Raw genomic sequence first — 72,089 nt, forward strand, 5'->3', positions numbered from 1 at the left:
CTTGCCTACTTAAATATTGGTTTAAAAAAAATGTGCCTCTTTAATTGCATTGTTGTTTTCAAGTGAGTACAAAATGTAAGTGAATAACAAAGCGAAAGACTTTGTTTCATTCGATTTGGATCCGTTGTGGGTCTACTCTCGAAGGTTTACAAGGGTTAGTAAGGCACACTATAAGGTAGCAGTCTGGCTGTATTTTTACTTGTGATACTGAAAGCCCTGTCTGTTTCAGATCATCATTCTTCCAAGCCGTTCAATTATAATGTGCCCACATTATGCTATCTCATGGCAGGCCCAGTTATTCAGGAAACACGCGCTCTGCCTCCTCTCCAGTTCCAGCGACTATTCCTCATGCAGCTAGACCTTAACACTTCAATATAGCCAAAATATGTATCATTCAACTTTTAAAATGTATTACCTTTCATATGTGGCATAAAAAAAACAGTCACAATGTTTTCATCTGATTAGGCTACTTCAAAGGTGTGGGCAGTGTGGGCATATTGCTATACCTACACAACATTTTTTATGACAAACAATTAGTAGGCCTAGAGTTGAAAAGGTTATGGAAACTCTTTTAACTTGTATTTTTTATTCAGTACATGGGACTTAACCTCAAAGGGTATTTTTATGTACACTACATATTAATTCACAGACTTTTATCTGCAACAAGTCAATTTGATGGTAACAACTCTGATGGGTTGTTTCCATCAAATACCTTAGCCGGTAATAGCAGCTTTTGGTTAAAAATGTTACAAAAAATAAAAAAAGTCAATAAATAAAGTTGTAGCAGGCCAAATTGTCCAGGAGAGACTATCAAAGCCTACACCTGAATTCACGCTTCAGCACCATTCTCTCATGCCTAGTGCCGAAGTGAGCCTGCTCCCCATTCTCTCACACCTACAGCGTCATTGCCAAAATGGTACACAGCATCATCTGGATAAAGTGCAATTGGAAAGTATTCAGACACATTTAATTTTTACACAATTTGTAGTGTAACAGCCTTATTCTAAAATCTATTAAATAATTTCCCCCTCAAATCTACACCCCATCCCCCATAACGACAAAGCAAAAACTGTTTTTTAGAAATGTTTGCAAATTTGATGAAAAACATGTTTTTATAAACCTTATTTACATACAGTTGAAGTTGGAAGTTTACATACACCTTAGCCAAATACATTTAAACTCACAATTCCTGACATTTAATCCTAGAAAAAAATCCTTGTATTATGTCAGTTAGGATCACCACTTTTTAAAAAAAATATGAAATGTCAGAATAATAGAAGAGGATGATTTATTTCATATTTTATTTATTTAATCACATTCCCAGAGGGTCAGAAGTTAACATACACTCAATTAGTATTTGGTAGCATTGTCTTTAAATTGTTTAACTTGGGTCAAATGTTTCTTGTAGCCTTCCACAAGCTTCCCATTATAAGTTGGGTGAATTTTGGCCAATTCCTCCTGACAGAGCTGGTGTAACTGAGACAGATTTGAAGGCCTCCTTGCTCGCACAGACTTTTTTGGTTCTGCCCACAAATTTTCTATAGGATTGAGGTCAGGGCTTTGTGATGGCCACTCCAATATCTTGACTTTGTTGTCATTTAGCCATTTTGCCACAACTTTGGAAGTATGTTTGTGGTCATTGTCCATTTGGAAGACCCATTTGCGACCAAGCTTTAACTTCCTGACTGATGTCTTGAGATGTTGCTTCAATATATCCACATCATTTTCCATCCTCATGACGACATCTATGTTGTGAAGTGCACCAGTCCCTTCTGCGGCAAAGCACCCCCACAACATGATGCTGCCACCCCTGTGCTTCACGGTTGGGATGGTGTTCTTCGGCTTGCAAGCCTCACCCTTTTTCCTCCAAACATAATGATGGTCATCATGGCCAAACAGTTATATTTTTGTTTCATCAGACCAGAGGACATTTCTCCAAAAGTACCATATTTATCCCCATGTGCAGTTGCAAACCGTAGTCTGGCTTTTTTGGCGGTTTTGGAGCAGTGGCTTCTTCCTTGCTGAGCAACCTTTCAGGTTATGTCGATATAGGATTTGTTTTACTGTGGCTATAGATACGTTTGTACCTGTTTCCTCCAGCATAATCACAAGGTCCTTTTCTGTTTTTCTGGGATTGATTGCACTTTTCTCACCAAAGTACGTTCATCGCTAGTAGACAGAACGTGTCTCCTTCATGAGGGGTATACGTGGTCCCAGCTGCATGGTCCCATGGTGTTTATACTTGCGTACTATTGTTTGTGCAGATGAATGTGGTACCTTCAGGCATTTGGAAATTGCTCCCAAGGATGAACCAGACTTGTGGAGGTCTGCAATTTTTTATCTCTGAGGTCTTGACTGATTTCTTTTGATTTTCCCATGATGTCAAGCAAAGAGGCACTGAGTTTGAAGATAGGCCATTAAATACACCCACAGGTACACCTCCAATTGACTCAAATGATGGCAATTAGCCTATCAGAAGCATCTAAAGCCATGACATAATTTTCTGGAATTTTCCAAGCTGCTTAAAGGCACAGTCAAGTTAGTATTTGTACATTTCTGACCCACTGGAATTGTGACACAGTGAATTATAAGTGAAATAATCTGTCTGTAAAAATATGTTGGAGATATTACTTGTGTCATGCACAAAGTACATGTCCTGACGGACTTGCTAAAACTATAGTTTGTTAACCAGAAATTTGTGGATGGGTTGAAAAACTCATTTTAATGACTCCAAGTGTATGTAAACTTCTGACTTCAACTGTAAGTATTCAGTGCCTTTGCTATGACACTCGAAATTGAGCTCAGGTGCATACTGTTTCCAATGATCATCCTTGAGATGTATCTACAACTTCATTGGAGTCCATCTGTGGTAAATTCAATTGATTGTACATGATTTGGAAAGATACACACTTGTTTATATAAGGTCCCACAGTTGACAGAGCATGTCAGAGCAAAAACCAAGCTGTGAGGTTGAAGGAATTGTCCTTAGAACTCTGAGAAAGGATTGTGTCGAGGCACACATCTGGGGAGGGGATCCAATAAATGTCTGCAGCATTGAATGTCCCCAAGAACACAGTGGCTTCCATTATTCCTAAATGGAAGACGTTTATAACCCCCAAGACTCTTCCTAGAGCTGGCCGCGCAGCCAAACTGAGCAATCGGGGAAGAAGGCCCTTGAACCCAAGGGAGCGGACCAAGAACCCAATGGTCCCTCTGACAGAGCTCTAGAGTTCCTCTGCTGAGATGAGATAACCTTCCAGAAGGACAACCATCTCTACAGCACTACACCAATCGGGCCTTTATGGTAGAGTGGCCAGACGGAAGCCAAGCCTCAGTAAAAGGCACATGACAGTCCGCTTGGAGTTTGCCAAAAGGAACCTAAAGGACTTTCAGACCTTGAGAAGCAAGATTCTCTGGTCATTTGAAACCAACATTGAACACTTTGGCCTGAATGCCAAGCGTCACATCTGGAGGAAACCTTGCACCATCCCTACGGTGAAGCATGGCAGCATCATGCTGTGGGGATGTCACTGGCAGGGACCCGGGAGACTAGTCAGGTTCGAGCGAAAGATTAACGTAGCAATGTACAGAGAGATCCTTGATGAAAACCTGCTCCAGAGTGATCAGGACCTCAGACTGGGGCGAAGGTTTCCTTTTCAACAGGACAATGATCCTAAGGACACAGCCAAGACATTGCAGAAGTGGCTTAGAGACAAGTCTCTGAATGTCATTGAGTGGCCCAGCCAGAGCCCGGACTTGAATCCGATTGAACATCTCTGGAGAGACCTGATAATATCTGCGTACCGATGCTCCCCATCCAACCTGACAGCGCTTTAGAGGATCTGCACAGAAGTTGTGCCAAAATTGTAGCGTTACACTCAAGGAGACTTGAGGCTGTAATCACTGCCAAAGGTGCTTCTACAATGTACTGAGTAAAGGGTCTGAATACTGTAAATGTGATATTTGCAAACATTTCTAAAAAACGGTTTTTGCTTTGTCATGATGGGGTATTCATGAGGGGGGAAAAAACAATTCAATCCATTTCAGAATAAGGCTATAACATAACAACATGTGGAAAAAGTCAAGGGGTCGGAATACTTTTCCAATGCTCTGTATACATTTTGAACAGGATTATCTAGTTTGGATGCAATTTCAATGGAATTGATAGAGAAAGAGTGCTCTCGTGCTTACTGATTTAAACAACAATATTTAAGTGATATGCCGTTTTAAAACTCCATAGCTGAAAAGCAACTATAAACAAAATAAGGTAACCCCAAAAGCCAGATGGAGATGTATAAATTAGATATGCATTTACAGTAGTCCTTATATTACTGTAGCATAGGCTGCAGCAAATATAGGTAATACAATGGAAATACATACCTGACTTTATTGTGCAATCCTGGTGACTTTAAAAATGATTTGTGTATATACAGTATGTATTTTCTTTACTGACAAATAAAATCTATCTATCAATAAATCCAACCTGTGCAGCAGCAATTTGATAAATGGAAAGAGACATCTCTTACAAAACACCAAAAAGTTTAATGACATTCACAGATTGTCAAGCCAAGCCAAACCGGGCTGTGACTCTGCACCATGTCTCCAGTGCGCAGTCACAGCCCGGTGCGCCATATTCCAGCTCCCCACATTGGCCAGGCTAGAGTGGGGATCCAGCCAGGACGGATGGTGCCGGCTCAGCGCTCCTGGCCTCCAGTGCGTCTCTTCGGCCCACAATATCCTGCGCACTGTGTCTCCGGTGCGTCTGCACAGCCCAGTGCGTCCTGTGCTAGCGCCCCGCATTTGCCGGGTGAAAGTAACCATCCAGCCAGGACGGGTTGTGCCAGCTCTAAGCTTGAGACCTCCAGTGCTCCTCCATGGCCCAGTGTATCCAGTGCCTGCTCCACGCACCAGGCTTCCAGTGCATCTCCCCAGTCCGGTGAGACCTGTTCCGGTTCCACGTACCAGGCCTCCAGTATGTTTCCCCAGCCTGGTAAGCCCTGTGGCAGCTCCACGCACCCTCAATCCAGTGAGACCTGTTCCGGCTCCACGTACGAAGCCTCCAGTGATAATCCATGGCACTAAGCCTCCAGTGATGATCCATGGACCGAAGCCTCCCGTGATGATCCATGGCCCGAAGCCTCCAGTGACGATCCATGGCATGGAGCCTCTGGCGACGGTCCCCGGTCCGGGGCCCCGGCGACGGTCCCCGGTCTGGAGCAACCAGCAATGGTCCCCGGTCCGGAGCCCCTGGCGGCGGTCCGCGGTCCGTAGCCCCCGGCGACTATCCACGGTCCGGAGGTCCCGGCGACTATCCATGCACCGGAGGCGCCACCGAAGTGGGGAGAGCCTAAAGTGTGGAGGGGTTTGTGTCCCGCACCGGAGCCCCCACCGAGGGTAGATGCCCACCCGGACCCTCCCCTATAGGTTCAGGTTTGCGGTACTGTCACGCTCTGACCTTAGAGATCCTTATATATTCTCTATGTTTGGTTAGGTCAGGGTGTGACTCGGGTGGGAGAATCTATGTTTTTTATTACTTTGTTGTTTTTGTCTAGTGTGGTTCCCAATAAGAGGCAGCTGTCTATCGTTGTCTCTGATTGGGGATCATATATAAATTGTGATTTTCCATTTGGGTTTTGTGGGGAGTTATTTTCTGTTTAGCTGTTTTGTTGCCTGACAGAATTGTGTGCTTTCGTTTTTTCTACTTTGTTATTTTGTTGCGGTGTTCAGTTTATTAAAAATCACGAATGCCTACCACGCTGCACCTTGGTCTCCTTCTTCAACCCACGAGAGTCGTTACATACATTTTCAAAGTATATCAGGTATTTAAATACTTTGTGATAAAATAAAGAAAATGATATGGCCTCATTTGCATACATACACTGAGTGTATTTGCAGACATTACTAAAATATATAAAAAGGGGAGGAAAGGCTGCAACCACCAAAATCTTGCTCTGTCTAGGCCTACCTGTGCTCACCTGTGCCATCTAGACTGCTGCCTCATTAATTATTCATTACTGTTTTTGTCACATTCTCTTGCATAATTCAACAAGTGTGTCAAGAGAAGGATACCCATGTGATTTAAAATCAAAATGCTTGGCTCTAGATTACACGTATCTACACATACTTTACATCGTTTGCGAGATCAGACAAAATATCACCATAATCCAAGTTGTCCTTTTCGTATGTTGATATAATTACAGCGCGTCTAGTTTGTACAAATGTTAACTGAATTAAGTCATTACTTTTTTCAAATGCACTGTGAGAAAGCTCTGTGCTTCCTCACTTGTCCTATTTTACAGTATACACAGTGATATACTGTAATTGCTTGATCACCTCAACAAATATTCATTTTGGTTGAGTGTGTTAGCTGTGTTTGATCTATTTTAAATAAAGATTGGAAATAAATGACAGAAGACATGAGAAGAAAATGAGATACAGTTTATTAGTTATGTTGCTGGTCTCAAGCAGTACTTACACATGTTTGTTTGAGATCTGTCTTGTAGCATGTGGAGGGACGTGGCCACCAAGCACACAGTGGACCATGGTCTGCTCATTAAGAAGGGACACTCCATTACTAATTGGGGGGAAAGAGTTTCTGCTCTAGTCCAGCTCTTTAAAAGTATTCTATATATTCCTGTATCATACAGGTTATAGTATCTAACCTGTTATTGTAGAGTTGTTTACTTTGCTAAGTGTTTAATGGCTTAGTTTGACAAACGGCCTCCAATTTCAAGTGTTTCCTGTCACCTGGTCTCTGCCACATTATAAATGCTCAGGCGTAGAGCTTTATGGGAGATTAAGATGGCAGCCTGTCTCTGCAGGGGGTATGTTAGAGTTGTTTTGAGCCCTAGGGGCTAGTCAGACTGGTCTTTATAGTCATTTGACTCGTTTTTTATCTGTTTATTATTTAGTTTGAGCCTGGTTCAGTATGGTGTTGGAGGATTTGTATGTATTGTACATACCTGCACCTGCTTCAAGAGCCTTAAAATAAAAACCTTGCGTAGTGCAAGGAATCTTCTGCTCCCTGCCCCTCTTTGCTCACCAACACCAGCCAGACAGCTTGAACCATCCAGGGCAAGTAAGGGGTAAAGTAAGTAAAATCAACACCCATCAAAATAAAGTTATCTTTCTTCTCTTTCTTGTGATGTAAGTGTTGAGGCGGTGCATTTAATCCTGACCAAGCGTTGTCGTTCTTTTAGCTGCATCCGAAAGCCAATGTGTTCCATTGAGCCTTTTCAGCCATTACTGGAGTGTGTCTGTCAGGTCTTTACAAACGTTTCCGCGGTCATTACGTCAACGGGGTGAAACAAATGGTACAAGCAAGAAAGAGTCGCCAGAGTAAGGTTAAATAAATCATTCAGCGAGATTTAAGTGACAAGTGGATTTTGCACCCATCAAACAGAGGAAAAAGACGTCTGAAAAGTTGACATCCTCATGTGGGAACTGATAGTTTACAGTAGCTACTGCATTTATGGATGGATGCTATGCTGAAAGAAAGTATTACAATGGCATGTATTATCAAATGGTTGAAAGGCCAATGCTGCCAAAGACAAATTCATTGGTGTAACTTTAGAAAGACTCAAATGAGCTGTTGTGTTTGGGCCGATTTCTGGTTCCAGTTCGCCCCTGAGAAAGAGACAATATCATAGACCTTGAAGAGGAGACATTGACATTATATACTGTAAAGTGCTGACAATCTCTGTCACCGGTGCTCAAGTCGTTTTCAAGGTGAGATGCCATTGTCTGAGAGTCGGCTGTGTGTGTCTTTGTGTGTGTATGTGCCCAGGTGTCTGTCTGTCTGGGTGAGTGTGATTGTACACTCTTAGAACAAAAATGGGTGATCTAGAACCTAAAAGGATTATTTGTCTCTTTTTCCAAGAGTGTATGTGCATACGCTCTCAAAGTGTATGACTGAGAGGGTGGTAGTGCATCACGTCCTCCTCTACTGATGCGTTAGCGTGTCAGAGCCCTCACACTCCCATCAAACTCTCGTCTCTGTGACGAGGCTGAGTCACAGAGGCCATAGCCTGTGTCACATCTCTGTCTCTCTCCTATCACAACACAAGCTGCTTCAACATCAGGCCAGCTGCCAGCCAACGCTGCCACACAAGTCACTGTCAAAGACACAGAAACACATAGAAAGAAAGGCGGGTGGAACTCAGACAAAGCATCTTAACTGGAAGTCTGTTTTCAAGAAGTAAAAAGAATAGTTTGATCATTTACACATCAAAGCAAAATGTGTAGCTAACAAAATTGTCTTTAAATGCATAAACATCTTGACAGCTTTACGAAATGAAATATTAAAGCCACACAATACAGGCTTTCAATCCACACCAAAGACCATAACTATACTGAACAAAAATATAAGCGCAAGATATAAAGTGTTGCTTTCATGAGCTGAAATAAAACATCCTAGACATTTACATATGCACAAGAAGTGTATTTCTCAAAGATTTGGTGCACAAATTTGTTTACATCCCTGTTAGTGAGCATTTCTCCTTTGCTAAAATAATCCATCTGATTAAACAGCATGATCATTACACAGGTGCACCTTGTGATGGGGACAATAAAAGGCCACTCTTAAACGTGCAGTTTTGTCACAAATGCCTCAAGTTTGGAGGGAGCGTGCAATTGACATGCTGACTGCAGGAATGTCCACCAGCACTGTTGCCAGAGAATAGAATCTTAATTTATCGCACAATTGGCCCAGCGTCGCCTGGGTTTGGCCGGAGTAGGCCGTCATTGTAAATAAGAATTTGTTCTTAACTGACTTGCCTAGTTAAATAAAGGTAAAATTAAAAATAGAAACAATTTGGCAGTATGTCCAACCGACCTCACAACCACAGACCATGTGTAACCACGCCAGCCCAGGACCTCCACATCCGGCTTCTTCACCTGCGGGATCATCTGAGACCAGCCACCCAGACAGCTGAAGAAATTGAGGATTATTTCTGTCTGTAATAAAGCTCTTTTGTGGGGAAAAACTCATTCTGATTGGCTGGGCCTGGCTCCCCACTGGGTAAGCCTGGTTCCCAAGTGGTTGGGCCTATGTCCTCCCAGGCCAACCCAAGGCCGTACCCCTGCCAATTCATGTGAAATCCATAGATTTGGGCCTAATTTATTTATTTCAATTGATTTCTTATTTCCTTATCCTGTCTGGGAACCTTGCCAACAGCCACTGAAATTGCAGGGTGCCAAATACAAATCAACAGAAATCTCATAAATCAAATCTCTCAAACATAAAAGTATTAGGCACCATTTTAAAGATAAAATTCTCTTTAATCCAGCCACTGGGTCTGATTTCAAAAATTCTTTACAGCAAAAGCTCCACAAACGATTATGTTAGGTCACCACTAAGTCACAGAAAAACCTGGCCATTTTTCCAGCCAAAGAGAGGAGTCACAAGAAGCACATATAGAGATAAATTAATCACTAACCTTTGATGATCTTCATCAGATGACACTCCTAGGACTTCATGTTACACAATACATGTATGTTTTGTTCGATAAAGTGCATATTTATATCCAAAAATCTAATTTTACATTGGCGTGTTAGGTTCAGTAGTTCCAAAACATGCAGTGATTTTGCAGAGAGCCACAACAATTCACAGAAATACTCATCATAAATGTTGATGAAAATACAATTGTTATTGCATGGAACTTTAGATGAACTTCCCCTTAATGCAACCGCAGATTTCAAAAACATTTGACGGAAAAAGCATAATCTGAGGACGGCGCTCAGAGCCCAAAACAGCCAAAAAAAATATCCACCATGTTGCGCAGTCAAAATTAGTCAGAAATAGCATTATAAATATTCACTTACCTTTGATGATCTTCATCAGAATGCACTCCCAGGAATCCCAGTTCCAAAATAAATGTTTGATTTGTTCGATAAAGTTCATAATTTATGTCCATACACCTCCTTTTGTTAGTGCGTTTGGTAAACAAATCGAAACGTGCGTGCAAGTCCAGTGGAAAGGTCGGACGAAAATTCCCAAAAGTTATATTACTGGTCGTAGAAACATATCAAACTATGTATAGAATCAATCTTTAGGATGTTTTTATCATAAATGTTCAATAATGTTCCAACTGGAGAATTCCATTGTCTGTAGAAAAGCAATGGAACGACAGCTACCTCTCATGTGAAATGCGCGTGACCTACGCGTGACTGTTGGCAGACCTCTGATTCATTCCCCTCTCATTCAGCCCCCCTTCATAGTAGAAGCCTCAAACAACGTTCTAAAGACGGTTAACATCTAGTGGAAGCCTTAGGAAGGGCAACATAACCAATATCCCACTGTGTATTTGATGGGGGCTGAGTTCAAAAACTACAAACCTCAGATTTCCAACTTCATGTTTGGATTTTTTCTCAGGTTTTTGTCTGCCATATGAGTTGTGTTATACTCACAGGCATCATTCAAACAGTTTTAGAAACTTAAGAGTGTTTTCTATCCAATACTAATAATTATATACATATATTAGCATCTGGGACTGAGTAGGAGGCAGTTTACTCTTGGCACGCTTTTCATCCAAAAGTGAAAATGCTGCCCACTATCCCAAAGAAGTTATATGAACTGTAACTCAGTAAAACTGTTCATTGTTGCATGTTTCGTTTATATTTTTGTTAAGTATATATTGACAAATTATACATGCCCTAACTTTAAAACATGGGCAAGCATCCACTCTGGAGGAAAGTTTATTGTTCTACAGTAGGCCTGCATCTGTCAATCAACTGATGTCCCAAATCAGCTCATAAACTCAGCCAGGGAAACACAAACAGTAGCCTATTATCCATTTTTACACCTTCCATTATGTCACAATGGATAGGCTAACGGGTAGTCTATTCGAATATAATCAAATAAAGGGGCCAATGGCACTAGATTATCACCAGCTGATGTCTCGTTAAACCATCAATAGAGCTAAATTCACCCAAACAGGTGATCTCAATTGCAACCATTTTTGGTCACCTCATTACCGCTCCCTAAAATATGATGTCGGTGTTAAAGCCGATTCATGGTCATTCTGGAATCTGCATTGGCAGTACAGCATTTACTGTGATGCGTCTTCTGCAAAAGTCAGGGCATTCATACGTCATGCTCTTCGAGGAGCAGAACTGTTGTGAAAGAAGTTGTCACAGAAGTGAGTTCAAATCAAAATCAAATCAAATTTTCTTTGTCACATACACATGGTTAGCAGATGTTAATGCGAGTGTAGCGAAATGCTTGTGCTTCTAGCTCCGACAATGCAGTGATAACCAACAAGTAATCTAACTAACAATTCCAAAACTACTGTCTTATACACAGTGTAAGGGGATAAAGAATATGTACATAAGGATATATGAATGAGTGATGGTACAGAGCAGCATAGGCAAGATACAGTAGATGGTATCGAGTACAGTATATACATATGAGATGAGTATGTAAACAAAGTGGCATAGTTAAAGTGGCTAGTGATACATGTATTACATAAGGATGCAGTCGATGATATAGAGTACAGTATATACGTATGCATATGAGATGAATAATGTAGGGTAAGTATCATTATATAAGGTAGCATTGTTTAAAGTGGCTAGTGATATATTTACATCATTTCCCATCAATTCCCATTATTAAAGTGGCTGGAGTTGAGTCAGTGTCAGTGTCAGTGTGTTGGCAGCACCCACTCAATGTTAGTGGTGGCTGTTTAACAGTCTGATGGCCTTGAGATAGAAGCTGTTTTTCAGTCTCTCGGTCCCAGCTTTGATGCACCTGTACTGACCTCGCCTTCTGGATGATAGCGGGGTGAACAGGCAGTGGCTCGGGTGGTTGATGTCCTTGATGATCTTTATGGCCTTCCTGTAATATCGGGTGGTGTAGGTGTCCTGGAGGGCAGGTAGTTTGCCCCCGGGGATGCGTTGTGCAGACCTCACTACCCTCTGGAGAGCCTTACGGTTGTGGGAGGAGCAGTTGCCGTACCAGGCGGTGATACAGCCCGCCAGGATGCTCTCGATTGTGCATCTGTAGAAGTTTGTGAGTGCTTTTGGTGACAAGCCAAATTTCTTCAGCCTCCTGAGGTTGAAGAGGCACTGCTGCGCCTTCTTCACGATGCTGTCTGTGTGAGTGGACCAATTCAGTTTGTCTGTGATGTGTATGCCGAGGAACTTAAAACTTGCTACCCTCTCCACTACTGTTCCATCGATGTGGATCGGGGGGTGTTCCCTCTGCTGTTTCCTGAAGTCCACAATCATCTCCTTAGTTTTGTTGACGTTGAGTGTGAGGTTATTTTCCTGACACCACACTCCGAGGGCCTTCACCTCCTCCCTGTAGGCCGTCTCGTCGTTGTTGCTAATCAAGCCTACCACTGTTGTGTCGTCCGCAAACTTGATGATTGAGTTGGAGGCGTGCGTGGCCACGCAGTCGTGGGTGAACAGGGAGTACAGGAGAGGGCTCAGAACGCACCCTTGTGGGGCCCCAGTGTTGAGGATCAGCGGGGTGGAGATGTTGTTGCCTACCCTCACCACCTGGGGGCGGCCCGTCAGGAAGTCCAGTACCCAGTTGCACAGGGCGGGGTCGAGACCCAGGGTCTCGAGCTTGATGACGAGCTTGGAGGGTACTATGGTGTTGAATGCCGAGCTGTAGTCGATGAACAGCATTCTCACATAGGTATTCCTCTTGTCCAGATGGGTTAGGGCAGTGTGCAGTGTGGTTGAGATTGCATCGTCTGTGGACCTATTTGGGCGGTAAGCAAATTGGAGTGGGTCTAGGGTGTCAGGTAGGGTGGAGGTGATATGGTCCTTGACTAGTCTCTCAAAGCACTTCATGATGACGGAAGTGAGTGCTACGGGGCGGTAGTCGTTTAGATCAGTTACCTTAGCTTTCTTGGGAACAGGAACAATGGTGGCCCTCTTGAAGCATGTGGGAACAGCAGACTGGGATAGGGATTGATTGAATATGTCCGTAAACACACCGGCCAGCTGGTCTGCGCATGCTCTGAGGGCGCGGCTGGTGATGCCGTCTGGGCCTGCAGCCTTGCGAGGGTTAACACGTTTAAATGTCTTACTCACCTCGGCTGCAGTGAAGGAGAGTCCGCATGTTTTCGTTGCAGGCCGTGTCAGTGGCACTGTATTGTCCTCAAAGCAGGCAAAAAAAGTTATTTAGTCTGCCTGGGAGCAAGACATCCTGGTCCGTGACTGGTTTGTATTTATACAGGATTTACTGCCCCCACCTACAGTCAACCAATCATATATGGAGGTATATGGAGCCCTCCACATTGTTACAACATTTGTGAGGCACACAGCGATGCGGTACAGAGCTTTATTTGGCTTCTGGAGGCTCCGCAATGGTGTCTGCGGTCCACATTTCCACATCAAAGATAAAACCAACGTTTACCTTAATGTTAGTCCTGCTTACAACCAAAGTCTTTCAAGATATATTTGCCCTCTGCTTGGTATTGTAATTGGAACAACTTAGTGTGTTTTGAACAGACTAAGGGTGATTTCTATTTGACAAGCACTCTGTACAATATTCCTTCATCTACCACAATAAATCTACTGTGGAATTTTACCCAACACTTTCTATAAATGTTAACTAATGTTGGTGTAGTCATGGCCCATGGTTGGTTTTATTTTATTATTATTATTTTATTATTATTATTTTATTATTATTTTATTGTTTTATTATGTTCTGAGCTACCTGTTTTTAAAAAAACAACTTTTGGGGGGGGTCAGAAACAGCAGGAAATCAGTTCCAAGTGATTTTAAATTTGGAAATCTGTTCCGAAGTATTCCCACACATAATAGAGAGACACGTGATCGTATGCAAATGTAAGCAAGGTTTGAAATGATTATGTTTTAGTTAAATATATCTGTTTGGGCTTCTTGCAGTCAATTTGCAGTCTACAAATTATTTGTAATTATGTTCCAGCCACCCGACCATCGACTCAAGAAAGAAATCGGCCCGTGGCTGAATCTAGTTGATGATCCCTGGTGTAGCCTATTGTTATTATTATATTTGTTTCCTATGTATTTTATTCAAAAGTGTCTGGTACAGTCATTTCTTATCAAGATCAGGGGTAAAATATCCCTGGACTGTCCATATTTTAAATGTGTAAATAAATCAGCTCAATTGGGGGTTTTAATTATTAGTGCCAGAAGGACATAGACTGGTATTCAACCCATGCCAATCTGGTAGGCCACTGACCCTAACCACTAGACCACGATTTAACTGAATTCTTACCTTAGGATACACTTGACACTTTTCTGCTGTAACCTAGTGGCAAAAAAAATGACTGTTGGTCATGTGTATGGCTGCATTTCAGATACAGTTTTGTGCATTTGAATTTTTGCGTAATAGGACCTAGGCCTAGCATTTGAGCGAGCGAGAGTGAAAATAATTTTGATGAGAACAAGCAATGATCCCAATGACTCGATAGAAAGAGAACTGCTCATTTTCAGGGACTCACCAGGCTCATTTGAATTTCCTATGCGGCAGGTAAATTCTCAGCAAAAAAGAGTGATCAAGTTAAGATCCGTACTAAGCATAATCAACGAGTTAGCCAGCTAACTTTGATAAACAACCAAAAATATTCCGGAACATTAAGAAAGCAATGTGTTTTTGGTCGTTGAGTCAATTACAATGCTCATTTCAAGCTATCCTTTCTAAAAAATAAAAAATAAAAATATTTTTGAATATTTAGGTAAGTTAGCTGGCTAACTCATCCATTCTGCTTTGTGGTATACCCCTCAGATGTTGCGCCTCTATATTTTTGTGTGACTGTTTTATTGTTGTTGTTATACCTGCCAGCTGACCAGGTGTAGAGTGGGGTGAGGGGAGGACGGAGATCCGACTTGGTGCCCTGTGGTGAGGAAGTTCATGGTCTATCATAGACTCTGTGTCAATCAGGGCACCAAAGGATTATTCCCTCTGTGTAACCTTGTTTTACCTCACCTGCTGTCTGCAGTCAAAGAGCAAATATACTGTAAGGCCCATGACAGAATGATATATAGGATTATAGTACCTAATAACCCAGAGCTTTTTCTGGTCAGGAAAATCTCTAGTCCCTGATAATAAGAGGTGATATTTGGTGAGAGCTGGTTGTGAATAGAGACACAGTCCTTTTTTTACAAGGACAATATAAAGAGGCCTGGTGTAAAGAGGTCATTCAGGTCGTCTACTGTCACCCAGGGTGTCACACACAGAGCTGGCCCTGTCCTGACTCCACTTCGGCAGGAATGCTAAGAATGGACATTTACATTCACAGTTGTGAATGGTGTTTTTTGTTCATTTGTTTGTTTTATCAATTGGACTCAGGCCAGGACCCGCAGAGGGTCTTTGTCATTGGTCAACACCAGTAGGCCTTTGTCATTGGTCAGAGCATGTTCTGTGAACTGTGAAAGAACCTATGAGCATCAGCAACATCATCAGCAGCTCTGCCATTATACTGTGCCAGGGCTACATTTCCTGCAACACGGCAGCTGCATTATCACACTTTACAATACCACAACACAGGGACATGAGCGGGTAAGCCTTCTCTTTCATACCATACAGTGCCATACCTTACTAACCTACCTTCAATAGGTACACTACAGTCTTTCTGTTTCACTGAAAACCATGCTGTTCACCTTTGGTTCACCCGCCAACCCCTGAGTATGTTTCCTGCTATATTGAAAACAGACAGTCCTGCTTGTGGGCAGATTTTGTCATCAAACTTTGGCATTAAAGTCTGGCATTCTCTGGATTTATGGTGCTTTCAAGACAACTGTGAACTTGAAGGGGGAAAAAAACAAGGTTGAATCATCAGGGCAGAGGTCTAGGAAGTTCCCAACTTGGAATTCCGAGTTGGATGACTGTTATGACCAGATGTCTTGAACTCACTGAAGTCTGCAATTTCCCAGTTCTGTTTTTTTGAACCTTTATTTAACTTGGCAAGTCAGTTAAGAACAAATTCTTATTTTCAATGACAGCCCAGGAACATTTAGTGAACTGCCTTGTTCAGGGGTAGAACAACAGATTTTTACCTTGTCAGCTTGGGGATTTGAACTTGCAACCTTTCAGTTACTAGTCCTACACTCTAACCACTAGGCTACCCTGCCACCCCAGGGTAGTCCAACACTGGATTGACAGCATGGCCAATGTATTCAAACTTTTTTGGCCCACGGTGTTGAGCGTTTATCCTTTTAAGATTGGAAAAGAGACCATTAAACCCAGACATGGATCCACTCCACTAAATAGCAGGCTAGTGATTGCTTTGCAACACTTACAGTTAGCCACAGACTCCTTCCAAACCACTCATTGTTGAATTTGCGATTTCCGACTTGTTGTGAAGTGTTTATGTCCAATGGCCAATGAGCACCAATACGTTTAATCTATAATTTATCTTTATATGACAAATATTGAAAATTATTTGCCAGTAGATTGTCAACGCGATTCATGATGATGACTGCTTGTCTAGCTTGCTAGCTAAGATTTTGAAAGTATGATGTTGACATGAGCAGTCCAGTCAAAGCTACAGTAGGTATAACGTGATTTGACATAATTTTATCTCTGGCCAATGACCTTGAGCCTTCTTGGATGGGCACTTCTAATGTAACTCTATGGCAGCATCCAAGGGACTTGAATTTTCGAGCTCTCGCAGTAGATTTTGCGGTGACGTGGTGTCCCCATGAGTGACAGAACACTGAGCCAATCACAGTGCAACTAGAGAACATTACCAACCCCTATGCTACATATTTTATGCTGGCTGCCCCACCACCACAGAAAACACTGAGCTAGGCTGAAACACCTGCATTTTGGAGCTGCCTTTTCTCAAGAAAGCAAAAAAGAAACCATGTTTGAATCCGGCTTCATTATTTTATATTTTTTACATTATTTGCAAACTGATATGTGACACACGTATTAATGCCAAAATAACATGCAAAACAGGCAACAACCGCCCCAAAATAAATAAATATATAATATTTTTTTTGCTAAACAGGTGGGGCTCAAAACAGGTGGGGCAGAGCGGGTCGCCACTGCCCCCTGGCTGCAAGCAGATGTGTGTGTGATTTTGTGGGACAGCTGCTCAGTTCTCTCTGGTCAAGGTCATCAGGTCTACTCCATGTCTCCACCAGGCATATATCTCTTTATTTATATTTGTGTACTGTATGTGTGTGAGAGTGTCCGTGACCGAGTGAAAGAGAAATGTAGTATTTTAGGTTTGGGAGGTTTAACCTCAGCTCTTACACAGGTTCTCTCACTTGGCTCTGTGTGTTCAGGCCAGGCAGGCCAGGGGAACAGCCCAGGGAACAAGTCTGGGGCTCTGGGTTTGGAAACTGGGACCTGGTGCAACAGAGCAAGGTGACACCAGACACTACAGAGAGCCTGTTGTTAGGCACTGGGGATAGCAGGGTTATATCCCAAATGGTCCCGTATTCCCTATATAGTACACTACTTTTGCACAGGGCTTTTGTCAAAAGTACTGCACAACAGGGAACAGGGTTCAATTTGGGACACAGACCAGGGAGAGCTGGGGGCATAGCTGTGTGTAGTGGGAGCCACTATATCTGGTTCTAGTTAGGAACTCTTTCAGTGGACCTGGGTTGCATTTCATTGTTGTTACCTATGAATAGCCACTTCACCCCCACTTACATGTACAGACTACCTCAACTTGCCTGTACCCCTGCACACTGACTTGGTACCGGTGCCTTGTTATTCTTATTGTGTTTACTTTTTATTATTACTTTTTATTTTAGTCTACTTGGTAAATGTGTTGTTCTTCTTGAACTGCACTGTTGGTTAAGGGCTTGTAAGTCAGCATGTCACGGTAAAGTCTACACTTTTCGAACCATGTGGCAAATAAAGTCTGATTTGATAACAAGCGGCAGGCGTGAACGCAGCACACACACAGGTGCAGGGAGGAATGACGCATATAGGCACACACACATGCACAAGAACACTCTCTTTTCTCTCCCTCTCTCTACCATCTCCCTCCACTGACTACGTATATGGTCACATTCTGCGAGCAGTGTGAGCTACAGGGGAGGCAGAGAGGGGAGGCAGAGAGGGGAGGCAGAGAGGGGAGGCAGAGAGGGGAGGCAGAGAGGGGAGGCAGAAAGGGCAGGCAGGGGTAGGTGGGAAAGGGGCAGAAAGCTGGGTCTTTGACTAACTTCCTCTCTCACAAAATTAATTTGAAAGATACATTTCTGTCGCCATGCAATTTGCATAAGAAAGTGTTCTCATCCATGCTTTGCCACCAAGTTGTACTCTAAGTTTGAAAATTGGCCTGAAATGTTAGTGCTGCTTGTTACATAATGTCCATTCTGATTCCGAATGCATCCATCTGGGCTCCAGTGTGTGTGTGTGTGTGTGTGTGTGTGTGTGTGTGTGTGTGTGTGTGTGTGTGTGTGTGTGTGTGTGTGTGTGTGTGTGTGTGTGTGTGTGTGTGTGTGTGTGTGTGTGTTGGTTCCTTTTGGCTTGGATGCAAGTGTGTGCGTGTGGGCAAGAGCCGGATGGAGAGAGTGGGAAGTAAAAGAAAGCACCATTCAGTTCCACATTCAGTAACACACAGACAGAGAGCCATAGTGTTCCACCAGCACCGGCTGCAATGACACACTCATTGTTGAATCAATGCAGAGCCAGAAACAAACCAAATCTTGGCCAAGCAAACAAGCACAAATGCCATAAACAATGATATACATATCTATGATCAAGCTGACTGCTTATTGGCCACACAGACATTCCATTCAGGCATTTCTCTACAGACGATTAGAGGTAGTAAAAGTATTATGACCACCATGATGCATGCTGAGGTCAGAGTGCAGGAAAAGGCAAGCGGATGTTGTGAAAACACTCACGCTGTCTCCCCAATATGCTCAACATCTTAGCTATTTCATTCACCGTCGACCAATCGCTGAGCCCTTTTCCAAGTTGTCAAACGGACCATTGAGAAGGGTTTAGAGTTTAGGCAATAACATGTAACCACACAAAGGAGAAGAGAGAATGGAGTAGGCATGTGGAAAGGAAAAGCACTTGTTGACCGGACTGGAGGGAGGGGAGAGAGGGAGGGATAGAGGGGGAAGCGGCTGGATGGCTTGTTCTTCTCTGATGAATTAGGCCTGTGTACACAGATAGCAGCGGTAGGTAAGTCTTGTCCTGTCTCTCCTCTGAGGATTGTAGACTCACAGGGCCCACCTCCTCCTCTTCTACCACTTTACTACTGGCTGGACACGATACACAGGCCAGGCACAGAACCGTCCTACTCAGGTAGAGGAGATGAGAGGATGAAAGGAGGAGAAGGGGAAAGGAGAAGGTGAGAGGGGAAACATAGGCATAAAAGAAGAGCAAAGGGGAGAGGAGGATAGAGGGAAATTAAATTAGGAGGGAACAGGGAGGAGAGGAGAGGGTACGAGGGTAAGAGGAGAGCGGTGGAGGGGAGAGAAGGACAGGAGGAGAGATGTGGGGAGGGGGAAAGAATGTTGGCCCTGGGGGCAAAGATATGGACTGATACAGGTGTCTGGATGGGAGCTCAGCAGGGAGAAAATGAAGGGGTGTTGGGAACACACATCTCCCATTCGATCCCAGACACTGGTCAGTTTAGCATTTTTTTTCTATCTAATGGTTTTGGTCATTATAGGGGGGGGTGAGCTGATCCTAGATCTTTGCCTAGAGGCAAATTCTACCTGGAGGGTTCCAAAAGGGAAGCTCCCTCGTCGCTTACGTAAGAGCAGCTAGATCAATGGCTATAAGCTGGGCCACAAACCAAAGTGTTTGGTCCTGAGGCTAAAATCCCAACATAAAAAAAAACTAGTCTGACTAGGAAATGGTCCTTAAAGCGGCAATCAGCAGTTGAAACAATAACAAAGACGTGTTTGATACCACTCCATTAACTTCATTCCAGCCATTATTATGAGTGGCCCTCCCCTCAGCAGCCTCCACTGGTATGTATCATTCATTTAGAAATAAATACAAAGTATGTAATGACTGCAGATTGCCCCTTTAAGACCACTGCGGTCTACGGCTGGTTTTAAATTGTTAATGTGCCCAGATTATATTAGTGACGCTGACGTTTAACTCACTGGGTTACAGTATGTTTGTGTAAACAACTTTTCCACCTAGTGGAGAATAGGCACTTGAACAGGATCAATGCCCGTGTCAAATTAGTCCCATCCACCAGCCGGATACTGTATCTCGCTGTCGAGAGTAATTAGCCTGGGCACAAGGTTAGGATCAAATAGCCTTGGAGAGAGAGAGAGAGAGAGAGAGTATAAGGATGATACTCAGATTAGCAATAAGATGACATGTTTAAACAAGTGTGCCCAAAAGAGCTGCTGATATATGCCCCAAATTGCTGACCTGTTAGAAGGCAGCTAGCTGACCCAGCACTGTTCCCTGCCTCCCTCTCTACCCGGGCAGGAATGGGACTGCAGAGTCATCACTGTCTTTCTCTCTCTCTGCCCCCCCTATAACCCACCCAACCCCCACTCTAGTACACACATGCGCATAAACACGTGTACAGTACATGCTCATAAATTGTGATTATTTCGTACATCACTTTCATTACAGCTGCTGATTAATTTGCAATGACAATACACAAACATGCATGGTGACATAGCAGTATGAAAAGTACCTTGAACTCTCTTCTGAAGGGAGAGGTAAGGCACACATGACGTGGTGGAGTGGCTATCCACTGTACTATATGTGACGAACAGCAACACAATACAAACCTACATACTATTCTCACAGGATTTACATAAACACAGAGTCCTTTTGAAATCTATTTCCATTTCATCTTCTTTAAAAAGATGTAAACAGTCCAACGGTATGTGACCAGAGCCCCAAGTAGTGCACTACTAATGACCAAAGTAAGCAGCTTCCTGTTACGTAACATCCAGTAGTACATCAAGTTGGTCAGAATGACGATTGTGTGTGAATTAGTCCGCTAAACCCTCTTATTCTCAATCTCACTTGGGGTCACCGTGGAGATAAAACCGAACCAGATGATATTGATACTGGTCAGGAAATGAAAGAGAAGGGATAACGCAGAAGCAAAAGGCTAAGTCCCAAAAGGCACCATATTCCCTATTGTAGTGCACCCACTTTTGACCAGAGCCTCAAGTAATGCACTATATAGGGAATAGGATGCCATTTGGGACACATACACAAGATCTGGATCACTATAAAGCCTTTAATAAGCAGCATAAGAACTGGTACCTGCTTTGAAACTGTTGTGGCAGTGGCTTTCTGTGATGTGGTGGTTGGGGTTATTACAAACAGGCTTTACACAAAAGTCAACACTAATTTACCTTCTTTTACAGTCTCAATATTACGAAGTGATGTAATAAAAAATGTCTAAAATAAAAAGGCCTAACACGGTATGATTAAAGAATGTTGTCATGGCATAATTTAGATCATAACATGATAACGCTGATGACTCAATGTTATGATTTGATGGCTTGATGTTATGCTGACTAAACATTACAATTGCTTTTATATTGAAGGACTGTGCATCCGACACACCATTCCATAAAGTAGAGGTGAAATTTTGCCCAAATGGCTAAAACAGACTGATGGCCAGTCTCGAGAAAATACTTAAAACATTTTGTTCAAATAAATGTCTGAAAGATACTGAAGGCCACCAAAAAGCTCATCAAACATCCTCCTATTCTCTCCTAGTGCCTCATGGACTGGACACATCATCTCATCTCACACAGCTTCCTTGTTCCTGCTCCTCCATGTTTGTTTACATCTCCCATCATCAGAAACATGGCCCAGACACCACACCAACACTTCGACCAACCAATGCAGTCGATGTTGACTGACTGCACTGAACTGAGGCTGGCGTGCAGCTCTCGTCTAGAGGTGGAAACCAGACAAAGCCTTCCTGAGAGATCAAAGTCAAAGTCCTTTAATTCCTGATGTGTGTGTGTGTTAGAGATCAGAGGTGACACACACGCAAACATGTAATGGTGTGTGTACACACACACACACAAACACACACACACACACCCTCTGAGATCAGAGAGAGGGGCAACATCAATCCATCTGACCAGTCTGTCCACAGAGTCTCTCAGTAGCGATGCGCAGCAGAAGTGTGTGTGCCAACGCCACTCCCTCCAGTCTCCTGAGAAAAAATGCTGCTGTCTGCCTCTGACTCAGGTCTGGGCTCACATCTGCATCAGACTGCAGCAGACAGCACTGGTTACATTCAGACTCACTCCTAGGAGCAGAGCACAAATCTCAAATCACTTTCTATTCCCTTCATAGTGCAATACTTTTCATCAGAGTAATACATCATATAGTGCACTACTAATGACCAAAGTAAGCAGCTGTGAATAAGTGAAAAGATTATGGATATTATGGATATTCATCATAGTTATCACCTTAATTTAGCTAGAAGGGAGGGTGAGTGACTCATAATGGGGTCATGATGGAAAGGCAGAAGGGTTGGTAGTCCACTGCAGGCTGTGCTCAGCTGCTCATGGGTGTATATCAGCAGCATTAAAATCATAACACAGAGCTCCTTGTATCTCAACACTAGGGGTCAGCTATGTTACAGAGGTAAAGACATTAATTCAGATCACACAATACAATTTCCCAGCAAGCAGCTCCTCTACTCTGCCTCTGGCCACAAAACAGGCCCCAGCTGGTTTCTCCTCTACTAAGACTCAGGGTCCGTCCCAAAGGCACCCTATTTCCTATGTAGTGCATTACTTTTGACCAGGGCCAATAGGGCAGTAGTGCACTATATAGGGCATAGGGCGCAATTTGGGACACTGACTTAGACACATCCAAGGCTTCTGACTGTATCCATTATCCAACTGTGTCTGCAGGGCTTTAAATTTGTCAGGGCTTTCTTGATGGACAGCGGTTTCCAGCTGTGTGTAGAAAAAGCAGACCTGACCACATCAGAAGAGTACAGAGGAAAGAAGCGAGCCACATCACAGGCAGTAGCCTGAGCGAAAGCACATGGTGTAACTGCTTCACTTCTCTGCAGCGATACGAATCCCTAACCACAGCTGGAGGAGGGGTGAGAGGAGTGGGAAGGACAGGGCACAGGGTTTGATGCCAAAGAGAGAGAAAAGGGGGGAAATGAGTATCCTGCATTGCACTTCCGTGGCCCATCATTGACACACTGCCCTCAGAGAAGTGAGTTCAGAGTGAGTGACATTCATTAAGGTCTACCCCATCCAAAACTCCAAAACCAAAGAGTCATCATCATGCCCAACCAGCTGGTCAGCCTACAGTCTCAGACAATTTAATAAGGGGTGATGACACCAGATGCATGTAAAGGTATCAATGGATGACACCTGTCTTACTTGAACTCATGAATGCATTTCTGAATGAAAATACAAACAGTTTCAGCATCTCCATCTCATTCTCCCAATTTCATCATACCTTGGGAAGTCAGTCTGTACTCCCTGTCCTTGTGGTCACCCTGAGTACAACCACACCATGTGAACCACAGCTGGCCTTTACTGGCAGCACACAACCACAACAGAGGTGGAAGAGAGCCTAACAGCCCTTCAACCAACACACACACACACACACACTTGTGGACTTCTGAGGCTATTTGACAGTTCAGGCAGGGATTTACTCCACAAAAGGGTTAGATTGCAGGCTAATAAAAACATCTGAATGGAGTGTACTAGTTCCTTTTGAAGTGCCTTGTTCTGGGAAAGACAGCTGCAAAGACATCCATGTCAATCTTCACAGTATTGTTGTTTCTGTTTCCGATCTTGAGAGCGAGAGACAGAGAAATGCTGGAAGAGCAAAGTTGAAGGACTACTCGTGGCATCACTAAGTATCCACAGCAACCTGTTGTGACACGAATGCATACTTTCCTCACTGACTGCAATACACTGTTGAGTCGGTGGAGTGTTGCAAGTGTTTCCTTGTATTTCCGAGCAATATTAGGGCATCATCTATACACCACTTATCTATACAATCCTGAATTACATTTATATAGCATATGTAGGGAGATCTTGGCCCATCTAATTTTACAATGCTGACATAACATCTTGCATCTGGGTGCAAAAAACAAAACCATTATGCATACAGATGGGGCATATCATTGAGGTTTCTTGTAAACTCAAATCTCATCTCACTTTTGGCACACATTGTGGTTTTGAGCAGATGAAATACTGGAAAAGTACCGCAGAGAGGAAATGTGGGCAATAACAGTGTGTGAATGGGGGGGGTCTTTTTTGTGTGGAAAGCACCAGCCAGGACAGGTTTCGACTGGCTCCTCATCCTGCTCTAAGGCTGCAAAAACAGTCATAACAATTGTCGTCATTCCTTAGAAGGGTGAGAAGCAGGTTAGTTGGATATGATAGGAGCAGATCAGGAGCAGACAACAGTTGATTTGATGATTTAGGATCAGGTTCATACTAAAACATACACATTTCACTAGTTTAGCCACAAGACATGGTCGTCAATCTTTTCAATTGCCTAACCCTAAAATAATACCACATTTGATCCATTTAATCTCAAACAAAACAGTATATTTCATTCTGCCGATTCATCCAACTAACAGCTGATTTGAGATTTATTCTATGTGGTTAGGGTGCCACTCTGAGTTCAATTTTGAAAACTACAACAGTATTTGAATTGCATTGACTGCCCCCAAGAGGATGTTTTAGGCACTGCTAATCCAGAAAGATCCATAATCTGACCTATGCACCATCATTTCTGTTCTCAAAAACTTTATTTGAATTACATTAAAATCCTGCATGAATATAAAAACCAGGCAAAAACAAGAACCAGAGTACTTGGGGGTTGAACCTTTATTTTCACAGCCATTCTGTTGGCTGTCCATCCATAATCCACAGGTATAAAAGTATGCATGTCAAGTGTTCAATAACTGCCATGTAGTTATTTAAAAGTAGTGGCCTCAGGATATTTTGATGCTGTGAGCTATAGGGGTGTGTTCTCACAGGTCACAACCACCTAGTACATTTACTCCAAATGCTCTTCCTGGTTTGTTCCAATTGGTTCTTTTCCTGAGGTCAAAGGTCCACGTGCTCTTCTGGACGTTTCACTGTGTCAGCATCCTCCTCATTCTCCTCTGAAGGTAACAAAGACAAAACCACAAGCACTTGAAAATAACTGACCAACGCTGGAAGTCCCACACCCCTCAACTCATATACTGTACAAGGCAACACAATATCCTTTCCTTGTGGTGTTCATTTTGTCTTTATGTATAGCGTACGCTGCAAAAGGAATGACCTCATTGTGGACATAGAATGAGAAAAACGTCAAACACATACTTGCTTGATCATGCACTGATGTCAAATACAGTGTCAACCAAGAGAACCAAGAGTCATCTGATACAACTGCACCTGCAGTATTTCAGAGAGTATACTGTTACTGTAGTAGTAACTACAGTGTACTTAACCTGATTTGGATTTAATTCATGGTTGTGGTCAACATGACTTATTATGCAGAATGCAGTTACATGAAACAATAACACAAGATAACTAACGACACTCAATTAAAGTGTGTTGTCATGTATAAAATGCATTTTAAAAGCATAAATCAACTAGTCAAGACTGTTATATTGATTACCTGGCTCAGGTATTGTGACGCAGACTCCCTCCTGTTCCTCGTACCCGCTGGCACAGATACAGATGTAGCTTCCTTTGTTGTTCACACACTCCTGGTTTCCCGCAGTACACACAGCGTCAGGCTGCTCACACTCGTTCACATCTAAACAGATCAACCATCAAATTGGTTTTCAGCACTGTCTAATGACTGACAATTATTTTAAAAATGTTGTTACATTTATTAAAAGCATTAAATTCTCAGTGTACTAATTTCATGACTCTATAACCAAGAATGTATTCAAAATAACTCCTGAAGTTTTATAATTGTTTGTTCGGCAATGGGAAAACATGGTCATTTTTTTCAATTTCCAGAAAAATTTGTTTTGGAGATGAGGTTCAGACAGAGGTTTCATAAAGCCCTTTTACATCAGCAGTTGGAAAAGTATTTGCATAGTAACAAACAGCAACATCCTCAGTGAATTTCATAAAAAAGTGAAACATTAAAACAAGTTATCCTTTTTACATAAAACTATACAAAATATAATCACGTCACCAAATAATTAAAATAGACTGTTTTGAAATGAAGGTCTACAGTAGCCCCAACAGCACTCTGTAGGGTAGCACGATGGTGTAGCCGGAGGTCAGCTAGTTTCCGTCCTCCTCTGAGTACACGGACTTCAATACAAAACTTAGGAGGCTCATGGTTCTCAACCCATTCCAAAGACTTGCACAGTAATTAAGGCAACTTCCAGAGGACATCCTCCAACCTATCGGAGCTCTTGCAGCATGAACTGACATGTCCATCCAATCAAAGGATCAGAGAATGAATCTAGTACTGAAAGCATACTCTACAGCTAGCTAGCACTGCAGTGCATAAAAAGTGGTGCGTAGTTGACTCAAAGATAGAAAGACAATAGAAGTACAGTTTTGAACAAATTAATTTCTTGAAAAATTAAGGAGAAACAAGAGAGCTAGCTATATATAGTTGTATTTCTTTCATTTTCACTTTGCTGGCGAATGCAGCTAACTAGTATAGCTTACACTGAAACAGAGGGATGCTATGTTAATTAGCTAGCTATGGCTATCCAACACTGGAACTCTTCCAAGTCAAGGTAAGCTTTAAGTTTTAGTAATTTAATGCCACCAGGACCCGCCGGTGCAACTGCTGAACTGCATGATTGTAGCAGATTTACTAATGTGTTGGGAATGATGTTCGCTAATATGGTGACAATGTAGGCTGTGTGTAGCAGTTATGATATGAAGGTGCTGCTTGGAAAGTTTTTCTTCCGCCTGGTCACTAACAGCTGATGTGTTTTGCACTGAAGTCCACAAGTGAAAAAGTGAGGAGGAGAGTACGTAGATGCGATACAAAGCACAAAACTATCATGCTGTTCGTATGTGGCTGCTATGAAAGTGCTATGTGCTAAGTGCTATGAAAATATTCATTCCGGCAATTCTGTTGAAAAACATTTAAAACGGAAGCGAACGGAATGGGGATAAATATACCTGAAGTTGTCCAAAAGAAAGTCTTGTTTGCTAAATTTGAGTATTATGTAGTAGCCTAAACCTATCGATGTTACATTGGGCTGGGTGAATAAAATACGAATGACAGTCATCCAATATGCTGTAATAGAAATAAGGCCATGCTCATAAAACAAATAATTGTCCTCCCTCATCTTAAATGTCACAGACCGCCAAGGAGTTACGAGCATGTCAATAAGCATTCAACAACATCCATGTCATTCCCATTTCATTAAAAGGTGCAATGTTACTTTTTGGGTGACCCAACCAAATTCACATAGAAATGTGAGTTACAGATCTGTCATTCTCATTGGAAGCAAGTCTATGAAGCGGTAGATATGTTCCATGGGTGTTATTTCTATGCTTCCTGTTTAAGTATTTTACTTTCGGTTTTGTACACCAGCTTCAAACAGCTGAAAATACAATATTTTGGTTATGGAAAAGATATTTCACAGCAGTTTAGATGGTAAAATGATTCTCTACACTATACTTGCCTGACATGTCACAAACTGAAATTAGACAAACAAATAGAATTTCAGCAACCAGGAAATGGCAAAGCGATTTCAGCATAGTGCATCTTTAAAGCATAAAAAGTATATTTAAGCAAAGTATCTGACAGTTAAAACATGGATCTAGATTTAGCATGTAGAGAAATGTAGGGATAGCATTGCGAGTGGTAATGTACTGTATCATCCTGCCTTTAAGGTAGTGTCCAGACTATGGACAAACCTCCATTGTGGACGAGTTACTCTATGTCCAAGACTATTGCCTCTCTGTTACTGGCCAACAGGGTACACAGGCTGGACAACTGAAGGTGGCAACATCAAGGAGGGAAAGAAGGAAGGATAAAATCATGAATAAAATGACAAAGAAGTGATGAAGGGAGGGAGAGAGGAAAGGAAGATACTTCAGGGCCATACTGTAAGGCGAGATGTCCTAGCTACAAGTGTGGGTAACTGCATATGTGGAATGTGACAAAGTGGGCATTGCGTGAAAAAAAGCGGGCAGATTGGTCTCCACTCAAGACTTTTGCGTGACTGCTTCCTTGTAGCATTTTAGCAAAGCCGGTTAAGTATGTCAGGAAAAGTTACGTGGCACGTTAGGAGAATGAGGTTTAGGTTAGGTTTAGCTAAAATGCTACAAGGAAGTAGCAAGCAAGCGGTTACTTTTTCGATACACTTCGTGTTGATCCTCCCACTTGTTTTGCAAAGCCCACTTTCAGACACACTCCACGAACGCAGTTAACCATGACTCCCTACCTGTGCAGGTGCCCTCTGTGTCCTGGTACCCAGGAGCACAGCTCTGGCACTTATCAGGCCCTGCCTCAGTACAGCCTGAACACACCTTGTCACAGCCTACCAGAGAGAACAGAGTTCAAATGTTAATACTTGTTTAAAGTTTATTACAAATAGCTTAGTCAGTATACATATTTATATTTTCAGTCCCTAATACAATAGCTGTATGCATCAAACGATATAGTAAATATGGTCCTCTCACCAAGTAGTAAACCAGCTTTACAGTACCTTTACAGGAGAACGAGCCATCTGTGTTCAGACAGTACTGATCCTCTTTGCAGAGAGGAGGGTCGTTCAAGCACTCGTTCACATCTAGTGTCACACAATGAGAAGCAACAGGAAAAGTGAATTTGATCTTGATGTCAAATTCATGACAGGGAAAGTACTTATGCCACAGAAAAGTATAAAAATGTCTCTCTCACCAAGACAGGCCCCCTCGTCATCCTCCCCCCAGCCAGTCTTGCACTTCTCACAGTCCTCATTGGTTAGACCAGTGCAGGTCTTGCATGAGGAGTGGCACTCTGTAGTGTATGGGATTGAGTGGGAAAGGTGGTCTGAGATGCATGCCCTGCTCCAAATACACCCCTAGCCTGTCCCCTAGGCACATTGCTTAGATCTGAAAAGAATGGATTTGTGTAAACCATTGTTAAAAAACAACATGCAAACATAATAAACCAAATACCTGTGCATAGTGAAAACGTGTCGTTCCTAATTTCATTGAAGTATCCGTCGATGCAATCCAGACAGAACTCCCCCTTGTAACCATGGTCACAGTTGCACCTGCCATTACCCCCTCGTGTTCCATCACCGTCACACACACCGTTGCCATGGCAAGGCCTCTCGGAACCCCCCACACAGGCTGTCAGAAGGAAACAGATGATTCTCATTCACCCATGGCTGGTTGGTATTAGTCAAATAAATGTGGTGTTGGAGGAGTACGTATTTACCATTGCAATCAGGGCCAAATGTTCCCTTCAAACAGCACACATTGATGGTATCAATGCAGAACCACTTATACAGATCAGGATGCTTCTTTTGCCTGGATTGGAAGAGTGAGATGTCAAATCACAATACACCATTGACTTGTAGAATATCTGAACTTCCAGGCTACAAGGACAAATATAGTGATAAGGGGTCATGAAATCTGATGTCAATGGCCTATGCTCCAGGAGAAGTAAAAGGCCTAAGTAAGTAAGTAAGGGTTTTTGCGCTCATGGGACATGTGCTGCCCTCGTGTTCTAGCTGATCACTCAGGTAAAGTACTCACCTCTTGAACCACCAGGTCTCAAAGTGGTCCTCATGCTCCTCTACCATGTGGTTACAGTCAAAGCTGCTGCTCTCACACAGATTCTCCAGAATCTCAACTAGGCGGATCTCACTGAGGAGAGGGGGAGGAGGGAAAGGGAAGAGGAGACAGAGAAATCAGCTTCTATTGTGCCACTGGGTCAACAGAGAATACGTGGTCTTGGTCAGCATGACACATAGGTTTAGCAATCACTGATCAGAGCAAACAGATGTGTGATAAGCACAGCAACAGTCCAGCATTAGGAGGAATCATTTGTGTGATGAGTGGTGTATAGGAATCTTACCTCGTCTCATATTTGGAAAGTGCCCTCTCCTCCCAAGCGGTGTTTCCTCCACCAAAGTTCTGCTTTTTTGTTTGGTCCAATCCCTGTTGGTACAAGTATTGTGAGGATGAAGACTAGCTAACCAGACACATATTATGGCAGTCATTTGATCAATGGTGAAAATGTACTACAGCACTGTGTCTGGTAATCTGGGTGTAAAGAGCACACATATGTTAGCTAGTTATTTGGTCTGACTCCCACATTATAAACTGGTCTAACGTTAATTGACTCACTAGTATACTGGTGTTATGATGTTCAGTCATATTACATAGCCTACATCAAGGTCAGAACAGGAGGGCTTAGTTACATTAACCCATTTCAAGCACAATACACCATCATTGGTTGCCCACTGGTAAATAAAAGCACATCAAATGATTGTGGTTTGAATCAGACCAATTGATACTGCCAAGCTAGCCAAGGCAAATTATGCACAGAATAACATTTCAAACTTACCTTAATGAAGTTATCAGCTATCTGTTTGCAGGTATGACATGAGCTTTTTAAGTCTTTTGCATGGGTGCATTGTGATAGTAAAATAAAAGCTAGGTTAAAAAATAGCCACAATAATTGACGGAACGATAGCATTCTGGCTAACTACAGTAACGTTAGATGGATAGCAGTTGAATGACTCGAAGTTTCACATCATAGCTAACGTTATACCTTAGCCACTTGCCAGCAAACTTCCTATCCCTAACAACATGCAGCACAGAGTCCAGCCACACATAAAACAATTCATTGGAAGTTAGCTAGCGTTATCTATGCAAAGCATTCGAAAGTATTATGTACATGCAGGTAGAAAAAAAATTGCTACTTTTTTCCGGACAGGCTCTTGGTACGAGTGTGGCTTGTCGTGATTTGCCATTTTGCCCGTCAATCACTGTAAGTACCAATGATATTCTGCCACGCGCGGGACACCGGTCTTCATTCTTCCCACGTGGAAAAATAAATTAATATTTCCATATTCTTGCGCATGCGTCAACTTCCTATTTGCGTTCACGTCATGGCAGAGAAGAGGGCTGCGTCTGGGAAATCACTGTTGTTTGTACTCATTTCGGTGGCTCTATTACATTTGTTTATTTGTCCTTTTACAAAAGTTGAAGAGAGTTTCAACTTACAAGCAGTGCATGATATTCTTTATCACAGACTTGATTTTGAAAAGGTAAGACAGACCTACGCATACAACAGCCAACTAACGTTAACGGTAGCTAGCTAAAAGTTAGCTAACATTAATCTTCTTTACACATGCATGGTGCAAATGCTTGTTGACAGTGTTACACTATCTCTTGATAAAGCGTTCTACAACATTACCTGCCCGTAAGTCATTTTGTGCCCCCCTAAACAATGACAAATAGTTTAGGCTCCCGGGTCGTCTAAGACACTGCAGTACCTGGTTCGAATCCAGGCTGCATCACATCCGGCTGTGGTTGGTAGTCTCATAGGGCAGCGCGCAATTGGCACGGCGTCGTCCGGGTTTGGCCGGGGTAGGCCATCATTGTAAATAAGAACTTGTAATTAACTGACTTGCCTAGTTTAAATGTAAATGCCAGAACTCCATTGCTTATGTTGACAGTATCTTCCCACTGTCTCACCAGTATGACCACCATGAATTCCCTGGTGTGGTGCCACGGACATTCCTTGGTGCTGTGTTCATATCAACGGTATGCTCCCCATTGTTCTACCTGCTGTCACTACTGGAGGCTTCTAAATTCTACACACAACTGATGGGTAAGTCCTGCTACTATTATATGATATCCATAAAAGTAGTGCAATAGAGAAGACCTGGGTTCAATAGATTTTTCACTTTTGGGACTACTCAATTGTTTCCATAGTGCCAGACAAACTAAATCAAGTACAGCTTGACAGGTCTGGCACAAATCAGTCCACTTACTCAAATGTATTGATGTGTACCTTTTTTGCTATCCAGTGCGAGGTTGCCTGGGAGTGTGTGTGACATTAGCTCTATGGAGCATGCAGAGGGAGGTTCGGAGGCAGTTTGGGTCGACAGTTGCGGGACTGTTCTGTCTCACCTGCGCCTCACAGTTCCATCTCATGTTCTACAGCACGAGACCCCTCCCCAATGTATTTGCACTGCCAATAGGTAAGAGACACTGATATATATATATATTAAAGACATGACTATAGTATACAAATTTATTGGATGAACATTTTGATGAAAATACTGTTGGAGAAGCCTCATGTAGGATAAACTCTTAATTTGTATTATAGATGTCGACCGATTTTAATTAGGGCCGATTTTCAAGTTTTCATAACAATCGGAAATCGGTATTTTTGGACACTGAATTTAATTTTTTTTTTTTTTAACACCTTTATTTAACTAGGCAAGTCAGTTAAGAACACATTCTTATTTTCAATGACGGCCTAGGAACGGTGGGTTAACTGCCTTGTTCAGGGGCAGAATGACAGATTTTTACCTTGTCAGCTCGGGGGATTCAATCTTGCAACCTTACAGTTAACTAGTCCAATGCTATAACCACCTGATTACATTGCACTCCACAAGGAGACTGCCTGTTACGCGAATGCAGTAAGCCAAGGTAAGTTGAAAGCTAGCATTAAACTTATAAAAAAACTATCAATCAATCATAATCACTACACATGGCTGATGATATTACTAGTTTATCTAGCGTGTCCTGCGTTGCATATCATCAATGCGGTGCGTATCGTTGCTCCAATGTGTACCTAACTATAAACATCAATGCCTTTTTTAAAATCAATACACAGAAGTATATATTTTAAAACCTGCATATTTAGCTAAAAGATATCTGGGTTAGCAGGCAATATTAACCAGGTGAAATTGTGTCACTTCTCTTGCGTTCATTGCACACAGAGTCAGTGTATATGCAACAGTTTGGGCCGCCTAATTTGCCAGAATTTTACGTAATTATGACATTGTATTGAAGGTTGTGCAATGTAACAGGAATATTTAGACTTATGGATGCCACCCGTTAGATAAAATAGGGAACGGTTCCGTATTTCACTGAAAGAATAAATGTCTTGTTTTCGAGATGATAGATGATAGAGATGGGCAGATTTGTTTTGACTGGAGCCTAGTGCTGTTGCAATTAACCTAGCTTACACATGCTATTGGTGAACAATTCTAGGTGCAGCACCTTTAAAATACACTACATGACCAAAAGTATGTGGACAACTGCTCATTGAACACCTTTTTCCAAAATCATGGGTGTTAATAAGGAGTTGGTTCCCCCCTTTGCTGCTTTAACAGCCTCCACTCTTCTGGGAGGGCTTTTCACTAAATGTAGGGGGACATTGCTGCAGGGACTTCTATTCAGCCATAAGAGCATTAGTGAAGTAGGGGACTGATGTTGTGCGACTAGGCCTGGCTCGCAGTTGGTGTTCCAATTCATCCCAAAGTGTTCGATAGGGTTGAGGTCAGGGCTCTGCAGGCCAGTCAAGTTCTTCCACATCGATCTCGACAAACCATTTCTGTATTGATCTCGCTTTGTGCACAGGGGCATTGTCATGCTGAAACAGAAAAGGACCTTCCCCAAACTGTTGGAAGCACAGAATCATCTAGAATGTCCTTGTATGCTGTAGTGTTAAGAACTCCCTACATGGGAACAAAGGGCCCAGCCAGTAACATGAATAAGAGTCCCAGTCCATTATTCCTCCTCCATCAAACTTTACAGTTGGCACTATGCATTGGGGCAGGTAGCGTTCTCCTGGCATCCGCCAAACCCAGATTTGTCCGTTGGACTGCCAGATGGTGAAGTATGATTCATCACTCCGAAGATAACATTTCCACTGCTCCAGGGTCCAATGGTGGCAAGCTTTACAACACTCCAGCCGACACTTGGCATTGCACATGGTGATCTTAGGCTTGTGTGCGGCTGCTCGGCCAGGGAAACCCATTTCATGAAGCTCCCGACAAAGTTATTGTGCAGACGTTGCCTCCAGAAGCAGTTTGGAACTCTTTCGTGAGGACAGGCAAAAAAATGTTTCGCGTGCTTCAGCACTCGGCGGTCCCGTTCTGTGAGCTAGTGTGGCCTACCACTTCGCTGCTGACCTGTTTGTTGCTCCTAGACGTTTCCACTTCACAATAACAGCACTAACAGTTGACCAGAGCAGCTTTAGCAGGGCATAAGTTGATTAAATAACTTGTTGGAAGCTGGCGTCTTGTGACGGTACCACGTTGAAAGTCAGTGAGCTCTTCAGTAAGGCAATTCTACTGCCAATGTTTGTCTATGGAAATTGCATGGCTGTGTGCTCGATTTTTATACACCTTTCAGCAACGGGTGTGGCTGAAATGGCTGAATCCACTCATTTTAAAGGGGTGTCCACATCATTTTGTGTATATAGTCTATTTTAAGTCCTTTCTTCCAGCAGTTTCACTGATGATTATCTTATGCAGTTAAATGGTCTGTTCTGTTTTCTTCCTAGTTCTGTTGGCGTTCACTGCATGGATGGGGCAGAGGTATGGGTCCTTCATCTGTCTCTCTGCGCTCGTCATCATCGTGTTTAGATCAGAACTGTGTCTCTACCTGGGTCTTCTGCTGCTCATGTCACTACTGAGCAGGAGGCTGGGGATCCTTCAACTGTTCTACTATGCCATTCCTGCAGGTGCTCTGTCACTAGGTAAATCTGTTATCAGCAACACTAATTATGGTCCTGGATAACTACAGAGTGTGCAGGCTTTTGCTTCAGCCCAGCACTAACACAGCTGGCTAGGCTATAGTAGTTAGATGAGTCGGGTGTGCTGTAGCTTGCCTGGAACAAATGCATACATACCCTGTAGTTTTTCAGGATTAGAAGTGTCATAAATATATGTGCTCTTTAGATGAATGTCTAATTTTATCTTCTCTCTTTCAGCTTTGACTGTCTGCATTGACTCATTCTTCTGGAATAAGCTGCTTTGGCCCGAGGGCCAGGTACTCTGGTACAACACCATCCTGAACAAGAGCTCCAACTGGGGAATATCCTTCACTTCACTAAATGCTTGTTATAAACCCCTAACAATAATGCCCACAGTCAACTAATTAAATCATGCAACGCAGCTTGACACCTGCTTTTCTCCTGCTTTGACACCTTGATTGATTCTGAGTCAGTATCAATGTTTGTGATAATATTACGAAAGTAATGGGGTCATTTTCCACTCATCACAGAGAGCCCACTTTTGATCTGAAAACAACTTGCTATATTTCCTTGACTTTCTCCCCCAGTAAACCTCCCCCTTTCTGTGGTACTTCTACTCTGCTCTACCCCGTGCCCTGGGCTGCACAGTTCTGTTCATCCCCCTAGGCCTGCTGGACAGACGGACGCGCACCCTGCTGCTGCCGACTGTAGGATTTATCCTGCTCTACTCTTTCCTGCCCCATAAGGAGCTACGCTTTATCCTCTATACCTTCCCTGTGCTGAATATAGTGGCTGCACGGGGCTGCTCCTTCATGTAAGGAGAGAGAGGCTGTTATTGGCATGAGTGTTGTCTGTTCAGGGAGGTTTAGTATAATGTTGAAAAAACATGGTAGAAGCTTATTGACATTTTTGGCCTTCAGGATGGAGCCACAGTTCAATTGTCTTTCGGGGGACATACTTTAAGTGTGGACAGAGAAACCACATTATTTAATAATGTTGAACCTTTTCATTCTCGGTCCTACAGTCTGAACAACTACCACAAATCTTGGATGTATAAACTTGGCTCCTTAATCGTGGTTGGCCAGTTGGTGACAAATGCTGCATACTCCAGCATATCTCTGTACGTGTCCCATCACAACTACCCTGGAGGCAGGGGGGTGCAGGTACTACATAAACTAGTACCATCTACATCAGGTAAGAGCAGTGATGTAAGAGCAGTGATGTATTGGAGGGTAAACAGTGTTTACACACCTTTCTGAACTTTTCACCACCTTTTGCGGAAAAATGTATAGTAGGGAGCGTTAATTTACTCGCTGCTATCAGTGTTTATCCCTTGGTAAGAGGTTATACTTTTTTTAATATCAGACAGTAAGGGAAGTATCATGGTTGCAGAAACACTGATTAAAGGCTGTATGTAATCAATTGCTTCTCCTCAGATGTCTCTGTGCATATTGATGTATTTGCTGCCCAAACTGGAGTGTCACGTTTCTTAGAACTGAACAGAAACTGGAGGTTAGTTTGACTAGGTATTCTATTCTGGAATATAACTGTTTCCAACCTTCTAAAGGCATTCTAAGGATTCAGCTTTGTGTTCTATTGTCAGGTATGACAAGAGAGAAGACGTTGGCCCTGGACACCCTGATATGAAGACCTACTCCCATGTTCTGATGGAGGCCAATGCCACTCAGATAGCACTACTCAAAGACTCCCACATGCCTTTGGCCTTCATCCAAGGTTACAGCAACATGTTGTTGAATGCCTTTCGGTTTCCTTTCTTCAGTATAAACCTGGGAGACAAACTGGTGTTGCTAGAAAGAGTACCCGACCCTGAGCATCCCAGTTGAACTGACAAGGATGTCGTTTTTCAGGATTTCGTTTTTTCCTATGACCAAATTGTAAATAACCAAAACTAAATTGCAGTGTATTGAAAACAGAACACTCAATCACTCTTTTGGGCTATAAGTTGTTTGGAGCCAAGTATTGGTAGGGTACGCCGAAAGGATCACCTGCTTTATTCTTAATATGGAAATGACTAGAATGTGTCTGGCAAGGCCAACTTAACCATTCACATGCAAAGAAAGTGTGTATATAGGCCTTTCATTACTTCAACTGAAAATGATCCAATACAATATACTTATCCAATTTTACTCCACCAAACCAGGTAACTGTTTGAAGGAAGTGTTAGACAGTAAACCAAAGTGGTCAGATAACCCCAGTTCAATAACTGCCATCCTTCAAAACTGCATTTCTTTTTCTGAAATAAGTTCAAAGATCTCATTATGCTATTGATCCATTTTAATGTGTTTATGGTTTCCTATATGAACAAAACTGCTTGTCGTGATCTTTGGAATAAAACTGAAGAGGAAACTTGTCCTGTGTGTTGACTTACAAGGCAGTACTTGAGGCACTATTACATGTTTCTAGAGACCACTGTTTACATTTAAACATTCCCTGGTGACTGTTCCCCATGACAGTAGGGAGAATACTAAGTGAAACGGTGGTGCCTGAACTTTTCTATTAAGACATTTTTTTGCTACAATGTCCACTACCGAACAGGTCCAATTTTGTATACAAAACCAGGAACAAAGGATTACATAAGAAACCTTTATTTACAAATGACAACAATTTGCATGGTTCCACGTTTATCAAATTAAGTTCAGAAATCATTATTTATACATATGTACATTACTTGACAACCCATAATTTAATCCCTTAAATAAGCTTAAAATTGTGCTATAGACATGTTCAAACAAATTGCTTCTGAAACGGCAATATCTTGCATAATATTAAATATTTCAGCAAGTTAAAGCAATTTCTAAATCAACAGTACCATGAGCCACAAATTCACAATGAAATAATTAAATAACAAATCTTAACATTAAGTCACAGCATTTATTTTTGGGCCATGTGTTCATTTAGAAAAAAAACCCAGCATTGTTTCTAAAATTAAGCCATTTAAATTGACAGACTTGATTTGCGCAAGTATTTACAGCATTTTGACCTGAATTAGTTTTGGATAAGGCACAAGGAGAGAGAAGACAACTGACATTGGAAAAAAAGACACAGGAACAAATATTCACAACCCCTACTGCTAAATACACCCCTCCCTCCCTGACACGTCACTGAGTTGCTGACTGATGCAAGTTCCAAAGTGTTTCAATAGTAGTACACATTAATGCAATTAACAATTCCAAATGCACTCATGTTTTGAAAATGAACCTCGGTATATCTATTCCTCTTTAGTTACCCCTGAATCTAAAAAGGGTCATTTCACAGTTCTATGAATTGGACCTTGATAAGGAGCTCCTCATAAGCAATGGTTTTAATCAGTGCTGATAATAAATTAATGGTAGGTTGACCTTTAGAAAGAGCAGCCCCTCCATGTTTTCTAGTAATGGCATGGGCTGATTCAGAGTGCAGTTCACACTGGCTGTGCTGAACAGAATCTCTGCTGGGACAATGCTGGGAGGGCAGCCCACGTAGCGGACAGCGACTTTGGCAAGGTCAGGCCACAGTAACTTCTTCAGGTTCCAATAGTCCAGTGGATCACAGCTTTGATCAAGTATGTCCTCCTCCAAGTATTCCAGCACTGCCAGCTCTGATGATTTTGGCTTGTCCTCCTGTTTTATCTTGTGTCTGATGTCATCCATGAGTGCCCAGAGGTTGTCCTTGTTGTTTGAGGGAGAGCCATTTGATGACGCTGGGACCTCTCCACCACATCCGTTGGATAGTGAAGGCTTTGTCTCAATTGAGGTAGAAAGGGACACCTGAAGTTCACTGATGAGGTCTTGTTTGCATTGCTCCGCCTCTTCCTCCGTGAACAAGGAAGCCTTGTACCGCGGGTCCAACATTGTCGCCCAAGTGTACCTGGGGTTGCGTAGGGTTGATGACATCCTACTCACCATCGCTTCCTTCAGAGATTTGAGCATGTTGTCGATGCCCATCGTCTCGTCGAAGAGCATGTCTATCTTTCGGTTGAGGATGTGTATCAGTGGTATGACTTGACCCAGAGTGGCAGTGCGATTGCTCATCTCCCTGCAGGCCACTTCGAAGGGCTTCAACGCATTGCACACCGACTGCATCACTTCCCATTGGTCGCAACTGATCATTTCCCTGAAGTTGCACTCTATCGACATCTCGTCGACCGCTTTCTTTTGTTCCACCAGACGTTCAAGCATGAAGAAGGATGTCCTCCATTTTGAGGGAACGTCCTGGATGAGGCAATTTTCAGGTAACTGGTAAACCTTCTGCAGTTCAGCCAACTTTTCTTTTGCTTTGTCTGAGCGATACACTCGCTCACAGATCTTCCGAGCGATGCTGAGAAGGTTCTGAACCATCCTCTGACTCTTTATGGCTTCGCTCACAATTAGGTCTATGGTGTGTCCAAAGCACTGCACGATGACATGGTCGTTGTCCTCCAGGACGTTTGCAATGGCATTGTTGTCGGTAACAGTAAATCCTTTCTTCAGCCCTAAGGAGCTGATCCAGGTGTCCCAGAAGTATTCGAGCTGCTTCTGTATATTGAGCATGTCATGGTCACAGTCTATCTGTGACACACTGAGGAGAGCAGAGCAGTGAAAGTCCTCGCCCTGAGGTCTAACACATGATTCGTATGAAACCCAGTGGGCAGTAAGAGTCAGAAATTCCCGAGTCTGGCTAGTGACCCAGATGCTTGTTGTGAAATGGACGATACCACTCTCAGCCTCTTTCAGGTGTGTGAGAACAACCTCCTTCACCCTCTCATACATGTCTGGTATGGCAATGCTGGTGAAATATGAAGAGGAGGGTAGAGAATATTGAGGTTGAAGGTACTCCAGTAGTCGGTTCAAACCAGTGTTCTCTACTAGGGCTGATGGCTGAAGATCCAGTGCAAGCATTTCAGCAACGAGTTTGGTGATTTTTTTGGCAACCGGATGGTAGTCATCAAATCTTTCACAGTTTTCGTCATACACAGAAGTGTCCATGAGTTCGTGTTTAACGTGAATTTCAGCAGACGGCACATCACCTGAGATAGTACTGTTACTTTCAAGAACATTTCCATGAAATCTCTGCATGTGCCTAAATAAACAACTAGTTCCGAGGTTTGTCGTCTTTTTGCCACGACTTATTGTGCGGCTACAGTGCAAACAAACCACCTTAGTGGGATCGGAAGGGGAAATAGAAAAATGATTCCACAACTTTGATGTCTTTTTACTGAACACAGAGTTATGTGGCTTTTTCTCTTTAGCAGGGCTGTTAGTCAGTTTGGCTGGAACAGCCTCAGTGGCAGAAAGAATAGCGTAGGGATGAGGTGAGGAGTCCTTATCATTTGTACTTTTTTGGTTTTTGAGGACATCAGGGTGCCTTCTCATTAGATGCCTCATCAAACAGCTGGTTCCGAAGTCGCCCCGTTTCCCCCGGCTGATGACACAGGGGCAGTATCGACAGAGGGCTTTAAGCTGATCCCCTGGAGAGACGATGAAATGGTGCCACACTTCGGATTTCACCCGTTTCATGATTTTTTTGTTTTGTTGGAAGATTGAACTTGCCGGATCCTCTTTCAGGCCTGAGCCCTCAAGGGACAGATCGCACGGTGAGGAAGGTAAAGGAACATCCTCATCTCGAAGTCCAAAACAGAGATTGAGGGAGGAATCCTGTTCCAATTGGTTTATTGTGTTAGACTCCTTCACATCCATGCTTTCATCTTCGTTATGGGGCACTTCATCAGATATTGTTTCTGGGGAGGATGGAGCGAAGAGGGATTCTTTTTTAATGTCCACTACTGAGTCCTGATGCAGCTGAGAGTGAGACAATAGCGTTGGTGGGTTTGTATATGGTGGTGGGATGTTGGAGCCTTGTCCATTTTCTTCAATGACAATTTCTCTGTGGGCTCTCCACATATGGCGAATCAGACAGCTAGTGCCCAAGTCCTTTCCATTTTTACCCCTACTAAATTCATTCATGCAGTGTATGCACACTGCTTTGGAACTGTCAGCAGGTGACAGGTAGAAATGCTTCCACACAGCTGATCTTCTACGAGAACTTGAGTTTTTAGGAGTTGCAGCGAGGCGCTCAGACCCACCTCCATCCATCGCTTCTTCATGGTTGTTGTTGGAATGTGAGGATGAGACTGTGCCAGTGTCGTTTTTGGCACCCTGTTCTAGTTTTGGTTCGAGTTTTGGTAACACTTCTTTGGATGATGATATGTCAGAGCCCTCTGCTGAAGAGGTGGACGGTGAGGAGTTCTTTCGTGCGGCGGGAGTAGTAATGCTAGCTGCCAGGCTTCCGTTATTTGAGGGGGATATTACCGATGAGGCAGCAGAAGCAGTCAGAGTATTTGAGGAGAGGTCGCCATCTTGTAGAAGCACAGTGGGGTGAGCCCTTCGTACGTGCCGCATTAAACAACTTGTACTGAGGTCCTTCTCGTTCTTACCTCGACTGAACTCTTTCATACAGTACATACAGATTGCTTTGGTACTATCACGTGGAGATATGCAGAAATGGTTCCAGGCGGGGGATTTCTTCCTGGGATTAGCATTAGCGGGACTTCTCATGGATGACAATAGGCTTTGAGTGACAGCATCCATCGCAACATCATAAAGAGTGCTTGTGTACCCACTAAGCATACTACTGTAATCATCTGTATTGTCTCTAGTAACAAAGGGGCCTACAGAACTATCATATGATAACCTTTCATCCTCTTGGGTCCCCTCCTCCATACTATTTGGATCCTCTTCCTCAATATGTTCAGATGTGTCATTTTCTATCTTGACCTCAGTGTTTAGATTTAGGCTTTTATTTGAAATGGCTGGAGAAGTAGGCCTAAGAGAATTATGTTTGTCACATGCCTCACCTGTTTCATTGACAGACCCATTCATTTTAAATTGTCCATCAACCTGAGAAATAGATAAATTGTCTGGTTCCTCCTCGTGAATTGAAGCCACGGGGGAAGAGTCTTTAGCCAGTGTTTTAGATGGACAGGAGGTCTTTGCATCTGCAGTGTCATGGGGGGCAATGCTGTATGATTTAAACACGTAGCCATCTTGCCCCTCAATTTTTAGACATGTTCCTTTCGCCTCTCTTTTCTTGTTTTCTATGCCATTAGTTTCTGAATCTACTACATCTTCTTCACTCTTAAGAGAGAGGTCTTCCTCTCCATCCATGTTAGCTGACCAAAGTTCTGCGAAAAAATCAAATTCTGATGTAGCTTGACAAAAGTTAATGAGTCATGGGTGTGAGAGCATTTCTCACACCAACGTTTCAGTCTGTTTGTCCAGTTCAGAAGGAGCAAGCTTGTAGTCCATTTTCTCCATTTACGAATGTGTCAAAGTTTCCACCTTTTCTAGTAGGATCTGGAATGAGAGAGAAATTCAATAAACATCAATATTTCAGCAAATAACAGATTAAAAACAAGTTGACAGACTAGAAACTGTTTAACATGTCAGGCGGCAACCCAACGGACCTCACATTACCCTTAACAGATGTGTTAGGTTATATTATATATTAGACATGCTTAGCAGTACGACAGTGTAGAGCAGGGGTATTCAACTCTTACCCTACGAGCTCCGAAGCCTACTGGTTCTGTTCTACCTGATAATTAATTGCACCCACCTGGTGTCCCAAGTCTAAAGCAGTCCCTGATTAGAAAGGAAAAACAAAAATGCAGTGGAATGGGCTTGAAGGTCCAGAGTTGAGTTTGAGGAATGTAGAGTGATACTAGCCTACCATTATTTAGGTGGTACCCCACCCAAAACATTTTAATTTAAATGGGTTTCAACGTTGGTGTGCATTGCTTCCAGTAATGATTTTAACTTTGGGGTCCTTTAAGCCCCCTCTATGACAAAATGTATAGTCTGACATTAATTTGTGACATTTTATTCATATTCAAAGTAGGTATGATGATAATTTTATGTAATTATTACATGAGTATAATTTCCCAATGTATGATTGAAATATAGCCTAGATCACACTACATTGTTATTGGTTATCAAATTAATAATCAGTTGCATGGTTGCCACAGTAAGTAAACCTTATTTTATTAGCAACAATGCCTTTATAATTAGCCTACAAATGAAAATGCTTATTGCACATAGGGTGTTCATTAAAATTAACTAACCCAGAACAAGAAACAAATGGGGAATTAATCGTTATTCATTCAGCCACCAGCAAACCACAACAAATGTCCCACCAAGATTGTAGCAACTACAGACGTAATTCGATTTTACAGGTGATCGGACCATATTTATGTCTGGAATCTAGACAAAATAGCTACCGCAGTATCATACTCGTTTTCTAGCTTGAACGTTATCCAGTTGGATAGCTAACTAGCTGGTTAGCGTGAAAGCTAGCTAGCTACAGTAGCCTTATTTCCTGATCCAACGTTAGCAAGCTGGCTACTACTTTTCCGGGTAGTTAGCTAACGAGCAACATCCAGGATTAAGGTGACACATGGATTTGCCTTAAAATAGTAGCTATTTCAAACTCTACTCATAATTTGAAGCCCATTTAGGTAATGCCAAATGCTAACCCTAACCTAGCTAGCCAGCCAAATTAATAACAATGTCAGTGTCAAGAGGCTAACTAGGTATCACATTAAACCTAGCTACACAAAAACAAACATATATATATATATATACCACACACACGGGTTTCTAAAACAGAAATCTGAAACCATAATTTCACAAACCGACTAGCCTTTCAACTACATACATGAAGCAGCCTATTTATTAATTGGGGACAGTGTCCGATACAGTACAGACCCTGGTCGTGCCAGCTAGCTAAACCACACAGGGCATAACCTGCCTGGTGAGACAGAACCAGATCATGCCCTGGTAATGGAACAGACGGACCAACCGAATCAGCCCAGAACATTACTCACGACGTTATTTGGAGAGAGAGAAAAATAGACTCCTAGAAATCATATTAGACCAAGATAACATACATACCTTGAAATCGTGGTTTATGTTTCAGTTACTAAACAGTTAAATACGACACATTTGATTGATCCGGGGGGGATTACTTCATTGCTTTGTCTCCTAGCAGTTCACATTCAGTTGAATCAGGTCCACACAGCATCGGACGGAAGGAACACGCTTTATGATGTCACTGGGTGGAAGGGTTTTCCAATATGGCGGCAGGGACAATAAAATACGAAACATTCGTCGGTGAAGCAACACTTCTTAATAGATCAAAACGTGAATATTATTTCTTGACAGACGTCATGGTGCATTATTAACATTGTGTTCATATGCCGTCGCCAATACACAGACACTAATCAATTTTACCAACGGTGTTGTTTGTTTTCGTCCTGTTATCACTGCTCTTACATTTTAACCTTAACAACGGGGTTTCTTGACCTGAAGGGTCTCTCACAGGGGCACTGAAACCATCACGTTGGGCAAATGATTTACACAACAAAACTCGACACTTATGCATATGAACATATTTAACTTCTATAAGCACAGGCAAAACAAATTGTTATGAAAGGCTTGCTGTCTGAGAACAATGTGAAATCTAAATGTTACTATGTGTGGAGTGAGTCTAAATTTAGACACTGTCTCAGCCAGCATGAAACTCAAATCAAATGTGAATTTTAACACAGACCAAACTTTGAACAAATTACTAGGCTACATGTATGTAAATCCTCTTGCATGCTTTGAGGCTTCACATGAAGGGGAAGATGGGGTAAAGGATGGGGGCTAGTTTACTAAACTTGATCTGCATAACATTCCAATACCAATAGACATACCTTTGTATGCCTCCTCATCTGTATACCTACAGACACAAAAAGGTGAGCAGTTCAGTCATCTGCACTCAATACAGCTAGCCTTCAACATATTCTTATAGCCTACATGTTCTTACCTCTGTTGATTGATATCCATTGAATTGTGTCCATTTTCTGTTTTAGAAAGATTTGCACAAATATGAAAAGATAGAGGGTATCATCATAAAACAATAGGAATTTAGATACCAGGGACAAACCTTAAATTGAGGAGATCTTTACATTTTTCAGTTAAGTGCCTGCACCTGCTGTCCTTTCAAATCCAAATGTTTCAGTTGGGCAGTTAGGTTCCTGCGAGAACTAATGAGGTTCCTCAATGAACCCCAACAACAATGGGTTCTTGGAATAACCTTTTCCTATGGGTTCTTGGAAGAACCTTTTGGGGACAAATTTAAGTGCCAAGAACCCTAAGGTTTTGAAGAACCCTTGTTGAACCCCTCATTTTTAGAGTGTGGCTGTTTGTTAACCATTGAACATTTTTGAAAGGTTCCTGTCTGTGTAAGTGGGCATTCCCTCTCTCGCGTGAGCATGCTTTCCCACGTGAACTCATGGTTCCTCCATAATATCTCACACAAGAGAGGCAACAGCTGGCTCAGAAGTATTTTTGTTTTTATTATGATCACCATTAGCAGTTGAGAAGGCAGGAGCTACTTTTCCTGGGGTTCACACAAAACAATAAACATGACATATTACAGAACATTAATAGACAAAAACAGCTCAAGGACAGAACTACATACATTTAAAAACGAAACACAGCCTACATATTAATACGTACACACAAAATATCTAGGTAAAATAGGGAAGAGGCGTTGTGAGGTGTTGCCTCACTTTTTTTAAACCAGGTTTGCTGTTCATTTGAGCAATATGAGATGGAAGGGAGTTCCATGCAATAATGGCTCTATATAATACTTTACACTATCTTGAATTTGTTCTGGATTTGGGGACTGTGAAAAGACCCCTGGTGGCATGTCTGGTGGGGTAAGTGTGTGCATCAGAGCTGTGGGTAAGTAGACTATGCAAACAATTTGGAATTTTGACACTCATAGGACTTAATGTTACACAATACATGTATGTTTAGTTTGATAAAGTTCATATTTATATACAAAAATCTGAGTTTACATTGGTGCGTTACGTTCACTAGTTCCAAAAACATCCAGTGATTTTGCATAGCCACATCGATTCAACAGAAATACTCATCATAAATGTAAATGAAAATACAAGTTATACACATGGAATTATAGATATACCTCTCCTTAATGCAACCGCTGTGTCTGATTTCTTTTTAAACTTCCGGAAAAAGCAAACCATGCAATAATCTGAGAACGGCGCTCAGAAAACAAATAAAATTATCCCCAATGTTGGAGTCAACAGAAATCAGAAATAACATTATAAATATTCCCTTACCTTTGATGATCTTCATCAGAATGCACTCCCAGAAATCCTAGTTCCACAATAAATGTTTGATTTGTTCGATAATGTCCATTATTTATGTCCAAGTAGCTACTTTTGTTAGGGCATTAGGTACACAAATCCAAACGCTCGTGCAGGTCTAGCATAACGTCGGACAAAAACTTTAAAAAGTTATATTACAGGTCTTAGAAACATTTCAAACTACGTATAGAATCAATCATTAGGATGTTTTTATCATAAATCTTCAATAACGTTCCAACCGGAGAATTCCTTTGTCTGTAGAGAAGCCATGGAACGCAGGTCGCTATCATGTGAAATGCGCGTGACCCGGACCTGGCTCTCTGCCAGACACCTGACTCATTCAGCTCCCATTCAGCCCCACAACACAGTAGAAGCCTTATTCAAGTTTCTAAAGACGGTTGACATCTAGTGGAAGCCCTAGGAAGTGCAACTTGATCCATATCCCACTGTGTATTCAATAGGGGTTGAGTTGAAAATTGACCAACCTCAGATTTCCCACTTCCTGTTTGGATTTCTTCTCAGGTTTTTGCCTGCCATATGGGTTCTGTTACACTCACAGACATCATTCAAACAGTTTTAGAAACTTCAGAGTGTTTTCTATCCAATACTATTAATAATATGCATATATTAGCAACTGGGACTGAGGAGCAGGCCGTTTACTCTAGGCACCTTTCATCCAAGCTACTCAATACTGCCCCTGCAGCCATAAGAAGTTTTAAGAGAGACTGGCATGAATAGTATTTATATTATCCCTCTGCATAAAGAAGGGCAAGCCTGGTGCTCTTGAGTGGGAGCAGGAGTGACAGTACCTGGGCGAGCCTGATATGTGCGCTGGATAAGCTGGCTGAGGCCGACGAGCCGGCAGAGGCATGGGAGGCTGGCGAGCTGGCTAAGGCGTGGGAGCCTGACGATCCGGCTGAAGCATGCCGTGCGGTGGGCGCCTGCCGAGCCAACTGATGCAAGAAGACCTCTCAAGCCAGCTAAGACATGGAAGCCCGACGAGCTAGCAGAGGCATCCCCGGATCCATCAGCGATGGCACCTGGAACCGACGTAACCAATCAAAACAAAAATTCCCTGATGCTTCCTTTACTGGTGTCAACATTCTGTAAGGATCACCGCTGGAGACGAGAAGCAGGTACAGGGAGTGAATATGTAATGAAACATGGACATGAAACAGAACAGGACCAGCGTATGGACAGAGTGTGTGATGTCAAAAAAGCAGAGTATCTTTTTAGTATGGACAGACCTCTCCCCATCTTTACAATAATTTAATCTACATTGCCCTCCGTAATTATTGGAACAGTGATGCATTTTTTCTTATTTTGGCTCTATACTCCAAAAGTTTGGATTTGAAATCAAACAATGACTATGAGGTTAAAGTGCAGACTGTCAGATTTAATTTGAGGGTATTTTCATAGCATGCAATGACTACATCAAGCTTGTGACTCTACAAATTTGTTGTATACAAATATCATACCCCCAAAATGCTAACCTCCCCTGTTGTTGTAATGCTGAGAGGTTAGCATGTCTTAGGGGTATGATATTTGTGCATCTGTCTCACTCATCATTATTCACAACTCATTAAGGATTATCCATAATCATGGTAGCATCCACATTAATGTAGAAGTGTTAAGAAACATATTTGATTCTTATTTCAAATTAAAGTGGCTTGAAAATGACACAATACATTATTTACCATTAATTTCTATTGGGAACAAAATAATCGGAAACATAACCAAAACAAACAGCAAATGCATCCAACACATGTGCAGAGTCACATGCTTGATGTAGTCATTGCGTGCTATGAATATGGGTCCAAATACTTACATTTTTACTACTTGAATACACATATAAGTGAATTTGTCCCAATACTTTTGGTACCTTAAAATGGGGGAACTATGTACAAAAAGTGCAATACATTCTTAACAGTTTACCCGATATGGATGAAAAATACCCACAAATTAAAGCTGACAGTCTGCACTTTTACCTCATAGTCATTGTTTGATTTCAAATACAAACTTCTGGAGTATAGAGACAAAATAAAAAATAAAGGGCGCTGTATATGTTTTGACCATGACAGTTTACAATCTAAGGTAACACCAAGTAATTTAGTCTACTCAACATGTTTAACAGCCACACCATTCATTACCAGATTCAGTTGATGTCTAGGGCTTAGGGAATTATTGTTCCAAATACAATACTCTTAGTTTTAGAGATGACGAGGACCCGTTTATTACTGGCCACCCATTCCAAAACTGACTGCAACTCATTGTTAAGGGTTTCAGTGACTTCATTAGCTGTGGTTGCTGACACGTATATGGTTGAATCAGCAGCAAACATGGGCACACAGGCTTTGTTTAACAATGCCAGTGGCAGGTCATTGGTAAAAATAGAAAAGAGTAGTGGGTCTATAGAGCTGCCCTGCGGTACACCACACCCTATATGTTTGACATTAGAGAAGCTTGCATTAAACAAAACCCTCTGAGTTCTATTAGATAGATAGCTCTTAATGCACAACATGGCAAGGGTTGAAAAACCATAACACATTCTCAACGACAGGATATGATCAATAATATCGAAGGCTGCACTAAAATCTTACAGTACAGCTCCCATAATCTTCTCATTATTAATTTCTTTCAACCAATCATCAGCCATGTGTGTCAGTGCAGTACATGTTGAGTGCCCTTCTCTATTAGCATGCTGAAAGTCTGTTGTCAATTTGTTTACAGAGAAATAGAATTGTATTTTGTCAAACACAATGGTATCCAACAGTTTGCTTAGAGCTGCCAGCAAGCTGAAAGGTCTGCTGTTATAACCAGTTAAGGCTGCTTTACCACTCTTGGGTAGTGGAATTACTTTGGCTTCCCTCCAGGTCTGAAGACAAACACCTACCTCTAGACTCAGATTAAATACATGACAGATAGGAGTGGCAATAGAGTCAGCTACCATCCTCAGTAGCTTTCAATCTACAGTAAATTGTCTATGCCAGGACCATTCATTACCAGATTCAGTTGATGTGTCACTATTTGTCACTATTGATGGATTACAATGTTTTTTCCACCTCTTCCACACTAACACAATTCAAATTTACAATGCTTTTATTTCATTATTAGTTATTTTTATGCATGAACATGATGGCTCACTGTTCATTGTTGGCATTTCCTTCCTAAATTTGCCCACTTTGCGAGTGAAGTATTCATAAAAATAGTGAACATCGAATGGTTTTGTGATGAATGAGCCCTCTGTTACACAATACATGTATGTTTTGTTCAATTAAGTTCACATTTATATAAAAAAGTCTCAGTATACATTGGCGCGTTATGTTCAGTAGTTCCAAAACATCTGGTGATTTTGCAGAAAGCCACATCAATTTACATAAATACTCATAATAAACATTGCTAAAAGATACAACTGTTATGCATGGAACTTCAGATACACTTCTCCTTAATGCAACTGCTGTGTCAGATTTCAAAAAGCTTTACCGAAAAAGCACACCATGCAATAATCTGAGTACAGCGCTCAGAGACCAAAACAACCCAAACAGACATCCGCCATGTTGTGTAGTCAACAAAAGTCAGAAATAGCATCATGAATATTCACTTACCTTTGATGATCTTCATCAGAATGCACTCCCAGGAATCCCAGTTCCACAATAAATGTTTGTTTTGTTCGATAATGTCCATCATTTATGTCCAAATACCTCCTTTTTCTCGTGATTTTAGCCCAGTAATCCAAATTCATGATGCACAAGCAGACGAAAAGTAAAAAAGTTCCGTTACAGTCCGTAGAAACATGTCAAACGATATATAGAATCAATCTTTAGGATGTTTTTAACATAAATCTTCAATAATGTTCCAACCGGAGAATTCCTTTGTCTGTAGAAATGCAATGGAAAGCATGTGAACGTTTGATCTATTCTGTCACGTGAACGCGTGTGACAGCTCATGCCTCTAAAATTGTTTGTACTAATTATAGCATGTTTTAAAAGATCTGTACTAAATATTAAGAATTAAATAAAGGGTTACAGCGGACAGCCCCCCACAACAAGGATACCTGAAGCATTATGGACTCTAACTATGAACGACTTTGGTGACTATATATATATATATATATATTGTTAATATATTCATCTATCTGAAATGTATTTAAAATTGTCTCACCTTTAACGCCTGGAATATCATTCGGGCGTGTATGTGTGTGTGTTTAAAAAACAATGTGTTTTTCGAGGGTGTGTGTCTGCATGGGGTGTTTGAAACCAGGTAGGCATTTTCATGTCATTAGCACATAAGCCTCTCAAATCTGAATTTATTTCCCCCCTAGAAGATGTGGGGGCTCAAAAGTCAAACCCCCACAGCCAGAATATAATCGGTCTAGACAACCCCTAAGGTTTAAAAACAATGCTATTTCTAATCAACACCGGTACTAACGGTTCATTATGCATACTGGGTGTTACCAAATACAGCAGGTGTTATATCCTGTCACGAGTCCGACCGAGGGTGGCTTCCCTTCCCGGTCGGGTGGCGCTAGGTGGTTGTCGTCACCGGTCTATTAGCTGCCACTGGTTGTCTTTCCTGTTCTTTCCTGTTTATTGGTAGCACCTGTTTGTGATGATTAGTTGGGCTTCTTTAGACAGCCGGCCCGCCTGTTTGTTGTGCGGGATTAATTATTGTAACCTTCGGTTCTGTAGTAGAGGAACGTGTTTGTTCCTGGTCGTGTATTTTCAGTTGTACATTTTTCATTCCCAGTGTTTGGGGCCGTTATTATTGTGAGCACCCTGTGGTGCGTTGGTGCACAGCATTGCACTCTCTGTCTCCTGCGTCTGACTCCACACCCACGACACCCGGAGCATTACATATCCCCCGAGAATGTAGGAAGCTATAGGCAATGCCGCCAACCCTGCATATAATAGGTCTAGACATTCCCCCTAAGGTTGAAAAACAATGTTTATTTCTAAACAATACCGTTACTATCGGTTCATTTTTGCATAGAGGATGTCGCCCAAAAAAACACTAAACTTCCCCATCACTCTGTAAACATCATTCCATAGTTTGTTTCAGTCAGAACACAGCGGCCCAGCTGAAAACTCTTTTCCTGCTTTTCTGCAAACCTACAAATATGAAGAATTTTGAAAGTGAGGTTGTGAAAATAATATTTTCGCATTTGGGTGCATTAGGTATTTTCTGGGAATTGTTTGATATTACGAAATGAATGCACTGTTGGGAACTCTCTCTCTCTCTCTAATATTAAATCGGTGTTATATATGTTTTTACAGATATTCTAAAACGGGTGGACAACAATTTTTCAGGTATGTATTTATGTCAATTACACATTTTTATAGGTATAAATGTACAGTATATATTTCATATAATTATATGTTAATATTATCTAACGTCTATAGGATACACAGCTGCTACTGGGAATAAATGATTTGGATAATTCAAAACGTCTATAGGATACACATCTGCTACCTGGAATAATTGATTTGGATCATCCAACATTAAATGAGAAATCCGAGGTTCAAACCGAGACCGCGTCTTCTTTACGAAGCCTGTCCCCATCACGCTATTTTCGACGTAAGTCCAAAAATAAAATCCATAATAATATTTATACATTAAAAACAAAAAGTGTGTACCCTATTTTAAAGAGCTTATCTTGTGTTTACAGTGGACAGCCCCCCACAACAAGGATACCTGAAGCATTATTGACTCTAACTATGAATGACTTCGGTAACTATATATACAGGTGTATATATTGTTAATATATTCATATATCTGAAATGTATTTAAACATTTGTATATAATATATATTTTATTTTTAATACCCTATTTTGTATATATTTTTCTTTCAGACTCCTCCCCGGCCTATACCGGCACAGAAGGCCCTACACATTGAGAGGGGGTGTTCGAGGGGGAATTCGGCGCCCAGGACATACCCAGTAAAACACTGAAACCGGATGATTTCAAAGCTTTAAATGACAATTCTGAGGTAGACGATTTGTTGCTGAATGAAGCGACCAGAGAGCTTGATACAGCCAATTCTTAGGTAGAAACAATAATCCATCAGGATATTCTAAAACTGGAGGACACCAAATTTTCCGATATGTCTCTATGTCAATTGTATGTATTTTGTATGATAAAATGTATATATTTTATTTAAATATAGTTGAATATTATTGTAGAAAAGGCCCATGGAGTTGGTGGAATCGTCCTTAACTTCATGGCCACTTACTCAGCTGGACTAGGGGGTGCTTTAATTAGGTCGGGTGGAAATGTCTGACAGATCTCATCCGAATAAACTGATCTTGCTGGTTTCTCTTGCTTAACTCCGTCTAATCCAGAAGTTCTGTGCGTCCATGAATCCACCGAATCTGTTACATTTCAGCGGAACTATCTGTTGCGATCGGGAGAGTGGACCATCAGTTATTGTTTATAGTTATTACGGTGGAGTGCGGCTTGGATTGCACGCTTCAAATCTATTGTGTAATGTGAATGGTCAATGATCACGGCCGTACGGATCATCACAGGCCAATTAGGCCAACGATATATGGTTAACATGAAATTGCATGTACACATGAAGACACTTCAAAGGGTGAAATATGAAACGTCATTGTTTGCTGAACTGATCGATTTTGATATCAACCTAATGGGGATTATAGATTGAAGATTAACAAATAAATATATCGATTTTTAAAAAGTTTTTCATGTATAAACTACAATATTTTCTCTAGATGTCCTTTTATTTTCTCTAATTTCAAGAACTACAGACAATTACACTAACTTTGGTAAATTACATGTAGTTTTACAACTCTAAAATAATCTAAATGTGTGTGTTGTGCAAAGTATTTTTATTCTCAGTCCACAGAATGGAACACCTATCATTGGACCATGATAACGTGAGTTACCAACGATATACACTATTCGTTTCTGGGAAATACATCCTTGTTTCTATCACTTCTAGCATACGAGGCTTCTACTCTCCAAGCTGAGACCTTGAAGCTGAGATATCTTTCGTTCTCAACACAAGGTTCTGGGCGTCCTGCCAAATTGCAGATACTGATAGTGAGGATTCCTCCCAGGCACGATCAGAGTCACTTACATTAACCCAGTTGAATTGGTTATTAGAAAAGCACAAAAATCCACATTTCCATCACCGGTATCCATTACATTTTGCCCAAACTAGCTTTAGAGGTTCCAGAACAACTGTTGCATCACTAGGAGGCATCCAAATAGAGCAAAACACTTCCAGAGCCATGCTAATAGTGACAGTATCAACACATCAACACACAGGTTAAATACGTCACAACTCACTGAATTTGATATTACAAAAATAATACAATTTGGGCTGTAAATCATGGACAGAATTGCTTGAATTCATGTTTATATAGCGTGCATCACAGTATACCCCTCAGGAAAACTCTGGGCTCTGGTTACATCCTATAGCTAGGGCCAGGAGTTTTGAGTGGGGGTACACCATACCGGTAAAACGTGAGCCTATCACAATTAATACAACACGCCCAAAAAACTATAGGCTATTATACAATTATTTAACATTAATGCATGTCAGCCGCATGAAAAATATGAGAATTGACTGGAAACCAAGTAGTATATGCTCCAAATTGCATTGTGGTTTCAAGGAGAACAATTACATTTTGTCAGAGATGAGTGGCCATGATGCTCGTTGACAAGGCAGAGATTACGTGTGGACCACAGTGGGTGCATCAATTCAGGCTATAAGTCTAGGTCTAACAGGGTTTCCATGTTTGCGATTTTACTGGAAATTGGGCTACTTTGAAAACGATATTGAGGGTGAAAATGTATTGGTCGCGGGTTGCAGGTTTTTGAGCTACTTTTAAGTTGCACAACAGCCATGTCATTTCTCAAAAAAAAAAAAGTATTTCACTGTGACCTGCTGCTGGTGACTATCAGGCAGTGAGGCAGGCTGTTGCTGAGTGAGTGGTTGGGAGGGCTGGAAGGGTGTGTTTGGGGCCTGAATTAAGCCTTGTGAAGCTACTGATACCTCTCAGCAAGTCACCGAACATCTTCCGAGAACCATCAAATACCACCATGAATTAACATGGGCTGTCAATGGAGACATGGAGAAAAAGTTTTTTCTAAGGCTTCAAACTGCTGAAACGTTCACTTCACGTGACACGTACACATCATGTAGGCGTAGTGTTCATGTCGTGTAACGTGGCACTGACACGTCACGTGTCAGTTTGCTTGTAAGTTTATTACGAAAGATCTCACCATGAACGCCTTAAAAAAGTCTACATGACATCTACGTTTACATCAAAAATCAAATCAAATCAAATGTATTTGTCACATACACATGGTTAGCAGATGTTAATGCGAGTGTAGCGAAATGCTTGTGCTTCTAGTTCCGACAATGCAGTAATAACCAACAAGTAATCTAACTAACAATTCCAAAACTACTGTCTTATACACACAAGTGTAAGGGGATAAAGAATATGTACATAAAGATATATGAATGAGTGATGGTACAGAGCGGCATAGGCAAGATACAGTAGATGGTTTCGAGTACAGTATATACATATGAGATGAGTATGTAAACAAAGTGGCATAGTTAAAGTGGCTAGTGATACATGTATTACATAAGGATGCAGTAGATGATATAGAGTACAGTATATACGTATACATATGAGATGAATAATGTAGGGTATGTAAACATATTAGGTAGCATTGTTTAAAGTGGCTAGTGATATATTTTACATCATTTCCCATCAATTCCCATTATTAAAGTGGCTGGAGTTGAGTCAGTGTGTTGGCAGCAGCCACTCAATGTTAGTGGTGGCTGTTTAACAGTCTGATGGCCTTGAGATAGAAGCTGTTTTTCAGTCTCTCGGTCCCAGCTTTGATGCACCTGTACTGACCTCGCCTTCTGGATGATAGCGGGGTGAACAGGCAGTGGCTCGGGTGGTTGTTGTCCTTGATGATCTTTATGGCCCTTGTAACATCGGGTGGTGTAGGTGTCCTGGAGGGCAGGTAGTTTGCCCCCGGTGATGCGTTGTGCAGACCTCGCTACCCTCTGGAGAGCCTTACGGTTGTGGGCGGAGCAGTTGCCGTACCAGGCGGTGATACAGCCCGCCAGGATGCTCTCGATTGTGCATCTGTAGAAGTTTGTGAGTGCTTTTGGTGACAAGCCAAATTTTTTGAGCCTCCTGAGGTTGAAGAGGCGCTGCTGCGCCTTCTCTTCACGATGCTGTCTGTGTGGGTGGACCAATTCAGTTTGTCTGTGATGTGTATGCCGAGGAACTTGGCATGCCTTATGGAAACTGCGTGGAACCACTGCTTTTAAAAACTTGCTACCCTCTCCACTACTGTTCCATCGATGTGGATAGGGGGGTGTTCCCTCTGCTGTTTCCTGAAGTCCACAATCATCTCCTTAGTTTTGTTGACGTTTAGTGAGAGGTTATTTTCTTGACACCACACTCCGAGGGCCCTCACCTCCTCCCTGTAGGCCGTCTCGTCATTGTTGGTAATCAAGCCTACCACTGTTGTGTCGTAAAACTTGATGATTGAGTTGGAGGCGTGCGTGGCCACGCAGTCGTGGGTGAACAGGGAGTACAGGAGAGGGCTCAGAACGCACCCTTGTGGGGCCCCAGCGTTGAGGATCAGCGGGGTGGGGATGTTGTTGCCTACCCTCACCACCTGGGGGCGGCCCGTCAGGAAGTCCAGTACCCAGTTGCACAGGGCGGGGTCGAGACATGCTTTCACGTCGTGTACACGCGACATTTACGGGTCACGTGTTAGTTAAAGTGTCTGTTTAGTTTATTATTAAAGATCTCACCATAAACCCCTGATAAACATCGACATCTACATATTTATGATTTTGTTTAAAATAAAATCGTTGCCAGAGTAATCCAATTTCATTTGTCTATTTAGCTAAAATAGGCCTATCACCTCAATACAACATTTATTGATTTGCAGCCAGCCAACATTACTGTGTAGATATGCCTATTTCTCAAATCAACACGTTCACAAGGGCTTCTTTGTTGGAGGATGCCCTATTCAGAAATAAGACATAGCCTAGGTCTCTAGTGGCGCATTCAAAACCACTCGGAACTCTGCAATATCTGACTTCGGACGTCAGTGCATTCAAGACAACTGGGAAGTCGGGGAAAAAACTAGCTAAAACTGGGAAAAATAGTTTTGAATGGCCATCCAACTAAGAATTCCAAATCAGAAACTCTGGCATCTTTCTCTGACCTGAAAATCACTGATATTATGATTTGACCTAGTTTTTTCCCCAGAGTTCCCAGTACCGGTGTAAAAGAAACAATCTTTCACGTTTCAGGTATGACCCAGATGCAGACAGTGTCAAAGAAACAAAAGTTGATTTCTAATACAGGGGCAGGCAAACGACAGGTCAAAGGCAGGCAGTGGTCAGTAATCCAGAGAAGGTGGGGCAAGGTTTAAAACGGCAGGCAGGGTCAGGGCAGGTAGAAGGGTCAAAACCGGGAAGGACTAGGAAACAGGAGCAAGGAACAGACAGGCGCAGGGGAACAACCACTGGTAGGTTTCACAAACAAAACTAACTGGCAACCGACAAACAGATAACACAGGTATAAATACACAGGGGATAATGGGGAAGATGGGCGACACCTGGAGGGGGGTAAAGACAAGCACAAAGGCAGGTGAAACAGATCGGGGTGTGACACAATCACTGTCACCAAGCAATCCTTAGGCTATACATTTCTGTGGATATGTTTTATGGTTAAAAGCAGGCCTTGAATTGAGGAGGTATGTGAGGATATAGGCCTAACCCTTGTTATTTAGACAGGCAAAAAGCATATGCTACCCCTTGTTTGCTTAGCCTTAGAAAAAACAAAGGTCCAGATTATATAAAGCGATCTAGGCAATAACAATGATTAACTCTGCATAGATTATTTCCACATAGTCTACTAGCCCATCAAAGGTCTTGCTCAGCCTCAACATAACAGAAAAAATGTGGTTGTTTTATTAAATGCCCCCTAATTTAGAATATTAGTGGTAGGCTATGCATTCAGCAAAAGACCAAAAAGATGGAATCGGTATGAGTCTATCCATAGACCAAACAGCTATACAGATACACTTTTTTTATTTAGGAGAATCACATTGAATCAGGCTATTGATTTCAGTACAGTTGTGTTCTTACACATAAGCTTAGCCTTAACGCAACCGAAAACATCCCAGCCTATTTTGATTACAGATCATGAAGAAGCCTGAGCATTTCAGTAGTTTGTCATTGATTTAGCCCACACTCGCCTACAGATTTGGTACAAATGAAGATCTGTGTTAAATCTGGATTTGACAAATAGCCTGACTAGGATCCTTTGACTTTTCCCCATGTTATATTTGTTCCCAATTAGGCTAAATGTAGTCCTATTAAGCGTTTAATGTTTTCCTATTAATTTGCATAAGCTAACCATTGCAATTAATGACATTTATCTTCTGTTTTTTTATGAATAAATAGGCATCGGTGTCAAGACCCAGTTACGAACTCGGGTCTCCGGTGTGAGAAACAGTCACTTAGCAAACCGAGCCACTAATCAAAAACAAATAAATGAGAACAAAAACAGAGTACCACAAGAGAGTCCAACTGGAGCAACAAATGTTCACAGCATCGCTGTGGCTGGGTGCTAACATTCAAACACAGAGCAAAGAACTGTGGAATAGAGAGGAGGTGGGTGCTGTGTGAGTGGGAGGTTTAGCCTGTCACTTGTTCTCAACAGGCAGTCAGTCTCTGAAGGGGGACTCGAAGAGGGAGACTGCGAAGTCCAGGCACTGATGCTCTCTTTGTTCCAAGTGTTAGTGCTAGTGCAGTGCTAGTCTTTGTATCTGTATATCTCACATTATGTGCCCAGTATGATAGTTTTCTTGCTCTTTCTAATAATGACAACATGACAATAACAATACCTGTAGATACCTGTCTGTAATTTGTGTGAGAAAATCCAGGGTGGTGTCATACACCTTAACAGTACCTACCTGGAAGTGGAGGTTACTTAACGTGACCCAGTAGTTGGCCTTGAGATTTGGAGAAACCCCTGGGCCAGTGTTGCTACTGCTGATAGCATGGCGATGCCGCCCACCACGAGGAGACAAATGCAAGTAGTTATCATCTGAGATTTTTATATTCACCTTAACGGATGGTGACCCCAGCTAGGAACAAAAGAGCAGCGACGTTTCCCAGATCTCACCCTCCTTTTGTCCTTCTTCCAAGCCAAGTCATTCACCTGGATGTCAAAGCACTTGGTCCCATTACTGATTCTCCTCCGGTGGCTCTCCTTCTGTTTCTCCTGCGCCTTGTCCATGTTCAGTCTCACCTTGATTGATAATAAATGCAATTATATTTCATATTCTTACTAATACATCTCTTACATATCTCTTGGAGGGCCATAAAATAAATTAACAGCGGACAATCATTTTTTGCCGGGTCAATAACCTCAACATGCTTCTCAGCTCATGCCTGAAGATGATACTCGAAGGCGTTCTGATCTGGTTTGACAACTTCCACCACATAAGGTGGGGTTTCAGTGATCTCAGTGATTTCAGTAATAATATATAGCAATAGACAAACAATCCTAAGTTAATCACAAATTCTAATACTACAGTATATGCAGAAATTGTATAGACAATTTTGTTGTTTACCTCGGGAGCCGCAGCTGCTTACTGTCTGTACACCAGGCGATAGAGTGAATACTCTGGAGGCCTGTACACTGCTGTTGTGTGCAAAGAGAATTACCTTCAGGTTGTCCTCCCACCATTCCTGCCCTTCAAGGGACTTGCCCATGGCAGTCTTGAGGGTCTGGTTGGTCCATTCACCCAAATCTGGAGTCACCATAGATCTACACATTCACATTACATATAACTCACTGTACTAGCAGTGTCAATTTCGAAAAATATATAAATTACTGGAGGCCTATGCAAAACAATGCAACAACCATTACATTATTAACCACTAACATGCAAGCTAAGATTGACAGAAACATTGCCTGGAGCTAGCTAGCGCTTAGCCAAGATGCATTTGGTTAACATCAAGGTAGGAAACTGCTAAACGCTATTTTCATACAAATATTAACATCTTAACACATTTTATCGTGACATCACATATTTACATATATTACCTGAACTAAACTGAGCCTTCGTTCATAGAAAATAAAACAAATAGGATCTAAAACGTTGAAAAGTACAGAAAGTTTGGACGTACAGAAACCTCCATTAAAATGGGGAAAATTCCAACCAGTTTTTCCACACAGTTAAAACTCCCTTCAGTTGCCTTCAAACATCACCAAACTCATGGACTATGTAGTTAACCATGTCACCTCAAACTTTTGCACATTACATACCTGAATGTAAAATGATGAGAAGGAGAAATGTTAGTTAGTCATTTTTAGTAGCAGGTAATATCCAAGATTAAAAAAGAAACCTCTAAGACCTCACAATCTCAATAAAGCTCCCCATTGACGTCACAGCACCACCTAGGGGCAGTAATCATATACATTACTTTATATGCAAATAGTTGGGAGGCCTACAAAATGGTACAAAGGATGGCTTGATAAAATAACAAACAAAATTAAACATAAAAAATAGCCATACTGTCACGTTCTGACCATCGTTCCTGTGTGTTTTCCTTGTTTTAGTGTTGGTCAGGACGTGAGCTGGGTGGTTATTCTATGTTGTGTGTCTGGTTTGTCTATTTCTATGTTTGGCCTGATATGGTTCTCAATCAGAGGCAGGTGTTAGTCATTGTCTCTGATTGGGAACCATATTTAGGTAGCCTGTTTTGTGTTGGGTTTTGTGGGTGGTTGTCTCTTGTGTCAGTGTTTGTACCACACGGGACTGTTTCAGGTTTTCTTGTTTTGTAGTCTATTTCATGTATAGTTTTGTTATTAAAAGAACCATGAATTATAACTACGCTGTGTCTTGGTCCGATCCCTGCTACACCTCTTCTTCAGAGGAAGAAGAGAACTGTTACACATACAGTTTTGTGTGTGTCACATATACACATGACATATGCTTGGGTATCACCTTGACATCTCTAATCTGCTTGCCTCAATAAATAAATGCAAGAACATTGGAAGCCAGGATTAGCTATTTATGTCACGTCTCTTAATAATTGCATACCGGTGCAAGTCAGACACATGTTTGCATGTGAGCATGTCTTTTTCTGTTGAGTGATCACACATGCCTCAGCACGCATAGAAGTTACTTTCCCTGCTTGAAAATGTGTGCTAAAAGTGGGGATGTTTCATAATATTTCTGATTATCTTAACTCCCCACCACCAATTAACCATTTAGAAAAAAATGAAAACCACGGAAACATCACTGCAATATAGGCCTACACTCAGAAAAAAAGGTGCTATCTACAACCTAAAAGGATTATTCCGCTGTCCTCATAGCAGAACCTTTTTGGGTTTCAGGTAGAACCAATTCTGTGCCAAGATAGAACCTCTGCTCAGACTATAATATGTAAACTGGAAACCACATATCCTTTGGCTGCATTTATTGTAGATGGGTATTTTAACAAAGCTAATCTGAAAACAAGGCTCCCTAAATTTTATCAGCATATCGAATGCGTGACCGGGGCTGGCAAAATTCTGGATCATTGCTTCTCTAATCTGATTCCACGCTTCAAGATTGCTTTGATAACGTGGACTGGGATATGTTCCGGATAGCCTCAGACAACAGCATTGATGTATACACTGATTCGGTGAGCGAGTTTATTAGCAAGTGCATTGGTGATGTTGTACCCACAGTGACTATTAATACCTTCCCCAACAAGAAACAGTGGATTGATGACAGCAATCGCACAAAACTGAATGCACGAACCCCTGCTTTAATCATGGCAAGGCGACTGGAAACATGACCGAATGCAAACAGTGTAGTTATTCCCTCCGCAAGGCAAACAAACAAGCTAAGCGTCAGTATAAATACAAAGTAGAGTCGCAATTCAACGGCTCAGACACGAGAGGTATGTGTCAGGGTCTACACTCAATCACGGATTACAAAAAGAAAACCACCCCCGTCGCGGAAACCGATGTCTAGCTCCCAGACAAACTAAACAACTTCTTTACCTGCTTTGAGGACAATACAGTGCCACTGACACGGTCCGCTACCAAAACATAAAACATAAAACATGTAAAACATTTAAACGTGTTAACCCTCGCAAGGATACCGGCCCAGACAGCATCCCTAGCCGCATCCTCAGAGTATGCGCAGACCAGCTGGCTGGTGTGTTTATGGACATATTCAATCAATCCCAGTCTGCTGTTCCCACATGTTTCAAGAGGACCACCATTGTTCCTGCTCCCAAGAAAGCTAAGGTAACTGAGCTAAATGACTATCATCCCGTAGCACTCACTTCTGTCATCATGAAGTGCTTTGAGAGACTAGTCAAGGACGATATCACCTCCACCCTACCTGACACTGTAGACCAGCTCCAATTTACTTACCGCTCCAATAGGTCCACAGACCAATCACACTGCACACTGCCCTAGCCCATCTGGACAAGAGGAATACCTATGTAAGAATGCTGTTCATCGACTACAGCTCAACATTTAACACCATAGTACCTTCCAAAATTGTCATTAAGCTCGAGACTCTGGGTCTCTACTCCACCCTGTGCAACTGGGTCCTGGACTTTCTGACGGGCCGCCCCCAGGTGGTGAGGGTAGGAAACAACATCTCCACCCTGCTGATCCTCAACACTTGGGTCCCACAAAGGTGCGTTCTCAGCCCTCTCCTGTACTCCCTGTTCACCCATGACTGCGTGGCCATGCACGCCTCCAACGCAATCATCAAGTTTGCAGACGACACAACAGTGGTAGGCTTGATTACCAACAATGACGAGACGGCCGACAGGGAGGAGGTGAGGGCCCTCAGAGTGTGGTGTCGGGAAAATAACCTCTCACTCAATGTCAACAAAGCAAAGGAGATGATAGTGGACTTCAGGAAACAGCAGAGGGAGCACCCCCCTATCCACATCGACATGACAGTAGTAGAGAAGGTGGAAAGTTTTAAGTTCCTCAGCTTACACATCATGGACAAACTGAAATGGTCCAGCCACGCAGACAGCGTTGTGAAGAAGGCACAACAGCGCCATTGAAGAAATTTGGCTTGTCACCAAAAACACTCACACATTTTTACAGATGCACAATTGAGAGCATCCTGTCGGGCTGTATCACCACCTGGTATGGCATCTGCTCAACCGCAAGGCTCTCCCACAACCGCAAGGCTCTCCAGAGGGTAGTGAGGTCTGCACAACGCATCACTGGGGGCAACCTACCTGCCCTCCAGGACACCTACACCACCCGAAGGCCAAGAAGGCCATAAAGATCATCAAGGACAACAACCACCCGTGCCACTGCCTGTTCACCCCGCTATAATCCAGAAGGTGAGGTCAGTACAGGTACATCAAAGCTGCGAACGAGAGACTGAAAAACAGCTTCTATCTCAAGGCCATCATACTGTTAACTTCTTGCGTCGAGCCATCCCGGATCCGGGATCGTGAATACAGCCTCAAGCTCATTACCATAACGCAACGTTAACTATTCATGAAAATCGCAAATTAAATGAAATTAATATGCTAGCTCTCAAGCTTAGCCTTTTGTTAACAACACTGTCATCTCAGATTTTCAAAATATGCTTCTCAACCATTGCAAAATAAGCATTTGTGTAACAGCTAGCGCGGCTAGCGTAGCATTTAGCGTTAGCATCAGCAGACAACATTTTCACAAAAAACAGAAAATCATTCAAATAAAATCATTACCTTTGAAGAACTTCAGATGTTTTCAATGAGGAGACTCTCAGTTAGATAGCAAATGCTCAATTTTTCATGAAAGATTATTTGTTTAGGAGAAATTCCTCCGTTTGTTGCGTCACGTTTGGCTACCAAAAAACCCGAAAATTCAGTCTTCAAAACGCCAAACTTTTTTCCAAATTAACTCCATAATATCGACTGAAACATGGTAAACGTTGTTTAGAATCAATCCTCAAGGTGTTTTTCACATATCTCTTCATGATATATCGTTCGTTGAAAGCCTCCTCTCTCCTCTCAATCACTGGATGACTGCGTGCAGCTTGTAGATTACGCACCAATTTAGACAAAGGACACCGGGCGGACCCCTGGTAAATGTAGTCTCTTATGGCCAATCTTCCAATGATATGCCTACAAATACGTCACAATGCTGCAGACACCTTGGAGAAACGATAGAAAGGGCAGGCTCATTCCCGACGCATTCACAGCCGTATAAGGAGACAATGGGAAACAGAGCTTCAAAAATTCTGCCCATTTCCTGGTTGAAGTTTCATCTTGGTTTCGCCTGTAGCATGAGTTCTGTGGCACTCACAGATAATATCTTTGCAGTTTTGGAAACCTTAGAGTGTTTTCTTTCCAAAGCTGCCAATTATATGCATAGTCGAGCATCTTTTCGTGACAAAATATTGCGCTTAAAACGGGCACGTTTTTTTATCCATAAATTAAAAGAGCGCCCCCTATATCCAAGAAGTTAAACAGCCATCACTAACATTGAGTGGCTGCTGCCAACATACTGACTCAAATCTCTAGCCACTTTAATAATTAAAAATGAGATGTAATAAATTTATCAGTTGTCATTTTAGTCACTTTAAACAATGCCACTTTATATAATATTTACATACCCTACATTACTCATCTTATATGTATATACTGTACTCTATACCATCTACTGCATCTTGCCTATGCCGTTCGGCCATCGCTCATCCATATATTTATATGTACATATTCTTATTCATTCCTTTACACTTGTGTGTAGAAGGTAGTTGTTGTGAAATTGTTAGATTACTTGTTAGATATTACTGCACGGTCGGCACAAGCATTTCGCTACTCTCGCATTAACATCTGCTAACCATGTGTATGTGACCAATAACATTTGATTTGATTTAATAGCAGTGTTCCAAGAACCTCCACCTGGGGTGACTGTAGTGTCCTGAAACTGATAAAAACGGGACACAATCATTTTAGATACCAAGGTATCTTTATTTTCATACTGTTTTGCTCTTTCTCTCATCACTATCTACTTTGCCATCTTCCATTTTTGGAATTTCGACATTGACACAGAGGTAATGTCACACTCATATATTTTTTTGAAACTCTGTCAGGTTGGATGGGGAGTGTCACTCCCCAGGTATTTTCAGGCCTCTCCAGAGATGTTCGATTGGGTTCAAGTCCGGGCTCTGGCTGGGCCACTCAAGGACATTCAGAGGCTTGTGCCGAAGCCACCCCTGAGTCATCTTGGCTGTGTGCTTCAAGGCGTTGTCCTGTTGGAAGGTGAACCTTCGCCCCAGTCTGTGGTCCTGAGCACTGGAGCAGGTTTTCATCAAGGATCTCTCTATACTTTGCTCCATTCATCTTTTCCTTGATCCAGACTAGTCTCCCAGTCCCTCCCACAGCATGATACTGCCACCACCATGCTTCATCGTAGGGATGGTGCCAGGTTTCCTCCAGACGTGGTGCTTGACATTCAGGTCAAAGAGTTCAACCTTGATTTCATCAGACCAGAGAATCTTGTTTCTCATGGTCTGAGAGTATTTAGGTGCCTTTTGGCAAACTCCAAGCGTGCTGTCATGTGCCTTTTACTGTCACGTCCTGATCTGTTTCTTCTGTCCTTGTGCTCTTCTCCACCCCCTCCAGGTGTCGCTCATCATCCCTGGTGTATTTATCCCTGTGTTTTCTATCTCTCTGTGCCAATTCGTCTTGTTTGCCAAGTCAACCAACGTTTATCTCCCAGCTCCTATTTTTCCCCGTCTTTGTTTTTCCTAGCCCTCCTGGTGTTGGCCCTTGCCTGTCCTGACACCGAACCCACCTGCCTGACTATTCTTCCTGCCCTGACCTCAAGCCTGCCTAATGCCCTGTACTGTTTGGACTCTGACCTGGTTTATGAACTCTCGCCTGTACCCGACCTGCCTTTTGTCTACCCCTTGTGTTATAATAAATATTGGAGCTCAACCATCTGCCTCCTGTGTATGCATATGGGTCTCGCCTTGTGCCCTTATATTTTCTGAGGAGTGGCTTCTGTCTGGTCACTCTACCATAAATGCCTGATTGGTGGAGTGCTGCTGAGATGGTTGTCCTTCTGGAAGGTTCTTCAATCTTCACATAGGAAATATAATGTATCTTAAAGTACAATGGCAGGTAGTATTGCAATATAAAGTATGTACTGTATATATCCTATAGCACCACGTGTGTATATTTTCATTAACAATTTATTTAATCCATTAAATAAACAATAGTAGCAGATCAAATTATGTTATTATTGTATACTAGCCTTCTTCTCTATCGACACAGTAAATAATATTGGCAATGTGTTTTCAACAGTACTTTATCAAAAAACTTGTTATCAAAAAAGTAATTATTTTAAATGAAACCAAATTTGATTTAATACAGACATTAGTAAGGCGCTGTTATAATGACATGTTAGTTACACGTTCAATGGTAGGCGATAGCCACGGTGGTACTGTTCTCTAGTGTTTATTAACACGCATGCATCACACAGACATTGGGATCATGTGCTGTCAGTCAGTCAGACGTTCAATGCTAGGTGACAGCCACACGATGGTACTGTTGCCTAATGCTGAATTTAGGCCTTTATCACCCCCCATAAGTGTGTGTGTTGACAGAGCACTGTAGTGCATCCACTATTGGTTGAGTCACATGAGTGAGAGGAGACAGAGCAGCACATGCGCACATCATGATGACTTTTTACCAGTCATTATGAGCAAGTGGATATTTTAATTGGAATTTATGGCACTCCCTCGTGTGCTTTTGTTATGGGGAAAAGTACTCAATGAAACTGACAATAAATGTGGAGAATGATACATTTGCATCTTTTGGCCATCAAGTAGCCCATTTATTTATATGCCATTGTAGGCTACTTTAGGCTATACACATGTGTGTATATATATATATATATATATATATATATATATATATATATATATATATATATACACACATTTTTTTTAACCTTTATTTAACTAGGCAAGTCAGTTAAGAACACATTTTTCTTTTTCAATGACGGCCTAAGAACAGGCCATATATATCACTGGAGTCAGTGCAAATCAATTTGTGCCACTTGTGTAGCCTACCTGGAGCTGGCAAACTGATTTAATAAATAACCCATAACATCAGTGTATTGTTGTTGTAGCCTTGTGTTATTATGCAATTATTAATAGCCATGTTAGTAAAATTGGAAGTTGGTGTCTTTTTTGTTTTCTTGAGGAAGGCTGTTCCAAAATGTAGGTTTTTCAGCCTAGCTCAGTGCTTTCTGTGGTGGTGGTGGGGCAAGCCAGCAGAAAATAGGAGCGTTGTGCCGTGATTGGCTCAGGGTTCTGTCACTCATAGGAAAACTACGTCAACAGTCCTTAGTAAGGGTAGACATCGTGTTTTTGAGAAATGTCATCATTGTCACACCCTGATCTGTTTCACCTGTCTTTGTGATTGTCTCCACCCTCCTCCAGGTGTCACCCATCTTCCCCATTATCCCCTGTGTATTTATACCTGTGTTCTCTATTTGTCTGTTGCCAGTTCGTTTTGTTTCATCAAACCTGTCAGCGGTTTTCCCCTCTGCTCCTGTCTCTCGATTTGTTCATGTTTCCTAGTTTTTCCGGTGTTGAAAAAAAGCTGAACACATACTTACATTGACTACGTCCGTCTTCGCTCGCTCATTAATGTCTTAATCAAAATTATGGAATGCCTCTTATCCGCTCATCATTTCCTTATGCCATAGTTTGTACATTTCAATTGTCAGTAGGAACCACATTTGTTTAAGCAAGTCAGCCATTTCAGCTATGTTTAAAAAAAGGCATTAATGAATTGTTTCGCTGCCAGACAAGGCTCTGCTGATAGCCGGGTGTAGCAGTGGTAAGGATTCACTCCATTGTGCTGGAAAGAAAGCTCTGCTGTTGGGACATCTTTATGTAGGCCCTAAAAGTTTGTGGGCACCGCTTGTCACCGTTATAGTGCAATTAATGTATTGTTTAGTGTTGTGTTATGTAGTGGCTTTGCATCCCGCCAAAAATTGGGGAGTTTGCCCAATCAAGAGTTTTTTTTTTTTTTACATTGTTTGAAAACTGATATTTGACTCGTATTAATGCCAAAATAACATGCAAAACAGTATACACTATATACAAATATACACTACCATTCAAAAATTTCCATGAAAACATACATGAAATAAGTTGTAAAATGAATAGGAAATCTAGTCAAGACAATGTTGACAAGGTTATAAATAATGATTTTTAATTGAAATAATGATTGTGTCCTTCAAACTTTGCTTTCGTCAAAGAATCCTCCATTTGCAGCAATTACAGCCTTGCAGACCTTTGGCATTCTAGTTCACAATTTGTTGAGGTAATCTGAAGAGATTTCACCCCATGCTTCCTGAAGTACCTCCCACAAATTGGAATGACTTGACAGGCACTTCTTACATACCATATGGTAAAGGTGCTCCCACAACAGCTCAATAGCATTGAGATCCGGTGACTGTGCTGGCCACTCCATTATAGACAGAATTCCAGCTGACTGCATCTTCCCTAAATAGTTCTTGCATAGTTTGAAGCTGTGCTTTGGGTCATTGTCCTGTTGTAGGAGGAAATTGTCACCAATTAATTAAGCCCCGTTTACAGGGTATGGCATGGCGTTGCAAAATGGAGTGATAGCCTTCCTTCTTCAAGATCCCTTTTACCCTGTACAAATCTCCCACTTTACCTCCACCAAAGCACCCCCAGACCATCACATTGTCTCCACCATGCTTGACAGATGGTGTCAAGCACTCCTCCGGCATCTTTTCATTTTTTCTGCCTCTCATTTTTTTTGTGATTCAAACACCTCAAATTTAGATTTGTCTGTCCATTTAACTTTTTTCCAATCTTCCTCTGTCCAGTGTCTGTGTTCGTTTGCCCATCTTAATCTTTTATTTTTATTGGCCAGTCTGAGATATGGCTTTTTCTTTTTCGCCTCTTCACTGTTAATGTTGAGACTGGTGTTTTGCGGGTACTATTTAATGAAGCTGCCAGTTGAGGACTTGTGAGGCGTCTGTTTGTCAAACTAAACACTCTAATGTACTGTTACTCTTGCTCAGTTGTGCACCGGGGCCTCCCACTCCTCTTTCTATTCTGGTTAGAGCCAGTTTGCACTGTTCTGTGAAGGGAGTAGTAAACAGAATTGTACAGGATCTTATAGACTGATGGATAGACTGACAAGTTTCAGAAGAAAGTGCTTTGTTTTTGGCCATTTTGAGCCTGATGCCTCAAATGGCTGATGCTCTAGATACTCAACTAGTCTACCGAAGGCCAGTTTTATTGCTTCTTTAATGAGCACAACCGTTTTCAGCTGTGCTAATGTAACAGGGTTATATTGATGATTCCCATTGCCACCTTATTGTTAAGCCAATGGGTTTTTGGTTTTTAGATTTGTCTTGCTTTCACCTACTCAACATGGCATCTTATTGGCTGGTTTGCATAGCTTGCTTACAAGGGAGGATGTTTCAGTTAGAATCGTTCCAGTGAACAAGCACCAAACCAGCGGTAAGTTGTTGGTTGCAAAGCACTGTACAACGAAAGTGATTTTTATACTCCCAAGTGATTTGAATGTACAATTTATATCAATTTGTTTGTAAATGTTATTAGAACACCACACATAAGATGCAGCGTTTTTTGGTGAATATTTGATGTGCATTTAGTTTAGAGAATTTTTTGTGATTTCATTTAGAGAATTCCAGCTAATACTAGCTAGCAACTTACTGTGTCTGGTGGAGGGATTTAAATATTTTGTACAGTGCATGAGTGCAGAGTTGGGTGTGAGCCGTGCATTGCATGACGTGCAATTTTGTGCTGTTTCTATCAGCTACATGTTCAAAATATTATATTGTAATTGCTGTATTATTTTTGTAACTACATTGCCTAGTGAACAAGCACCAAACCCGCGTGCGTGAGTGCAGAGTTGGATGGTGAGCCGATGGTGAGACTGGTGCTACAAGTTGGAGTTCGTGTTGATGATTGATTGTACCCAACGCAAGAAGAGTACTGTTACACTAACATAATTACAAAAGGGTTTTCTCATAATCAATTAGCCTTTTAAAATTATAAACTTGGACTAACTAACACAATGTGCCATTGGAACACAAGGAGTGATGGTTGCTGATAATGGGCCTCTGTACGCATATGTAGATATTCCATTAAAAATCAGGCACTTCCAGCTACAATAGTCATTTACAACTTTAACAATGTTTACACTGTATCTCTGATCAATTTGATGTTATTTTAATGGTCGAAAAATGTGCTTTTCTTTCAAAAACAGGGAGATTTCTGTGACCCCAAACCTTTGAACGGTATTGTGTATATATATAATTTTTTATTTGTAATCATTTTATAAAATGTGGGTCTCAAAACAGGTGTGGCTGTACACAGTGACCAAATTTTCACAAACACCTTAGTTAAGTGATTGTTTAAGAATTAGATGAAAACATTATGACTGGTTGTGTTTCTGCCACATTAAAAGGCATAAGGCTTCCCTGAAGTAAATTACAGTGCCTTGCGAAAGTATTCGGCCCCCTTGAACTTTGCGACCTTTTGCCACATTTCAGGCTTCAAACATAAAGATATAAAACTGTATTTTTTTGTGAAGAATCAACAACAAGTGGGACACAATCATGAAGTGGAACAACATTTTATTGGATATTTCAAACCTTTTTAACAAATCAAAAACTGAAAAATTGGGCGTGTAAAATTATTCAGCCCCTTTACTTTCAGTGCAGCAAACTCTCTCCAGAAGTTCAGTGAGGATCTCTGAATGATCCAATGTTGACCTAAATGACTAATGATGATAAATACAATCCACCTGTGTGTAATCAAGTCTCCGTATAAATGCACCTGCACTGTGATAGTCTCAGAGGTCCGTTAAAAGCGCAGAGAGCATCATGAAGAACAAGGAACACACCAGGCAGGTCCAAGATACTGTTGTGAAGAAGTTTAAAGCCGGATTTGGATACAAAAAGATTCCCCAAGCTTTAAACATCCCAAGGAGCACTGTGCAAGCGATAATATTGAAATGGAAGGAGTATCAGACCACTGCAAATCTACCAAGACCTGGCCGTCCCTCTAAACTTTCAGCTCATACAAGGAGAAGACTGATCAGAGATGCAGCCAAGAGGCCCATGATCACTCTGGATGAACTGCAGAGATCTACAGCTGAAGTGGGAGACTCTGTCCATAGGACAACAATCAGTCGTATATTGCACAAATCTGGCCTTTATGGAAGAGTGGCAAGAAGAAAGCCATTTCTTAAAGATATCCATAAAAAGTGTCGTTTAAAGTTTGCCACAAGCCACCTGGGAGACACACCAAACATGTGGAAGAAGGTGCTCTGGTCAGATGAAACCAAAATGGAACTTTTTGGCAACAATGCAAAACGTTATGTTTGGCGTAAAAGCAACACAGCTCATCACCCTGAACACACCATCCCCACTGTCAAACATGGTGGTGGCAGCATCATGGTTTGGGCCTGCTTTTCTTCAGCAGGGACAGGGAAGATGGTTAAAAATGATGGGAAGATGGATGGAGCCAAATACAGGACCATTCTGGAAGAAAACCTGATGGAGTCTGCAAAAGACCTGAGACTGGGACGGAGATTTGTCTTCCAACAAGACAATGATCCAAAACATAAAGCAAAATCTACAATGGAATGGTTCAAAAATAAACATATCCAGGTGTTAGAATGGCCAAGACAAAGTCCAGACCTGAATCCAATCGAGAATCTGTGGAAAGAACTGAAAACTGCTGTTCACAAATGCTCTCCATCCAACCTCACTGAGCTCGAGCTGTTTTGCAAGGAGGAATGGGAAAACATTTAAGTCTCTCGATGTGCAAAACTGATAGAGACTTACCCCAAGCGACTTACAGCTGTAATCGCAGCAAAAGGTGGCGCTACAAAGTATTAACTTAAGGGGGCTGAATAATTTTGCACGCCCAATTTTTCAGTTTTTGATTTGTTAAAAAAGTTTGAAATATCCAATAAATGTCGTTCCACTTCATGATTGTGTCCCACTTGTTGTTGATTCTTCACAAAAAAATACAGTTTTATATCTTTATGTTTGACGCCTGAAATGTGGCAAAAGGTTGCAAAGTTCAAGGGGGCCAAATACTTTCGCATGGCACTGTATATTAAATTGCCAAAATTATACAGGTCTAGTCTTATTAGCTTACTCCTGTCTATAGAGATGTAACAGTATAGACACGTCAACAGTCACCCTCGAAGCATCGTTACCCATCGCTCCACAAAAGCCGTGGCCCTTGCAGAGCAAGGGGAACCACTACTTCAAGGTCTCAGAGCAAGTGACGTCACCAATTGAAACGCCACTAGCGCGCACCACCGCTAACTAGCTAGCAATTTCACAGGTCTCAGAGCAACCAGTGATCCGGGTCACGGCACCAATGTAACAGTATAGAACGTCTGTCCCCTTGCCCGACCTGGGCCACCAGGGACACTCTGCACACGCACAGTCACCTTCGCTAACTCCACAAAAGCTTAGCAAGGGGAAATTTCAGGTCTCAGAGCTACGTCAGAGAGCGTGCACCATAAATAAAATCATTTCATTTAAAAAATAGGCTATTACACCATAAAGCACGATTTAGCCACAGAGGATCATTAGCTTTTTTTTAAGTCGGAAGGGCTAGCAATTTGGGCAGCACGCACTGCAAATACCAAATAGATGTTTGAGTTGCGACTTCCAGTGTAAAGCAGAGAGACACAGTCAGGCATATCTCAATATTTTAAAATACATTCTTGCTTTGGGACACCCCCTCTGCGGGGCGGGGGCAATAAATAGACCAGAGTGGCCCCGATCAGAAAAAAATGAGGGGCCAAGTGTCTCGCTGAATTTTCTGATCCACTAGTTACCAGAGCCACAAAGTCAGAAGGCCCGCCTAATCGACCAATCAGATGACCGATCACACTCCATTTGATTGGTCGACTATTCGGGCCTTCTGACTTTGAGAATGCAGTAACTGGTGACGACCATCTTTTCTGACATGGATAACAAAGATTTTTATAACTAACCAAAGATAGACCAGAGCCTGTCGTTGCCAAAGGGAGCAAATTACTCATGGTGGGCAGAACAAGCAAGGAGTTGGGCAGAGCCAAGTACAAGCTAGTGAAATCCTATTGGCTCGTTCTAGCATTTATTTGCATATTTCCATTAGGGAACGCCTATTCTGAAGTGCGCGTGTATAAACAATGCAATTATTTGTACATTTTGCAAAGGCTGAAGTCTACAAAGCGCAGTCTACTCTGTTTGTTACAGATTCTTGGAAACAGAC

The 72,089-nt window shown here is 41.9% G+C and overlaps 3 protein-coding genes and 1 long non-coding RNA gene across 5 annotated transcripts; 2 read left to right on the top strand and 2 right to left on the bottom strand.

Annotated features, from left to right (window-relative positions):
* Positions 1–24,717: 24,717 nt before the first annotated feature.
* On the bottom strand, positions 24,718–30,774 carry creld2 (cysteine-rich with EGF-like domains 2). 2 transcript variants are annotated; one of them, XM_024376828.2, is made up of 11 exons: positions 30,392–30,774; positions 29,900–29,982; positions 29,578–29,688; positions 29,258–29,349; positions 28,993–29,169; positions 28,733–28,831; positions 28,539–28,622; positions 28,275–28,370; positions 25,517–25,657; positions 25,219–25,290; positions 24,718–25,016 (listed from the first exon to the last, which is right to left on the bottom strand). In XM_024376828.2, exons 1-11 carry the CDS (start codon positions 30,521–30,523, stop codon positions 24,958–24,960), a joined length of 1,146 nt encoding a protein of 381 aa, XP_024232596.1. In that variant the 5' UTR covers positions 30,524–30,774; the 3' UTR covers positions 24,718–24,957. The 2 variants fall into 2 exon arrangements, with proteins under 2 accessions (XP_024232596.1, XP_024232597.1); XM_024376829.2 differs by lacking the exon at positions 25,219–25,290 and having other exon boundaries at positions 30,392–30,771.
* Positions 30,775–30,916: 142 nt separating this feature from the next.
* Positions 30,917–36,916, top strand: alg12 (ALG12 alpha-1,6-mannosyltransferase). The gene is made up of 9 exons (XM_024376827.2): positions 30,917–31,097; positions 31,531–31,663; positions 31,863–32,036; positions 34,355–34,549; positions 34,784–34,887; positions 35,137–35,360; positions 35,571–35,740; positions 35,983–36,058; positions 36,150–36,916. Exons 1-9 carry the CDS (start codon positions 30,939–30,941, stop codon positions 36,388–36,390), a joined length of 1,476 nt encoding a protein of 491 aa, XP_024232595.1. The 5' UTR covers positions 30,917–30,938; the 3' UTR covers positions 36,391–36,916.
* A 220-nt stretch (positions 36,917–37,136) lies between these two features.
* On the bottom strand, positions 37,137–43,830 carry zbed4 (zinc finger, BED-type containing 4). Its single transcript, XM_024376825.2, has 2 exons — positions 43,471–43,830; positions 37,137–41,877 (listed from the first exon to the last, which is right to left on the bottom strand). Exon 2 carries the CDS (start codon positions 41,686–41,688, stop codon positions 37,873–37,875), a length of 3,816 nt encoding a protein of 1,271 aa, XP_024232593.1. The 5' UTR covers positions 41,689–41,877; positions 43,471–43,830; the 3' UTR covers positions 37,137–37,872.
* A 7,137-nt stretch (positions 43,831–50,967) lies between these two features.
* Positions 50,968–52,365, top strand: LOC112217246. Its single transcript, XR_002948446.2, has 4 exons — positions 50,968–51,043; positions 51,137–51,311; positions 51,403–51,464; positions 51,587–52,365. It is a non-coding gene; the product is annotated as an uncharacterized LOC112217246 (long non-coding RNA).
* Positions 52,366–72,089: the final 19,724 nt, after the last annotated feature.

Source organism: Oncorhynchus tshawytscha, linkage group LG17 (genome assembly GCF_018296145.1).
Source record: "Oncorhynchus tshawytscha isolate Ot180627B linkage group LG17, Otsh_v2.0, whole genome shotgun sequence".
NCBI lineage: Eukaryota > Metazoa > Chordata > Actinopteri > Salmoniformes > Salmonidae > Oncorhynchus > Oncorhynchus tshawytscha.

Coding starts and splice junctions, on each gene's coding strand:
- creld2 (XM_024376828.2), bottom strand. CDS start 30,523: ATGCTATCGTTCCGTCAATTATTGTGGCTATTTTTTAACCTAGCTTTT. Junction 29,170..29,257: donor ATTTGGCCCTGATTGCAATG/GTAAATACGTAC, acceptor TCCTTCTGACAG/CCTGTGTGGGGGGTTCCGAG. Junction 25,658..28,274: donor CACAGAGGGCACCTGCACAG/GTAGGGAGTCAT, acceptor TGATCTGTTTAG/ATGTGAACGAGTGTGAGCAG.
- alg12 (XM_024376827.2), top strand. CDS start 30,939: ATGGCAGAGAAGAGGGCTGCGTCTGGGAAATCACTGTTGTTTGTACTC. Junction 31,098..31,530: donor ACAGACTTGATTTTGAAAAG/GTAAGACAGACC, acceptor CTGTCTCACCAG/TATGACCACCATGAATTCCC. Junction 34,888..35,136: donor ACAAGAGCTCCAACTGGGGA/ATATCCTTCACT, acceptor CTCCCCCAGTAA/ACCTCCCCCTTTCTGTGGTA.
- zbed4 (XM_024376825.2), bottom strand. CDS start 41,688: ATGGATGGAGAGGAAGACCTCTCTCTTAAGAGTGAAGAAGATGTAGTA.